Source organism: Cervus elaphus, chromosome 15 (assembly GCF_910594005.1).
Source record: "Cervus elaphus chromosome 15, mCerEla1.1, whole genome shotgun sequence".
Classification (NCBI taxonomy): Eukaryota; Metazoa; Chordata; class Mammalia; order Artiodactyla; family Cervidae; genus Cervus; species Cervus elaphus.
In genome coordinates this window covers 35,221,691-35,293,779 of record NC_057829.1, presented here as the reverse complement: position 1 = coordinate 35,293,779, position 72,089 = coordinate 35,221,691, and the positions used below count along the sequence as shown (strand labels likewise).

General features: G+C 43.8%; 1 protein-coding gene and 1 pseudogene across 2 annotated transcripts; both read right to left on the bottom strand.

Moving 5' to 3' along the window:
* Positions 1 to 12,217: 12,217 nt before the first annotated feature.
* On the bottom strand, positions 12,218 to 24,366 carry LOC122708944 (collectin-46). Of its 2 annotated transcripts, XM_043925800.1 has the most exons (9): positions 24,277 to 24,299; positions 23,414 to 23,485; positions 22,782 to 22,983; positions 17,153 to 17,269; positions 16,777 to 16,884; positions 16,348 to 16,455; positions 15,875 to 15,991; positions 15,173 to 15,256; positions 12,218 to 12,777 (listed from the first exon to the last, which is right to left on the bottom strand). In XM_043925800.1, exons 3-9 carry the CDS (start codon positions 22,978 to 22,980, stop codon positions 12,395 to 12,397), a joined length of 1,116 nt encoding a protein of 371 aa, XP_043781735.1. In that variant the 5' UTR covers positions 22,981 to 22,983; positions 23,414 to 23,485; positions 24,277 to 24,299; the 3' UTR covers positions 12,218 to 12,394. The 2 variants fall into 2 exon arrangements, with proteins under 2 accessions (XP_043781735.1, XP_043781736.1); XM_043925801.1 differs by lacking the exon at positions 23,414 to 23,485 and having other exon boundaries at positions 12,221 to 12,777; positions 24,277 to 24,366.
* Positions 24,367 to 47,870: 23,504 nt separating this feature from the next.
* On the bottom strand, positions 47,871 to 69,645 carry LOC122708516 (annotated as a pseudogene).
* Between the last annotated feature and the right edge of the window lie 2,444 nt (positions 69,646 to 72,089).

Below are 72,089 nucleotides of genomic sequence, written 5' to 3'. Positions count from 1 at the left end.
ATCCTTTATTGACTATATTTAAGACTTTGAAAAAATAAAGTGACACAAGTAGATGTAGAATTTCAAGTATTAGTAGAGTTGCCACCAGATACTTTTGCAACTGTCGTGATTCCTTTCCTAGCATGACTTTGATTCAGGGCTCCCAATAGAGCTGGACCATAAGAAGGCAGAGTGCCGAACAATTGAAGCCTTCAAACTCTGGTGCTGGAGAAGACTTCTGAGAGTTCCTTGGACAGCAAGGTGCCCAAACCAGTCAATCTTAAGGGAAATCAACCCTCAATACTCATTTGAAGGACTGATGCTGAAGCTGAAACTCCAGTATTCTGATGCAAACAGTTGACTTACTGGAAAATTCTCTGATGCTGGGGAAGATTGAGGGCAGAAGGGGAAGAGGGCATCAGAAGATGAGATGGATGGATGGTGTCACCAATACAATGGACATGAACTTGGGCAAACTTTGGGAGATGGTGAGGGACAGAGAGGAATGGCATGGTGCAGTCTGTGGGGTCACAAAGAGTCAGACACAACTGGAGAACTGAACAAGAACCTACAGTTTTGACATACAGAAATACTGTGCTCTCTATTATGTTCCATTACTCTGGATTCATTATTATAGATGGCCATATTATTTATAATTTCAAATACAAAAAGCCTTAAGTTGCTTGTATGCATTGCACGTGTCTCTGGAATCTCCTGGAACACACTCATTCCATCCACAAATCAGAGTGTTTATTGTAGGATGATGACAAGGCAAAAACATTTCGGTAGGTGGATTTTTATTGGGTGTCTATCCATGGGTGATACCAAATTGCATGTATTCTGGGTCTGCTGTTAACCTGTCATGCCAATAAAATCTATGGTACATCTTAGTTACCTGACAAACCCAGGAGGCAAGAAGAATATAATCCTTTTTTTTTTCTTTTGGAAAAGTAGAAATGGACATCTTTAGCTGGGTTCTCCTTTTTTGACTTATACTAGAAATAGGAGTTAAGAACACTTGTGCTAAGAAAAAGCTCAAGCTGATTTACAAGATGGTGGAAGGGGAAGAAAATTACCTGTGGAATGTATAATGTAAGTTGCACATCATTGAAATATTTTTTTTTCTCATACAAAGTGAAAACATAAGCCTGAAGTGTCACTTAGATTCTTTACCATCTGAGCTACTAGGGAAGCCCCTTGTATTTTTTAAAAGGTATTTAAAAATCTGCTTAGATTGTGGATGCCAGCAGTAAATGATTTCAATTGAGAATAGAATTCAGATAATTAGAAAAATAGCATGATGTGTACTTTTGCTCCAGAGAGCTGAGAAAGTCAGGTTATGTGTATAAGAGGAATACAGGAAACATAACTGGAATCAATGGGGGATGGAACTAATTACACCAGGTACTAAGTGTGGTCAATTAGCTTAAAATAATGCTAGGGGCGTGTCTGTGTGTGTGTAAGTACCAGAATTAGCCTGTGCTTTATTTAAAGGAAACATTCAGTTCAGTTCAGTTCAGTCTCTCAGTCCTGTCCAACTCTTTGTGACCCCATGGAAAGGAAGCATCATCAGTTTAAATAAAAACAATGTCCCTTGGAACCAGTAGGTCACGCTCCAAACTTAGTTTCCAGCTGGGGCTTGTTTAAATGATGCTTTACAGTGCAGCAAGTCCTGTGGGTGGGAGGCCTGTGAGCGGGTTGTAATAAGTGGAAATTTGAGGCCCCTGTATTAAGATAAGATAGATGTTTGTGTGTTGGAGTATGTTGAAGAGCCGCATGATGGAACATTTTGTCATTATTCACTTTCTGCCAGCATTTATTGGTTATTTGTAAGAAGTTTATTGAGCTTTGTTTGACAACTAAAATATGTGTGTGTTTATATATTTAATGTATTCAGCACAATAAGATTGGAGATAAGTATACAGCCACGAAACTATCACGACCAAGTACATAAATATCCATCACCTCCCAAAGTTTCCTCCCCTACACTTTTCTTTAGGGTAAGAACACTTCATAAAATCTACTTTTTAGTAAATTTGAAGTATACAATACAGTATTATTAGCTTAAACACTGTTGTATAATAGATCTCCAGAACTTATGTTCCTAAAACTTTATGCCTTTTAACCATCAGGTTACCTCCTCATTTCTCACTACCGCTACCCCTGGCAACTACCATTCAAGCCTGTTTCTTACAACTTTGACTCTTTTAGGTTCCACTTACACTAAGATCATGCAGCATTTGTCTCCCAGTGTTTGGCTTATTTTCACCTAACATCATGCCCTACAGATCCATCCAACTTGTTGCAAAAGGCAGGATTCTCTTGTTTTTGAAGACTTGATAATCTATTTTATGTATATGTCACTTTCTTTTATCCACTTATTGATGAGGATTTATGTAGTTTCTATCTTGGCTCTTGTGCATAATGCTGCAATGAACATATCTCTTCAGATCCTGACTTCTTTTAAATACCCAAAAGTGATATTGGTAGATCATATATATATATATATATTTTATTTTTTTCTGATTTGAGTGAACTCTTTCTTCCTAAAGTTCTTCAGTTCACTTCAGTTGCTCAGTCATGTCTGACTCTTTGCGACCCCAGGAACAACAGCATGCCAGGCCTTCCTGTCCATCACCAACTCCTGGAGTTCACCCAAACCATGTTAATAGAGTCAGTGATGCCATCCAACCATCTCATACTCCATCTTTCCCTTCTCCTCCTGCCCTCAACCCCTGCCATCAGGGTCTTTTCAAATGAGTCAGCTCCTCGCATTAGGTGGCCAAAGTATTGGAGTTTCAGCTTCAGCATCAGTCTTTCCAATGAACACCCAGGACTGATCTCCTTTAGGATGGACTGGTTGGATCTCCTTGCAGTCCAAGGGACTCTGAAGAGTCTTCTCCAACACCACAGTTCAAAAGCATCAATTCTTCATCACTCAGCTTTCTTCACAGTCCAACTCTCACATTGATACATGACCACTGGAAAAATCATAGCCTTGACTAGACCGACCTTTGTTAGCAAAGTAATGTCTCTGCTTTTCAATATGCTGTCTAGGTTGGTCATAACTTTCCTTCCAAGGAGTAAGCGTCTTTTAATTTCATGGCTGCATTCATCATCTGCAGTGTTTTTGGAGCCCAGAAAAATAAAGTCAGCCTCTGTTTCCATTGTTTCCCCATCTAATTGCCATGAAGTGATGGGACCGGATACCATGATCTTCATTTTCTGAATGTTGAGATTTAAGCCAACTTTTTCACTCTCCTCTTTCACTTTCATCAAGAGGCTCTTTAGTTCTTCTTCACTTTCTGCAGTAGGGGTTGTGAGAGGGTAACAGGCAGGAAGGCCAGGGGTCTCCAAATGGAGGAAATAGGCTGCAAGTGTCAGACATTTTTATCTCTCTTAAACGGCAGGAGGAAACAAACTAGCGATATTTTTTTCCTTCTCTATACAATTTAAAAGGAGGTTTCTCTTAAAATACTGTGTTGCCATAATGACACCTGGTTTCACTTGAAGTTAACTATTCTCAAACCTTCAGTTAACCAATGCATTTTTCTTATGGAATCGTTTGTCTTAAGCTATGTTAATGTACTATGCATTTACCCCAGACTCTGTCTTCGGGTCTGTTCGCCTAATGGCTCAGAACCTACTTGACAAACCAGTATGTTATACTCAGATACTGTTCCCTTAATCTATGTAAATGAAACTATTTGTATGGTAACCTGCCCTTCTACAAGATTGAAGTCAATCATTTAATGGCCTGGGATGAATCATCTGGTGCCAAGATTATCCCCAAATGCATCTTATGGATCAGGGGCCTGTTGCCATTCTGAGTTTTAAGACATTCCTTTCTTTCATTAACAGACGGCTAGTGACTACATAGGCTCAGATGGTAAAGCATCTGTCTGCGATGCAGGAGACCCAGGTTCGATCCCTGGGTTGGGAAGATCCCCTGGAAAAGGAAATGGCAACCCACTCCAGTTGGAATGGGTTCCGGTTCCATGCTTGCCTGGAAAATCCCATGGACAGAGGAGCCTGGTAGGCTACAGTCCATGGGGTCGCAAAGAGTCAGACATGACTGAGCAACTTTCACAAAGTGACTGTATAACATCCAGCTGAAGACTAGCAGGGGTGTACTCTTTCTTCCCCCTTATGATGCCTATGTCAGAAGCTTTCTCTATCTCCTTTATATATTACACAAAAGCTCTGAGTGATCAAGCCTCGTCTCTGGCCCCAGATTGAATTCTTCTCCTCCGGAGGCAAGAATCAGCAACAACCTTTCAGTTGTGTCATCCGCATATCTGAGGTTATTGAATTTTCTCCCGGCAATCTTGATTCCAGCCTGCGCTTTCTCCAGCCCAGTGTTTCTCATGATGTACTCTGCATATAAGTTAAATAAGCAAATAACAGGGTGACAATATAAAGTTCTTAGTAATTTACATTTCCACAAAGAGTATACAAAGTTTCCCTGTACCCCATCATCATTATCTTTTGTAGTTTTGGTAATAGCTATTTCAACACGTGTGAGTTGTTTTACTGTGTGTATATTCCTGTTCAGTAATGATGTTTGGTATCTTTTCATATATCTGTTATCCACTTGTATGTCTCTTTGAGAAATATCTATTCAGATCTTTTGCCCATTTTTAAACTTGGTTAAACATTTTATTTCTTTTTGCTGTTGACTTGTATGAGTTTGTTACATATTTTGAACATTAACCCCTTGTCAGATACATTGTTTGCTAATATATTCTCCAATTTCATAGATTGACTTTTCCTTTTTGATTATTTCTTTTGCTATACAGAATAGTTCTCATTTAATGTAGCCCCACTTTACTTTTTCTTTCTTTGCCTCAGGGTTAATAATAAATAAGAAAATATATATTCAGTTCAGTTCAGGTCAGTCACTCAGTTGTGTCTTACTCTTTGCGACCCCATGAATCGCAGCACGCCAGGCCTCCCTGTCCATCACCAACTCCCGGAGTTTACTCAAACCCTTGTCCATCGAGTTGGTAATGCCACCCAGCCATCTCATCCTCTGTCGCCCCCTTCTCCTCCTGCCCGCAATCCCTCCCAACATCAAGGTCTTTTCCAATGAGTCAACTCTTCGCATGAGGTGGCCAAAGTGCTCGAGTTTCAGCTTCAGCATCAGTCCTTCCAATGAACACCTAGGACTGATCTCCTTTAGGATGGACTGGTTGGATCTCCTTGCAGTCCAAGGGACTCTGAAGAGTCTTCTCCAACACCACAGTTCAAAAGCATCAATTTTCCGGTCATTAGTAGTAAAATAATTTGAAATATTAATATATATTAATCCATGTTGTGGATATCCCCAGCATGTCCACAAACTGAGATCTCTATGGCAATATGATTATTGAATATTACACCATTTGATACAAAAACTTGACCTCAGGATTTTCCTCAAGAAAGTTGCTATCAGATGTATACTGGTAATCTGAATACAATGGCAGTCCGAATACTACTTGGTATAATTATGGTCTTTCTAGTGTCTCTTTGATAACAAATTCTTTTTACTTCTATAGTGTCATTTCATTAAAAATATTTCAATATGGGCTTTTGATCATTTGTTCTCTGGTAGTAATGCCAGGTTAGGGGATCTGTTTAAATGGGGCATCCTTTTAATTCACCTTGAATAAATATTTGGCATATAAATTTATATTTTATTTCTTTGGATAGATACCTGGTTTCTTTGTTCTCCTATATAAAATACAGGTAATCCAACAAGGTCCAGCACACCGTAAAAACTTGAATTAAGGACATCCGGAAGGTTAGAGTGATTGAAAATGCTCTGAATGTAAGCAACTCAAATGCCAGTGTTGTATATCAGAGGAATTCAGAACAAAACTAGGGTCCTAGGTAAGGGAACATCAAAGGGTTTCCCATCAGCTGTTCTGTATAGCGTGTGGGCTGGTCTGGTGACAGGAAGGTTGAGAACCAGGAGGCAACTAGAGAATATCCTATAGAAGAGGGCCTTCCTTTGTTGCTGACAAAGGTCTGTATAGTCAAAGCTATGGTTTTTCCAGTAGTCATATATGGATATGAGAGTTGAACCTTAAGGAAGGCTGAGTACCAAAGAATTGATGTTTTCAACCTATGGTATTGGAGGAGACTCTTGCGAGTCCCTTGGATTCCAAGGAGATCAAACCAGTCAATTGTAAAGGATGTGAATCCTGCATATTCATTGGAAGGACTGATGCTGAAGCTGAAGCTCCAATATTTTGGTCACCTGCTGTGAAGAACTGACTCATTGGAAAAGTCCCTGATGCTGGGAAAGACTGAGGGCACGAGGAGAAGGGGACGACAGAGGATGGCATCACTGACTCAATGGACATGAGTTTGAGCAGGCTCCAGGAGATAGTGAAGGACAGGGAAGCCTGGTGTGCTGCAGTCCATGGGGTCACAAAGAGTCAGACATGGCTGGGCAACTGAAAAACAACAACATTTTCAGACATGGAAGGATCCCAGCTAGCTCCCATGATGTCTGCTGGCATTGTGAGTGTCATAATATCTCTTGACAAGAGGCCCACAGCTCTGGCTTCACTTGGCACCTAAGCTACTAAACTAGGGTCATGGCTATTATGGTTGGGGTGGGGCTGATGTGATTGGAGATCCATGTTGACATTTGCTCATGACTGATGGTGTAGGAGGGAGAGACCTCTGTGTTCAAGAATGGTTAAAAACCTGCATTTCCTGAAATACTTGCCTCTTTCTTCTGTTTCAATCGGACTGTGTCTTCAGAGCCCAAATGACTCTCCTTACTTATTCTCTGTGCTGGAGAGATGCAAACCAGACTCCTATGGCCCATGGTGCAGATTGATCTGAAGCTTCTTCCTAGGCTTTGGGGTCTCAGCATTTGCAGACTTCAGTAAAACAAGAGTATTTTCTCTTCCTATAGAGTCACACAGTTCCCTCTTGTCAAGAAATAGGCATGGCTTACATACTGGGATGAGTAGTGATCACCCATAGAGCATCTTCTCAGACCCAAATGACCTCCCATGCATCCCATGGCCATGTTGGACTATGAAGTTCCAGAGTGACTTGACCGGATGAGAGATGGGCTTCTGAGATAGGTAGATGCATTTCCACATAGTTTGGAATTGATGTCAAGCAAGAGAGCAAGAGTTTCTGATCTCTGTGATTTTGAGACCTGGACATAGAGGAAGTTGCTGTGCAAAGAAGGGAAAGCGGTGAGGATGGGCAGAGAGAGGCAGAAGCCAGAGAGGTAGCACAAGGTTGCCTGTGCCCGCCAGTCCTTCTAAAGTCAAGTCAGAGTTCTCTGTTCTCTGAAAAAAAAAAAATGTCTCCGTTGGGCTCAACTAGATCCAGTTGTTTTTCTTATATGCCATCAAAACAGGCCGCTCTAAACTCCCTTGAAAAGAATGACGAGGCATGGCCTTTATACTAAAGAGCTGTTTGCTCATTACTGTTTATATTTTGGATGCTATCAGAAATTGAGGATATCTTCTGTAACAGGAGAAAGATCTTAGCAGGAGCCTGAGCTGCATGCATGCTGTTGAGAGGTGTGACTTTGTTTTCAGATGTGCTGCCCTATATACACACGGTGGCTGCAAGTGTGTTGGGAAGAGGGGTGGGGCTTGGGGGTCCTATTCAGAAAGGGCCAGACAGGTCAGTCCTCCTGTTCCCTGTGATCAAAGGAAAGAGTGTCTGGTTTCCTGTCTGGAGGAGGGGTATTCATCACTGAATTTCTGAAGTACAGATGTCATTTAAAATTTTCTATGCAGTGTGTTCAGTCATGCACTTGGGTCTGACTCTTTGCAACCCCATGGCCTACAGCACACCAGACCTCCCTGTCACTCACCATCTCTCGAAATTTGTCCAAGTTCAAGTCCATTGCATTGGTGATGCCATTCAGCCACCTCATCCTCTGAGGACCTCATCTCCTTCTGCCTTCAATCTTTCCCAGCATCAGGGACTTTTCCAAAGTGTTGGCTGTTTGCATCAGATGACCAAACTACTGGAGCTTCATCATCAGTCCTTCCAATGAGTATTCAGAGTTGATTTCCCTTAGGATTGACTGGTTTGATCCCCTTGCTGTCCAAGGGACTTTGAGGAGTCTACTCTAGCACCACAGTTTGAAGGCATCAGTTCTTTGGAATTCTGCTTCTTTATGCTCCAGCTTTCACAACCATTCATGACCACTGGGATGACCATAGCCTTGACTATATGGACCTTGTTGGCAGAGAAATGTCTCTGCTTTTCAGCACACTGTCTAGGTTTGTCATAGCTTTCCTGTCAAGAAGAAATTGTCTTCTGATTTCATGGCTGCAGTCATCATGTGCAGTGGTCTTAGAACCTAAGAAGAGGAAATCTGTCACTACTTCCACCATTTCCCCTTCTATTTGGCATGAAGTAATGGCACACAATTGCACTCATCTCACACACTAGTAAAGTAATGCTCAAAATTCTCCAAGCCAGGCTTCAGCAATATATGAACCGTGAACTTCCAGATGTTCAAGCTGGTTTTAGAAAAGGCAGAAGAACCAGAGATCAAATTGCCAATATCTTCTGGGTCATCAAAAAAGTAAGAGAGTTCCAGAGAAACATCTATTTCTGCTTTATTCACTATGTAAAAACCTTTGGCTCTGTGGATCACAATTAACTGTGGAAAATTCTGAAAGAGATGGGAATACCAGACCACCTGACCTGCCTCTTGAGAAACCTATATGCAGGTCAGGAAGCAACAGTTAGAACTGGACATGGAACAACAGACTGGTTCCAACTAGGAAAAGGAGTACGTCAAGGCTGCATATTGTCACCCTGCTTATTTAACTTATATGCAGAGTACATCATGAGAAATGCTGGGCTGGAAGAAGCACAAGCTGGAATCAAGATTGCCAGGAGAAATATCAATAACCTCAGATATGCAGATGACACCACCCTTATGGCAGAGAGTGAAGAGGAACTAAATAGCCTCTTCATGAAAGTGAAAGAGGAGAGTGAAAAAGTTGGCTTAAATCTCAACATTCAGAGAGCTAAAATAATGTCATCTGGTCCCATCACTTCATGGGAAATAGATGGGGAAACAGTGGAAGCAGTGTCAGACTTTATTTTTGGGGGCTCCAAAATCACTGCAGATGGTGATTGCAGCCATGAAAATAAAAGACCCTTACTCCTTGGAAGAAAAGTTATGACCAACCTAGGTAGCATATTAAAAAGCAGAGACATTACTTTGCCAACAAAGATCCGTCTAGTCAATGTTATGGTTTTTCCAGTGGTCATGTATGGATGTGAGAGTTGGACTGTGAAGAAAGCTGCGCACTGAAAAATTGATGCTTTTGAACTGTGGAGTTGGAGAAGACTCTTGAGAGTCCCTTGGACTGCAAGGAGATCTAACCAGTCCATCCTAAAGGAGATCAGTCCTGGGTGTTCATTGGAAGGACTGATGCTGAAGCTGAAACTCCAATACTTTGGCCACCTCATGCGAAGAGTTGAATCATTGGAAAAGACCCTGATGCTGGCAGGGATTGGGGACAGGAGGGGAAGGGGACAACAGAGGATGGGATGGCTGGATGGCATCACCGACTTGATGGACATGAATTTGAGTAAACTCCGGGAGTTGGTGATGGACAGGGAGGCCTGGTGTGCTGTGATTCATGGGGTCGTGAAGAGTCAGACACGACTGAGCGACTGAATTGACTGTCTGAATTGGGCCAGATGCCATGATTTTAGTTTTTTTTTTTTTTTTTAATATTTAGGTTTAAGCTGGCTTTTCACTCTCTTCCTTCACTCTCATCAAGAGGTTCTTCAGTTCCTCTTTGCTTTCTGCCAATAGAGTGGTATCATCATGCATATCTGAGATTGCTGATGTTTTCCCACCTATCTTGATTCCAGCTAGTAACCTATCCAGCCTGGCATATCTCATGGTGTGCTCAGCATATAGATTAAACAAACAGGGAATAGCTGATTGCCCTGTTGTACTCCTTTCTCAATCTTGAACCAATCAGTTCTTCCACACAGGGTTCTAAATGCTGCTTCTTGACCGCATACAGGTTTCTCAGAAGACAGGTAAGAAGGTCTGGTATGTTCATCTCTTTAAGTGCTTTGCACAATTTGTTATGATCCACATAGTCAAAGGCTTTTGCATAGATGATAAAACAGAGGTAGACAACTTTCTGGAATTCCCTTGCTCTCTCTACAATCCAGTGAAAGTTGGCAATATGATCTCTGGTTCCTCTTCCTTTTCTAAACCCAGCTTGGACATCTGGAAGTTCTTGGTTCACACAATACTAAAGACTGGCATGCAAAATTTTAACCAATATCTTACTAGCATGGGAGATGAGTGCAACTGTCTAACGGTTAGTACATTCTTTACTGCTACTTTTCTTGGGAACTAGAGTGAGGATTGACTTTTTCCAGTTCTGTGGCTATTGCTGAGTCTTCCAGATTTGCTAACCTGTTGAATGCAGCACCTTGATGTTATCATCCTTTAGGGTTTTGAATAGCTCTACTGGAATTCTTTGCAGTAGTGTGTTAATAAAATCAACTAAACATACAGAGCCCAATGGTCAAAAATTTACAACCCAGAATTGTAGGTTCTGGGGTCAGATGGCCTTTTACATGAGTGGGTTTTAGCAACAGTGCTCCTGATCTCGGATGGAGAGCAGTGAGCGCTCCTGAAAGGATATTTTAGTTTTCTGCCCAGAGGTGGAACCTAGGTAGCCTGGATGAAACCCCAGGAATCCTAGTCAACACATCACCAGGGGCTCGAGGCTAGAAGCAAAGTGACTCTGGCTCTTTCCCTGATTAAAGCAAGAATGTTGCAAAGAGGCAAAAACTGTAAATAAGTACAAAGTTTATTATTAGATACACAGCACAATGTATGGCAGAGCACACAGAAAAACAGGTTGTTTATTGAAGACAGAAGCGAGGCAGAAACACGCCTCCAGAGAGAAAGGGTAGGGGCATCCTCTCTAATGAGGAGTGCAGTAAGTAAGAGCTAAGCAGAGACACACACCCATGGTGGAGTGCAGATGTCCTGAATGAGGGGGAACACAATAAAAAGCGACATAAATGATTTACATAGCACAGTGCTTCCAGATCATTGTTTACCTTTGGCCAATTATCTTGTTCATTTCTTCACACCTGACTGGTCCATGGACCCTCAAAAGGTGCATATGAAACTGTTTTCTAAGATAGATCCCATCGTAGAGGCCTATGGGTGCATGTCTACTTATTAAAGGGTGGGGTCACCTCCCTTTTCCATCCCCAAGAAGCCTTCCTGCGAATGTGTAGACAGGGAAGTTTTTGTCCAACTCAGTAGTGGGCACTTTATCTCTTTGCTTTAGCAGAGCTCAGCTTTTGCCACTAGCTTTGTCTTTGGAGTGTCAGGGTAAGACCAAAGACTGAAATTTACTCAAATGACAAACACCAGTGGTCCAGCCCAGAGGCACACTGTCTCCAACCTTACTACCTATGCAAGTTCCCTTCCTCTCTGTGTCTTGGATTCCATGTCTGTAAAATGAGAAGGGTTTGCCTAGATAATCTCTGAGGTATAGTGGAGATGAACATCCCTTGAACTTCAAGGCAGGAAGAGGTTGGGGGATGAATCTGAACATGGCTGGACACCCTCTCTGCCTGAAAGTTCAGAAAGGATTAGGACTGTGCAGATGGTACATTCTCTGATGAGCCATCCACAGTCACACAGTCATGGGAAGAAAGAGATCCTGGGCGGTCAAGGTTAAGGATGAGGGGATTCTACTGGGTGTAAGGCCACTCAATATGGCCAGAAAAGTTGGTGCTTCCCCGCCAGCAAGAGGCAGCCCCAGTGACCTGCAAGCCCCAGGGCTGCAGCTTGCCTTAATGAGAGGAATCTGCGCTTTGCGGAGCGGTTCAAACAGGGTTCTACCTGGGGGAGGCATCAATAGAAGGGATTTGAAACCATGGAACAGATTGAGGCCAAGCCTAGAGTGAGTGCAAGGAGAGAGTGTCCAGGAGAGGAGGAGAGACGAGTGAAAAAGACTGAAGGATAAGAAGATTGAAGGCAGGAGAGGAAAGAGAAGGAGGGGGCAGTCACCAGTGGGGTCAAATGTAGTCCATATTTGGCAGAAGTGGAGGGTTAGACACCTGTCTTGTTGAGGAGGAGACTCTGGATTTTGCACAAGGGCATCTTGGAGACCTCCTTTTAGCCCTTGCCCCTGAGTAAGCAGGCTGCCCATTCCCCACCCCACCCCACCCCTGTTTTTGTGACAAATCTTCCAGATGTGAAGCCAGTTGCAAACTTCATTCTGAGGGAGGAGTTACATAGGAAGCCCACCTTGTGGCCTCATCCCATGGCTCAGTGGGGAAGCTGTGAGCAACAGAGGGTCACCTTTTTATTGGGATGTTGGCAGCTCACAGCTCTGGGCACTGCCCCCTTCCTCCCTGGGGTGGGTGAGGGGGTTCAAAACTCGCAGATCACGAGGAGTTCCGTACTGCAGGGTACGTCATTCCACTTGCCCTCACTATAGATCTGCACACAGTTCTCTGGTTGGCCAGCATTATTGTTGTTGGGCTCCCCATTGGCCCAGTTGGAATAGACCAGTGACTCCCCAGTGGGGTAGGTGAACCTGCCCTCCGTGGAGATGTCATTCATGCTCAGGAAAGCATCATTATTCTGGGCTCTGACCAGCTGTGCCACGGCCTCATTCTCGGCTGTAGAGCGCGGCGAGGCCAGCTGTCCCTTAGCCTCTCTGCAGACCTGCTGAGCATCTGAATATGATTTTACAGCACCTGCCGTCTTGAAGATCTTCTCCCCGACAGCCAGGCCATCAGGGAAGAGCACCGCTAGGGGAAATGAGGAGAGTCAGGTTGGGGATGTGGCAGCACCTAGACCTTGTGATCCAACTGGAGTCTCCAGCTCCCACGAGGGTACCAGGGCACCAGGACAAAAGTGAGGCACTTAGTTCCCGATAATCCATCGTGCAAGAGGTGAGGACCCTGGAACTCAGGTGCTTATGCAAGAGGCCTAAAGTCGCCCAAATGTCAAATGTAGATGAGGATCAGACCTTGTTGGATGTGACACTAAAGCACCCACGTGCACTTTCTGTTCCTCCCTGTGATGTTCATCAGAATCTGGAACTTTAATTACTGTGTAAACAGGAAGGACTGTGGCAGGGAAATGACACTTAGAGGCTGGGGCAGCTCCTGAGAATGGGGAAAACTCCACACAGGCAGCTGACTCTCACCCACGCCTGATGACCGGGTGTGTGGAGCTGTCTGAGCACTTCTGTGCTGTGTGAAGGGGTGAGGAGAAAGGGAGGTTAGGGGTGAATCTGAGAGCAGCCAAGTGCTGATCTCTGCACCAGCGCAAGTCCAGTGTTGGCTTCCGTATGCTTGCAGGTGATGCTACAGCCAGTCAGCCTCCCTGGACCACTGGATAGTGGATGACGGCATCTGAGAGCTCTGTGTGGGGGTAGGAGGGCAGGGTGGGATCAGCTTTGGAGAGAGCCTTGTCTGGGCCTCAGAAAGTCATGTGTTCAGCCACACACTGGCAATGACAGCCCAGGTGACAAGGGAAAGTCACTTCTCTTTTCAGAATCTAACCCCGTGTTTCTAAGGAAAAGGTATACTGCACGACAGCATCCCCTATGTGACGTGTTAAGTATCTCTTTTGAATCCATCCCATCCATACACCTCTGACTTCCAAGGTCGTGCAGGGAAATGTTCAGGACTCCTAAGAGGGCTTACTGGACTGGTTCTGAACCCAGGCTGCACCTTGACCCCACTGCACTTTCCTTTGATTATATTCAACAAGCAGTCAAAGTCCAGATTTTCCACACAGTCAGGATGGCACCCTGACAGCCCTGGACAAGGTCAGTGCGAGCTCATGTGCCATGATTGGTTTACATCCCATATATCCGGGTGGTATGCGTGTGCATGCGTGAATTTATCTGTGTGTCGATCTGAAGGTACATGGGCTGACTCAACGTCCATCAGGATGGATGTGAAGAGTGTGCAAGTGTGCTCATGGATGTAGGTGGTGTGGACTGAGTGATGGTGTTCAGGTACACACATGTGGCCAGCACATATGCTCAAGTTCTCCTTTGTTTGTATCAGTCTGTATGAAGCATTAGTTTTTAAGTTATGCCCGACTCTTTTTGATCCCATGGACTGAAGCCCACCAGGGTCCTCTGTCCATGAGATTTTCCAGGCAAGGATATTGCAGTGGTTTGCCATTTCCATTCCCGGGGATCTTCCCGAATCAGAGATCAAACCCAGGTCTCCTGCAATGCAGGCAGATTCTTTACCAGCTGAGCTACCAGGGAATGAGAGAGTAAATAGATATGTAAATATGATTGTGCAAGAAGGAAGACATAAACTGCTGAAAATTCTCATCCCACTACTTCAGGACTTAGTTGGCTTGAGTTCTTAGAGGCCAACCCTCTGTCTCACCCAATCAGGTCCCTATGTGCACTACTCCTTCAGAAAACTCTTCTTTTTTTGGATCAGTGAGGTTTCATAAGTGATGTGCATTCAAAGCTGTCATCAGGGAGAGGAGAGAAGGAGGAGGGGCAGTTGGTGGAGCGTCCCGAAGGTACAGGGAACTCAAGTATGTGCTCCAGAGGCCTCTGCCTGATTAGGATCCAGGCTTAGGGAAGAATCTCTGCTTAAACACCACAAGAGTTGGCAGGGGAGTCCAGCACTGGCCAGAGACTGGAGGCAGCCTATTCCTTCCAGACCCAGGGACATCTTTAGGGTAAGTTACTTGGTGGCCACACACCAACAAAAGGTCCCCAGCAGCCTTAAAGCCCACAGGCAGCATCCCACCCCCACTCTCACGATCATGTGTGGATTCTCTGCTTCCCTGGGCTGTGTGGCTTCTTTTCTGGGCATTTGCACACCTGGCCCAAAGAGGGAAGAAGTGCATCCTGGGTTGGGTGTCCGTTTATCTGTCAAAGGAACCCTCCAGGGTAGGCCGGGGTAAGGTCTGCTGAACAGATGACTCAGACCGCATCCCCCTCCTTGTGCCGTGCGTCTACTTGAACCCCTGGAGCACATGGGGTTCAGCTCTGTCCCAGCCCTGTCCTTAGCCCCGCTCCTGCCCCAGGGCTAGGTCCAGTCCCAGTCATGGTCCCAGCAAGTCCAATTTAGACCCAGCCCAGTGAACTGCCAGCCAAGCCCAGACCCAGTCTGAGGCCCATGATCAGGGCCTGGCTCAGGGTCAGGTCCAGGAACTCACCTTTCTTATAGTGAGAGAAGGCATTTTGGAGGCGTCGCAGGTGTCCCTCTAAGACTGCCACCTGCTGCCTGACAGCCTTGACCTCTGCAAGAGAGAGAGACCAAGTAAAGACAGATCCAGAACAGCCTGGGGTCACTCAGAGCCCAGGCCTCAAGAGAAGGGGTCCAGGTGGAGACACAAGTTGGGAGTGGGGTAAGGAGGTGGAACAGAGGCCTAGGAAGCCTTCTTCTGTTGACCTAGCTGGCCTCTGCTTCCACGGGATTTCCTCCAGTTCTCTTGTGAACAGTATCCCCTGAACAGGTCCCTGCACCTCACTGACAGTGAACCAGATGTCATTTTAATTCCAAATTCTAGGAATCTGATAGCACTTCCTTTTGCATTGGCAGGGGGTGGAATGGTTGTAGGAGAGGAATAGACATAGCTTGAGTATTTCTTATCCATTGAGTTATTTGATATTCAAGGTTATCTGATGAACTGGAGAGGGAGATTGGCTTGTCATAGAAATTGGATAGAAAATCTGCTCAGGGTGTCCTCCAGCAAGTCATAGAGGCTAAGACCAGAGTCCACCTCTCCATACACTCTGTCAACTTTTCCTGCTTTGACCCCCACCTGTAACTAAATGGGTTATCTGAGAGGAGAGCTGAACTAAATAAGGCCTCCTCCCTGCCCCACACCCTCATGGGGCCCCCAGGTCTTCCTTACCTGTAAGCCCACTCTCACCCTTTTCTCCTCTTTCTCCAGGAGTACCTCTGTCTCCCTTCAGTCCTGGGGGGCCCCTGGCACCTGAAGGCCCCTGTGGACCTATGGCTCCAGCAGGCCCTGGGATCAGAGAAGTAGAGATGGGTGAGTGCTGAACATATATTTTAGCATTTTTGTGTCCCCCCAAGCTCCATACAGGGACTCATATCCCCCAGCCATACACCCTCCTACATGCAAATGTCCCTCTGTGTCTGGAATTCTTCTTACATCCCCTCTGTACACTGACTGTCCCATAATCCGACAACCAGCCTTCCCTGGATACAGACAGTCCCTGCCACTCTCACCACCCTCTCCCTGGAGACAGACAGTTCCCAGAGCCCAACACTGGTTCTCACCCTGGAATGCCAGCTCTGACCTGGTGGCTGGTGGGGGTGGGCACAGGGGAACATGAGCCCAGCCCCACGTCCATTGCTCACCTGCCGCCCCAGCACGTCCAGCGGCTCCGGGCTCACCAGGGGCACCTCTCTCTCCCTTGAGACCTGCGGGGCCTGGGGAGCCCTGCATGCCTGGGGCACCCACTCCTCCTGAGGAAGGAACACATTGGAGAAGCACGGCTGAGAGTGTGCTCAGCAGGTACCATTTCCTCAGCAGTGCAGCTTGTCACCCACAGCTCCAGGTGAGAGAGCGACCTGGGAGACTGCTCCTGACCGCTTGGTCTCTTCCAGGAACCATATCAGGAAATTCAGTCAGTGTGGGAAAGTTGAGGGTGAGGCCCAGGCAAGGCTGACCAGGCGCGGAGGTTCCAGGCTTTTCCAGGCACTGTGCACATAGGTTGGTCCCCACCAGGGCTGCCCATGTCACCCCTCCCTTCTCCCTCCCTCACCCACCACATACCAGCCTCCTACCTTTGGGCCCAGTCTCTCCTTTGGAGCCTGGTGTGCCCGGAGGTCCCATGCTCCCCTGCTTCCCTGAGGGGCCCTCTCTCCCAGCTGGACCAGGCATGCCTGGAGGCCCTGGGGAAAAGGACCAGTCAGGTTAGTGACACTGAATCTCCTTGGAGGTAGAAGTGCTTAAAAGATGGAGCTGTAATGGACGTCAGACAGGCAGCCTCCTCCTAAAGATATTGCCCCTAGGAAGCTCCAGCCTTCTCTGAAATAACCTCGTGCCACCTTGAGAATGACCTTCTTCTTCTTCCTGAGGTGGAATCTGTGCTCGCTTACTGCCGTGTCCTAATGCAGCACGCCACTTGCAGACACCTGCATTCCACGCCCAGCTACTCACCAGGTGGTCCAGGGTCTCCCTTTGGTCCGGGTTCTCCAGCAGAGCCATTGTCCCCTTTCAGCCCAATGGGGCCAGCTGGTCCTGGCCTCCCTGCTCGTCCTGCAGGTCCTGGTGAACCTGTGGCAGCAAAAGAGATGGACATAAAGCTGACCCCGGCTCAGGAGGAGCCAGCTGCCCGCAGAGTCAGGGCCCCGGTGTTCTTTCAGGGTTCTGTAGGGTGTAGACACTCCCCCTCCAGGTGACTGGTCCGTGGAGATCTAGGAAATCTGTGTCTACCTCTCCATTTTACAGGTGAAGAAACAGGCTTGCAGAGTTGGAGGCAGATCCAAACCTAGACCCACCTGACTTTGCATACAATGCATCTGCCCCTGCCCCAAGGCCACGGTATTTATGGCAGTTAAGTCTGTCAGCTTTTACCCTTGACCCTGGACTCCCTGCCCTCCCCCCTTCCCAGAACCAAAGTTTATGTCAGAAATGACACCTGACACTTAGCACCAGAGACATAGAAATCAAAAGCACAATGACCCTGGAGAAGGAAATGGCAACCCACTCCAGTATTCTTGCCTAAAAAATTCTATGGACAGAGGAGCCTGGAGGGCTACAGTCCTTTGGGTCAAAAAGAATTGGACACGGCTGAGTGACTAAACAGCAACAAAAAATGCCTTCATGATATAGTTACCAACTGTCTGACCATAGCTAATGCTCAGTGACGATTATTACAACAGGCTCTCAACCAGACAGGGGTCCTCTACTTGACCTGAACATGGATGATCACGGGGTGGCTAAACGGTTCCCCTGAAAGGGTGGACACATACAGGTAACTAACATTTTTCTTGTCCATGTGCAGGGAACCCAGCAGCTCAGAGGACCCTTGGAAGAGCCTAGAAGCTCTGAACCTGAGGCTAAAGGACAAGATCAGACAAGGGACAGCACCCACTAAGGAACTAGACCCGGATGGAGCCTTGGGGAGAAGTTCTCATCCAATACTTGCCTTCTAGGGAGCAATTTCCCTCCTCCTTCTGGGAAATGAAAAAGCAGCCAGATGCATGCTTTTAAAAATAAACTATGCAAAAGAAAGAAGCAGAATATCATGTGTTTTGCTCCCAAGCCAGTCTGAAATATCTGAGAACCACAGAATACTGTCAGGAATCAGCAGAGCTCTTAAGGTTTGTTTCAACATTTGGGGTAAAAAACAAAGGGATTCAAATCTGTACTTAAAAGCTGTCATGGGGCATTTGGGATTGCCATAACAATAAGCATGTTTCTCCATCAAAAGAGAAAGGCAGATCGGGCCCCATATAAAAAACAGCACCGCTAATTGGAGCCCACAGAGGAAGTACTTGAGATCACCAGGACGAAGCTGTTCTATCACTTACAATGATTAGGAAGAGAGGGTTTGCCCTGTGGCCAAGTGAAAAGAGATTTTTATAAACACTTAGAGCTTAGAAGTTTAAATCAAACACTGGTTTGAGATCTGGTTCCACCATTTCTGTGCGACCCTGGGCAAGTGACTTACCCCCACTGGGCTTCTGTTGGATTTTATGAAAATTAAATGAGCAAATATTTGTTAAAAAAAAAAAAAAAAGCACAATGAGCTGTCACCTCACTGTCAGAATGGCTATTATCAGACAGCAAATAAGAAGTGTTGGAGAAAGTGGAGAAAAGGGAAACTTTGTGAAGCGGGGATGTAAATCGGTACAGCCACTATGGAGAATAGTATGAAGGTTTCTCAGAAAGTTAAAAATAGAGCTATGATATAACCCATCAATTCCACTTCTGAGTATTTATGAAAAAACTAACCTGAAAAGATATATGTTCCCCCAAGTTAATTGCAGCGTTGTTTATGGTAGCCCAGACATGGATGCAGCCTAGAGCCCAAGTATCTGTGGATGGAAGAATGGATGTAGAAAATGCAGGGTGCATATACAATGGAACATTATTCAGGCATAAAAGGGAATGAAATCTTGCTATTTGCAGCAACATTGGTGAAACTTGAAGGCACTAGCTTAGTGGAATAAGTCACAGAGAAGGGCAGTACTATATGATCTCACTTATATGTGAAATCTAAATAAACAAATGAACAAAAACAACATACTCACAGATACAGAGAACAGATTTGTGGTGGCTAAAGGTGGGGTTGAGAAGTGAGCAGAATGGATAGAATTCCTCAAAAGGTACAAGTGTCCAGTTAAAAAAAAATTGAGTCCTAGGAAGATGATGTACAGCACAGTTACTATACTTAGTAATTCTGGGTTGCATGCTTGAACATTGCTGAGCAGGCAGATCTTAAAAGTTCTCATTACACACAAATTGTAACTATGTGTGTTGATGACTCATTGTGACAATCATTTCACAATATATGCAAATATGAATTCATTATGATATACATCTGAATATAATATATTATAGATCAGCTCTATTTTAATATAAAGAAGAGAAAAATCTATATAACATGCTTTTAAAATTATGGAAGATAGGTGAAATTATTGTGCATTATTAAGTGATTAAGTTATAAACACTCTAATTAATATGATTCGGTTTCTTCAATGTGTCCATGCATGTGTCAGGCATGTGCACATGTAATATATACTGAAAATACCCCAAGAACAGCATATACAAAGGTGTTAACAGTTGTTCTTTCTAAGGAGCACAATTCAGACAATTTTAATTTTCTTCTCTTTGTATTTTGACCACATACTAATTTGTTTTGGAAAAATGACCAAACATTTGAAAAAATTACATTACCTTAAGAAGGCTGCCTAAGTCTGAAATTATGAGAGGTTTGCCTTCAATGACTAAAGGGAGAAATGCCTATTGATTCAAGAATTATACACTCAATTCTGTGAGTTTGGTTATTCTTTTTTCATTGGGATGAAATTCACATAATATAAAAATAATCTTTTATTTTTTTTTTACTGTGATGTGTAGCTTTCAGGATCTCAGTTCCCCAATCAGGGATTGAACCTGAGGCCTGGCAGTGAAAACACCGAATCCTAACCACTGGACCTCCAGGAATTTCCTATAATTAATCATTTAAAGTATACAATTCAGCGGCATTTAGAACATTGACATAATTGTACAACTTCCACTTCTCTTTAGTTCAAGACTATTTCATTAATCCCAAAAAAACCTCATACCCATTTATCACTCCCTCCCTGCCTCCTCCCAGGCCCTGGCTATCTCTAGTCCACTGCCTGTCTCTGTTACCTATTCTGGATATTTTATATAAATACATACAATATATGACCCTTTGTGTCTGCCTTTTTAAACTAGCAGTGACATTCTTGAGGATCATCCAATTTGTAGCACATCTCAGTACTTCATTCCTTTCTATGGCTGAGAAATGTTTTATAGTATGAATATAACACATTTTCTTTATCCGTTCACTGTGGATAAATGCTGATAGACACTTGATTTGTTTCCATCTTTTGACTGTTGTGAGTAAAGCATTCATGTGCAAAAAGACAGCAAAAGGAATCTGTCAGTTACTACTAATTTGTGTGTTCACTTATTTGTTCATTTCCTCATTTCATTTCTCTGTTCACTGAGAAGCTCTCTGTAAAACCTAGCTTTCTGCCTGGCACTGAGCAGGATGTAAATGTCAGCACCAGGTCCTGGTCTGCAAAGCATCTGTCACTGAATTTTAAACTATGAGGCACAGGTAATGAGTGAAGAAAACAGCTTAGGAGATGTCCCTCATCCCATCCCAGCACCCCAAACCATGGACACACACGTGCTCATAGGAAACAGGACTTCAGGGCTGAAGAGGATTCAGAGACCTGGAGAGGAGAGGTGATATTTCAGATCTGGAAACCATTCCCCCAGGGTAAGAAGAGCAAGGCTCACCTGGGCCAAGAATGTGCAGGTGGTGGGAGACTGGTGTATCTGATGGGTGGTGAGAGCCTCTGTGCTGGACATTGTGTCCTGCTCTTAGTTTCAATCCTTACTAGGCAAGCAATGGGAGCCTGGGGGGTGGGCTCCACATCCCAGATGCCCTGGTGCACATTGCTCAGGCAGAGACACCTGGTCCCTGACTGAGCCTCTCCTGGGCTCCCACCAGGCTGGGGAGGGCAGCAGGTACCTTGGAAGCAAGTCACTCCTTAGAAGGGAGCATTAGAGGTTGCCCACCCTTTGCACAAACCATGGAGTCCATGAGAGCAGGAGGGTAGAGGAAAGGATACTTTTCAATTCATGGCCCCTAGGGGAGCTAGAGAGAGCTGGCACCTTGAATACCACCCCTCCTCTGAGATCACTTCTAGGTGACCTTCTCAAGCCACAACCCATTCATGTTGGAAGCTACTTTCTCTCTAAAAGACAGACAGTTATTTGTCTCTTACCCTACAAATCCTGGGGATGTTATGTATTCTTTTCAGCTTTAATGTTCATTTCTTTCCTCTCCAATCAAAGCACAAACTCCAGGAAGATAAAAGACCTCAGTTGATCCCTCCATAGCCCTGGCCCAGGGCCATGGTGGTCCCTTTGTCCTTGTCGCTGGTTCATCAAATTCTCACTTCTTGCAAGTAAAAACCAGATCTCCTGTGGGGCAGTGTTTCCAGAAAATTCCCTTAACAATATGTTTGGAAACCTCAGGAGAATTCAGCTGGTTGGGACAGCAGAAGAATAAAACTTGATCTTGAAGACCCAACAAAGAAATGAAGCCTTGGCTCAATTCTTTGTCACTGTGTGGTAGATATTATTCCCATCTAAAGATGATTAAACAGAAACTTACAACACTGTCATCAGTTCAAAAATATTTAACATTCTGCAGAGGCAACATTTAATAAGAATGATCAACAGTTAAGTTTTGGAGTGTGCGTGCTCAGTCGCATCTGACTCTTTGTGGATTGTAGCCAGACAGATTCCTCTGTCCATGATATTCTCCAGGCAATAATAGAGTTGCCATTTTCTATCCAGGCGATTGTCCCAACTGTGGGATCAAACCCACACCTCCTATGTCTCCTACGTGAGTGTACTAAGTCACTTCAGTCATGTCCAACCCAGAACCCGCCAGGCTCCTCTGTCCATGGGATTCTCCAAACAAGAATACAGGAGAGGGTGCTATGCCCTCCTCCAGGGGATCTTTCTGACCCAGGGATCGAAACTGCATCTCTTACATCTCCTTCATTGGCAGGCAGATTTTTTACCACTAACACCACTTGGTAAGCCCAATGAGTTCTGGAGCTGCTGCCGCTGCTGTTGCTGCTAAGTCACTTCAGTTGTGTCCGACTCTGTGCGACCCCATAGATGGCAGCCCACCAGGCTCCGCCGTCCCTGGGATTCTCCAGGCAAGAACACTGGAGTGGGTTGTCATTGCCTTCTCCGGAGTTCTGGAGTAGGGCACTCCAAATACCAGTCATTCACTCACTGTTTGTACATTCTTGGAGTGGTTAGGGTCAGAAGATCCTAGAGGAGGAATCAGGGCAGGTGGTTATGGAGCTGGGGGCTTGGGCAAGCCAGTGTTTGCCAACCAGTAAAGCCATGTTTTAGGTGGACTGAAGATCTGGCACAAACCTCCCCTGTTGGGAAAACCATCTTCAAGGTTTCCACAGAAGATTCAGAGTTTTGGGGTTGGTTACAATTCCAGTGCCCACCCCTTCCCATCAGGGCAAGCACATGGTCCCAGCTCTACCTGGATCCCCCTTCTCTCCCTGGGGACCTTCTCTCCCATCTTGTCCATCACGACCAGGCAAGCCACCCTCTGGGGGGCTACACACAACCAGGGTACAGGCGTTGGCCAGTGTTTTCCGGGAATAGATCTCCATTTCTGCCCCCAGGGATCTCCAGGGCTGTGTGAGCAGAAGCAGCACGGAGAGCGGGAGGAGAAGCATGTCCTAGGCAGAGGAACAGAAAGGGGGGGGGGGGAGGGTACTCTTGGTCCAAGGACAAGGACTAGGGCTGGCCCAGCTCCTGGAGGTCAGGAGAAGCCCTTCCCCCATCTCCTCTCCCATCCTCTGGGGCCAAGAGTAGTAGGGCTCCAAAAGCCGTGTAGGGAAAGTTAGGATAAGGTTTGGCTAGAGAGGACATGAGTGAACCAGCTGGACCTCTGAACTGGTCTGCCAGCAGCTTGGATCTACTCTCAGATGCTCTGTGTCATTCCTTTTTGGGCTTGTCATCCTTGCCAGGGGCACTGTGGTCAGGAGGTAGAATTCCTCACTGAGGCCATTGTCACACCAGGAGGGACTCTCTGAGGGCCCTCAGGTGGGACCCTTCCCTCTCTGGGCCTCTTTATCCCTTTTTATACCAGGAAGTTGGTAGCTTCACCTCTTACAAGGCTGGCTTGTTTCCTCTCACTTGCTGCTCTGCACAGAATAGTGCTGGAGTCTGCAGTACTATCTGAAAAAAAAGCCGGAGTCCTAATGCCTGGGAGGTCTGTCCTGAGCACAGAATGGCGCATGACTGCTTATTTGCCAGGATTGGTCATTCCTGGGCTCCACCAGGAAAGTTCCTGGCACACCTAGAGTCCTGCCCAGACCTCCTGAGAAGACCTGGACAGGGGCCTCATGGAAGAGGGGACGTTAGAGACAGGTGCCATCAGGGGGAACCTGGCTTCAGAGGAGGAAAGCCAATGTCCAGTAGAGCTTCTGGTTACCATCAGAAAGGGACTCAGGAGCTAAGTGAGATCACGGTGGGTGCAGGACTTGGGTCACTCCCAGGGTTGGGCTTCTTTCCTTTCTCAGAGAGAAACTGTAAAGTTTTGAGTATGGAGAAGAATCATGGGAGTTGCAGAGACCTGGAAGAAAGCCTGAGGGACCTGTGCAAAGGACCGAGGGTTGCCAAGCAGGCTGATGGGAGGGAAGGGGTTTCCTGACCAGAGAAGTGCCTCCTTCCAAGAGGAAGATGAATTGCATTTACCCTGGGGACTTCCAGACAATGGCATCAGATATCTGGTTGGATTTCCCATCTAACTCTCCCCCTCTCCCTGTCCTGGAAACACATCTCCCACCAAACCAAGAGAGTAGAGTGAAGAGCACCCCTTATTACCCACATTTTCTCCCACCACCAGCATTGAACCTCCTAGAGTGGAAGATCTACACACACCCTGCCTTCTTCAACCACCCACAGAGGCAGGGATATATTCACCAGACATTGGAAACAAATTAAGAGGCAAGGACAGAGACACTCACAGTTGCTTCCTGTAAGGGTCCAGAACGTTGAGGCAAGTTAAGAGTTCCTGGGTAAGTACTGGCTCTTTATACCTGCCCTGTAACTTGATCCTCAGCCCCAGTTTCCTGAGAATTCTCTTCAGGAAGTAGGGTAATTTATTTATTATTGACTCACTCAATCTCACCCCCGGCTGAACCCAGGTGTCCACCCGACCTCTGGACACCTGCCACTAATATTGATAGGACTAAACCCACCTTAGAGATCAAAGCGCACCCTCAGCCCAGGATCTCATATGTACCCCACTGCACCCCTGTGAGTAAAGTGGCAGCATCAGGGTCTGTATTTCATGACGTCCAGGGATCCAAGGTCCAGAGAAGAACAGCAAGTTGCACAATGATCTACAACTCTTGCAAAAGCAGTCTGACTCTGCAGAGTCCAAGAAACAGCACCTGCTGTGCCCACTTCTCTTCCACCTTCATCTCAACATTACTGCTCAGACACTAGGAAAGAGCTGGGAGCTGCTTGGCCAATCTGAGCAGAAGTGGGGCAGGTGAAGGGCTGCTGAGGCAACAGCCTGTGGGAGACCGTGTCTGTGGGAGCTGCCATCTGGCAGGGGTCACTCTTTTGCTTTCTGTTGTAGCTCTAGGGAAACTCTCCAGTTTCCTCAAGATGGCTTTCTATGCTCTCTGTTCATCCCCTGCCCAACCCTCCTTCACTCACATGACTATCCAATTCTCTTCATTACAGGGCTTACTGGTAACTGCCTACATACTTGCTGCCCCAGACACTGGTTTCCCTGGTAACTGATGAGCAAACTGACATCAGCTTCCTGTTAGACTGGTGGGATCCTCCCTCAAACAGTAAAAATTGTGTCCATGTCCTTCCTCTTCTCTGCTGAACATGGTTGCGCTAATACCCTTCTTTTTGGACATGTAAGATTCCTTATTTAATAAGCCATGGACATCTTTGTCCCTGTCTCCTAGCTCTTGCTTTGGTCTCAAGGCTGGGCTGCAATAAGCATGCATACCTGCAGGGTGAAGCCTAACAACTGGTGAGTCAGCCAGAAGGCTGCAGGTGATCCCTGAGTGCCGAGATGTTGGAGAATGAGGACAGGGAAGGGAGAGTTGTGGGGATCATCCCGGGGTGTCATTCCCCTAGCATGTGGGTTCCTGTGAGAGATAGCTTTCTCTTCCATTAAACTGATGACATCCTATTAACCTCAGTTTCTTTCCAGTTTAAAAGTAACAGCCTGGGCTTGTGCTTCACCTGACTGCCTGGGAGGTCTTGTGATACTGACAAAACATAAGAGCCTTTCTGGTTTTATTGTTTTCTACAAAATACAAACGTACCCCTGACCCACCACCCCTAAACAATTACAGGCTTTAGGGACACTAACTGGGACAGGCTTGTGAATTGGCCATGGTTGGTTACCCTGAAGGGTTTGGTTGGAACCTGTGGCAATGGTGAAATAAAAAGAGTACCCTCTAGGCTTCTGGTCCCAGATGTGGGAGGGGGCAGAGCAGGGATATAGTGTCAAGGAACAATGCTCTATGCAGCCTACATGCTTTACAACAGTAAAGCTGTTTACAAAGTGGAAGCTGTTACAGTGGGCCTACTCAAGTTGCTGAGCAATGCAAAGAAAAACCCCACTTTATTGGCCATGAAGTTCAGGAATGTGCTGATAAAAATGCCATACCCTGGCATTTCCATCTGTCTTACAGCCCTACTGCTGCCACGTAATAGAAGGATGAGAGGACTAAGTAAGCAACAACTGACAGAGGAAACCCACTATCTCAACCTGTGAACCAAGAGGCTAGCTTAAGTCATGGAACTTGTCATTAAATATTCCAGGAGCAGTCAGCACAGGGCATATCTACATCATGTTAACCCAGAGGCAAACTAGTCAATATCATTGGTGTTCAACTGTTGACCACCCAAGTATCATTGCCAGCTAAGGATCAGGAGAATAACTCACTTTTGTCCTTGCCACAGGATCTACCCCCAGGGGTTCATACTGTAAGTGGCCCTGGGACTAAAACTGGCAGGAAAGTCCCAGGTGTTTGGGGTTTGCTGCCCTGTGGGGATTAAGACTAGAAAGGAACTTACAGATTTCATCTGGACCCAGATAAGAAGACTAAGAAATTAATCAAGGTCCCCTACTAGAGAAAGGCACCATTATATTAACCTTGTGTTCTGTTACACCCCCTCCAGTGTCTGACACTGGCTGAAGAGGACAGAGGTTGGACAGCATAATGGTACTGCTGCTGCTGCTGCTGCTAAGTCGCTTCAGTCATGTCCAACTCTGTGCGACCCCATAGACGGCAGCCCACCAGGCTCCCCCATCCCTGGGATTCTCCAGGCAAGAACACTGGAGTGGGTTGCCATTTCCTTCTCCAATGTGTAAAAGTGAAAAGTGAAAATGAAGTTGCTCAGTCATGTCCCACTCTTAGAGATCTCATGGACTGCAGCCTACCAGGCTCCTCTGTCCATGGGATTTTCCAGGCAAGAGTATTGGAGTGGGGTGCCATTGCCTTCTCCATAATGGTACTGCAGCCCAGGACAAAAATCATAGTCAAGGGTGTTAATATGTCACAGTGCTGTTACTGCACGTATTTTGCTTAATGGTCATGATCTTCCCTGCATTGAGCCTGTTAGACACCTGATATTTCATGTCTAGTCTGAGTGGAGGGATCTGTCTGCAGATAGAGCAACAATGATGACCTCAGTCCAAAATGAACCTGATGGCTGGGTCTATAGCAATATGCTACTGTTGTCCTCAGGAATTCCATGAAAAATTGACTTGATAAATGCCTATCTCCAAAGGTTGCCTACCTTTTGGACTCAGTTCACTAGTTGTGGTTGTCTGTGTTGCATTTGTGGTATCTGTTTGTGGTACACCTCTATATACCTGAGGGCAGGAATATTGTGGAAGAGGGGTGGACCAAAATATTAAGGGGTATGCAGGTTGTGTAGGGATGGACTGTATGGTCAGCCCATTCAAGATGGCTGTTCTCTTGCTCTTTCTACACTTCCCTGCTTGACCAGTTCCTGCTCCACTCACAGGACTATCCAGTCCTCTTAAATATAGGGCTTAATTAGTAACCACCTGCATGCTGGCTGCTGCCCTAGCTGCAGGTTTCCCTGGTAACAGATATGCCAACTGACATCAATTCCCCCCATAAATCATATGAAGACATTTTGACACTTCTCCCCAGTGTCAAAAATTGCTGCCATTTCCTATCCGCTATTAACAGTGGCATGTCACTCTAGGAGTTTCTGTTTCGAACATGTAAGATGCCCTGTGCAATAACCATTGATGTCGTTGTTGCAGTCTTTCCCTCTTACTTAAGTCTCAAAGCAGGGCATCTGCAAAGCACAAAGGCCTGTGAGGTCCATCCCAACAGCAGTGGGCAGGTTGCTTTGGTTTTGGTCTCTGGGAACTGTTAGGGGAGGTCTGTTATTGAGGCTTTCTGCCAGAGCATTCACAGACCCACTTCTGCTGAGCTCTTTGGTTCTAAAACCATAACAAAGGAAGGAAAAAGGAGACATGGACATCAGAAGAAGTAAGATTCCACTGTTTCCCCCTTGACCTGTCAAGCAGAGGGCAATGTCTCTGAGGCCAATCTTGGGGGTCAATTTATACCTTTCATCTCATCCTTGCAAACTACATGCAAATTCAGAGCAACTGTTCACACCAGGCTAGGAGTGGCTTCTCCATTGGTTGGCTAGAATGGAGGGCTCCTCATATAGTATTGTTTATCTTGTCCTTTCGTTTCCTTAAAGCTGACATCTTAGTATTTCCCATTTTTTTGATTCTTAGGGGAAATAGTAATCTGCCTTCGTTTCACTACCCAGAGTACTCAAGTCCTCAGGTATACAGGCATTCCTTAAAACCTTTCCCCCTCTGCTAAGAGCTGGGACCCAAATGAAAAATCACCTTCTCTGGCTCAGATGCCTTTCCTGGTTTAGGCATGGATTGAAATTCATGCCTTCAGTGAATTCATGCCTTCCATGGGCACATGCCCACTTGATATGACTATAAGCTCATCTCTTATGTACAGATGTTCAGAAATAAGCAGTCATGATGTCCCGAAGAAATGCACCCAGTTAGAATCACCACTCTTTCTTCAGGCTGTATTGGGAGAGACACTTTTCTGTTGAGGCTGAATTTCCATTCCTTCTATGCAGAACAGAAGAACACAGGGTCTTGCAAGCCAGTTGAAGCAGAATCATAGGTTTTGGATACAAATGACTCTTTCAGAGACTCAGATATACCCCCAAACCACTGTCTTCCTACGTTTTGGAGAACAAGACTTCTCAACCAAAGATAATTTTGTCTCAACCCCAACCAAGGATGAGCCCAATGAACTGAGATGATTAGCTTATTCCAAGGGGTAGGGGAGGGTGGATTTGGGGCAGGGTTTGTATGGGCTCCTAGGGCTCTCAAACCCAAGATCCTCATAACCAATGTATCTCTGTTTCATAATCACTTACTTCAGAACTTACCAGGGAAGTGATCTGTTCTTGTACCTTGGAGATAAGAAATAAAGGAATAAACCACATGCCCAACCAGCCTGATTCCTCATTACTTTATGCATATTCCTTCTTGACCATCTGTTCAAATGAACCTGTACCACTCAGCCACTTAAGGCCACATGTATTCCCAAGGGATGAACATTAACAACTAGGATTTGAGTAAATGCTATCTCAAACACCCCAAAGGGAAGCAAGAGAATCATGTCTTCTTGAGAGTTCAAGAACAGGGGGGCAGGTTGGTACAAAAGTTAAAAGTGCAAAGAACCCCCAACAAGTGGTGGCCCAGTGGTTAGGATTCCTGGGTTTCACAGCTGTGGTCTGGGTTCAATTCCTAGCCAGGGAACTGAGATCCCATAAGCCACGTGGCACAGCCAAAAATAGAAAAGCAAGTGTTCTCCACAGTGTACCCTCTTTGAAGTCCCTGTAACCCATAGCTTATTGATTTGTTTCTTTTGTTTTTGGCCATGGAGCAAAGTATGGGGGATCTTAGTTCCTGACCAACAATTGAGCCCATATCTCCTGCATTGCAAGCAGGATGTCTTAACTACTGGACCACCAAGGAAGTTCCCCCAAAGTTTATTGGGTACTATAACATTTGTAAAAAACCTGATCTCTAATAGGTTGCTTTACTTTATTTTTTGATAGTCTGAATATGGCTTCTTCTAGATTAACTACTTTCTTTCTAGCTCTCTCTTTGATCACTAGATACATTTTTTCCCCTTTTTTATACGAACTATTCCATTCAAAATTATTCTACCAGTCCATAAGCTGTCCTGTGTCAAAGCTATCTGAAACAGTAGTGCAAAAAAGGAACCCTGGTCTGAAACTGGCAATATAGGTATTATTTTATCCAGAATCCACATAGTATATAGTGTTCATTATTCTCTAGTGGTGACTATAGTCATCAAGGACAACACCCCATGATCAAATTGACCCTGTTGCTTACATTCTCTACAATGTCCTCATGTGACTTCATTTTCTACTGTGAGATGAATAGGTAGTACAAGTCCCTTCCCCACCAGTGAATGCACCAAACCAAGCTTTCCTCCACTGATAGAAGATATAGACAAATTTATTTTTATTTAATCCTTCACATTGTATAATATAACTTATAAAAATTGTTTAGCAAAATACTTGATATAAAATATTGATTCAAAATTGCTAGCCCAGATTATCTCTTTACCTTGATACTAAGATATAATGAAAGAGAAATTCAAGCATACTTGGATTCTAGATTCTGGAAGGCAAAAATTTCTTTTTTTTCAAACTGAAATATGTTTGACATACAACACTGTGTATATTTCAGATGTATGGCATATTAATTTCATGTATTTATATATTGTAATATGATTGCCATTGTAGTGATAATAAACACCTCTATCATAAAACATTTATAATTTCTTTTTAGTGGATGGAATATTAGGTTCTCGCCTCTTAGTTTCATTATAATAGGATATTGTCTATATTCACTAGGTATTTGATCTCTAGGACATATTTACTACTTGTTACAAGTTTGTACACTAAAAAAATATTCTAACCCTTCTCCCTGTCATCCCCTATTAAGCATTTACTCTGTTTTTTGAATTTGTTCTTTTCTAGATTCCATGTATATGTGATATCTTAGAGTATTTTTCTTTCTAGGTCTGACTTATTTCAGTTAGCCTAATATTCTCTAGATCCATCCACGTTATCACAAATGACAGGAAATACTTCTCTCTCATGGCTGAATAATATTCCTTTGCACATATGTTTATCAGTTCAGTTCAGCTGATCAGTCATTTCTGACTCTTTGAACCCCATGGACTGCAGCACACCAGGCCTCCCTCTCCATCACTGACTCCCAGAGTTTGTCCAAATTCATGTCCATTGAGTCAGTGATGCCATCCAACCACCTTATCCTCTGCCGTCCCCTTCTCCTCTCACTTTCAATCTTTCCCAGCATCAGGGTCTTTTCAAATGAGCCAATTCTTCCCATCAGGAGGCCAAAGTATTGGAGTTTAACCTTCAACATCAGTCCTTCGAATGAATATTCAGAACTGATTTCCTTTAGGATGGATTGGTTGGATCTCCTTGCAGTCCAAAGGACTCTCAAGAGTCTTCTCCAATACCAAGTTCAAAAGCATCAATTCTTTGGTGCTCTGCTTTTTTATAGTCCAACTTTCACATCCATGCATGACTACTGGTAAAACAATAGCTTTGTCTATTGGAACTTTGTTGGCAAAGTAATGTCTTTGCTTTTAAGTATGCTGTCTAGGTTGGTAATAACTTTCTTGCAAGGAACAAGCATCTTTTAATTTCATGCCTGCAGTTATCATCTGTGGTGATTTTGGAGCCCCAAAAAATAAAATCTGACCCTGTTTCCACTGTTTCCCCATCTATTTGCCATGAAGTGATGAGACCTGATGCCATGATCTTAGTTTTCTGAATGTTAAGCTTTAAGCCAACTTTTTCACTCTCCTCTCTCAATTTCATCAAGAGGCTCTTTAGTTCTTCTTCACTTTCTGTCATAAGGCTAGTGTCACCTGCATATCTGAGGTTATTGATATTTCTCCCAGCAATCTTGATTCCAGCTTGTGCTTCTTCCAGCCCAGTGTTTCTCATGATGTACTCTGCATATCAGTTAAATAAGCAAGGTGACAATATACAGCCTTGAAGTACTCCTTTCCTATTTGGAAACAGTCTGTTGTTCCACCTAACTGTTGCTTCCTGACCTGCATACAGATTTCTCAAGAGGCAGGTCAGGTGGTCTGGTATTCCCATCTCTTTCAGAATTTTCCACAGTTTATTGTGATCCACACAGTCAAAAGCTTTGGTGTAGTTAATAAAGCAGAAGTAGATGTTTTTCTGGAACTCTCATGCTTTTTCAATGATCCAATGGATGTTGGCAATTTGATCTCTGTTTCCTCTGCTTTTTCTAAAACCAGTAACATCTGGAAGTTCAAGGTTCATGCACTGTCGAAGCCTGGTTTTGGAGAATTTTGAGCTTTACTTTACTAGCGTGTGAGATGAGTGCAGTTGTGTGGTAGTTTGAGCATTCTTTGGATTGCCTTTCTTAGGGACTGGAATGAAAACTGACCTTTTCCAGTCCTGTGGCCACTGCTGAGTTTTCCAAATTTGCTGGCATGCTGAGTGCAGCACTATCAGAACATTATCTTTTAGGGTTTGAAATAGCTCAACTGGAATTCCATCACATCCACTAGCATTGGTCATAGTGATGCTTCCTAAGGCCCACTTGACTTTGCATTCCAGGATGTCTGGCTCTAGATGAGTGATCACAAGATCATGATTATTTAGGTCGTTTAGATATTTTTTGTACAGTTCTTCTGTGTATTCTTGCCACCTCTTCTTAATATCTTCTGCTTCTGTTAGGTCCATACCACTTCTGTCCTTTATCGAACCCATCTTTGTATGAAATGTTCCCTTGGTATCTCTAATTTTCTTGAAGAGATCTCTAGTCTTTCCCATTCTGTTGTTTTCCTCTATTTCTTTGCATTGGTCACTGAGGAAGGCTTTCTTATCTCTCCTTGCTATTCTTTGGAACTCTGCATTCAAGTGGGTATATCTTTCCTTTTCTCCTTTGCCTTTAGCTTTTCTTCTTTACTCAGCTATTTGTATGGCCTCCTCAGACAAGCCATTTTGCTTTTTTGCATTTGTTTTTCTTGGGGATGGTCTTAATTCCTATCTCCCGTACAATGTCATGAACCTCTGTCCATAATTCATCAGGCACTCTATCTATCAGATCTAGTCCCTTGAAACTATTTGTCACTTCCACTGTATAATCATAAGGGATTTGATTTAGGTCATACCTGAATGGTCTAGTGGTTTTCCCTACTTTCTTCAATTTAAGTTTAGCAATAAGGAGTTCATGATCTGAGCCACAGTCAGCTCCCAGTCTTGTTTTTGCTGACTGTATAGAGGTTCTCCATCTTTGGCTGCAAAGAATATAATCTATCTGATTTTTGTGTTGACCATCTGGTGATGGCCATGCGTAGAGTCTTCTCTTGTGTCATTGGAAGAGGGTGTTAGCTATATCAGTGCATTCTCTTGGCAGAACTCTATTACTTTTTGCCCTGCTTCATTCTGTACTCCATATTTGCCTGTTACTCCAGGTGTTTCTTGACTTCCTACTTTTGCATTCCAGTCCCCTATAATGAAAAGGGCATCTTTTGGGGGAGTTAGTTCTAGAAGGTATCAGTTCAGTTCAGTCACTCAATTGTGTCCGACTCTTTGCGACCCCATGAATTGCCGCAAACTCATGTCCATCAAGTCGGTGATGCCATCCAGCCATCTCATCTTCTGTTGTCCCCTTCTCCTTCTGCTCCCAATCCCTCAAAGCATCAGGGTCTTTTCAATGAGTCAGCTCTTCGCATGAGGTGGCCAAAGTATTGGAGTTTCAGCTTCAGCATCAGTCCTTCCAATGAACACCCAGGACAGATCTCTTTTAGGATGGACTGCTTGGATCTCCTTGCAGTCCAAGGGACTCTCAAGAGTCTTCTCCAACACCACAGTTCAAAAGCATCAACGCTTTGGCACTCAGCTTTCTTCACAGTCCAACTCTCACATCCATACATGACCACTGGAAAACCATAGCCTTGACTAGACAGACCTTTATTGGCCACGTAATGTCTCTGTTTTTTAATATGCTATCTAGGTTGGTCATAACTTTCCTTCCAAGGAGTAAGCGTTGTTTAATTTCATGGCTGCAATCACCATCTGCAGTGATTTTAGAGCCCAAAAAATAAAGTCTGGCACTGTTTCCACTGTTTCCCCATCTATTTGCTATGAAGTGATGGGACCGGATGCATGATCTTAGTTTTCTGAATGTTGAGCTTTAAGCTAACTTTTTCACTCTCCTCTTTCACTTTTGTCAAGAGGCTTTTTAGTTCTTCTTTACTCTCTGCCATAAGGGCGGTGTCATCTGCATATCTGAGGTTATTGATATTTCTCCTGGCAATCTTGATTCCAGCTTGTGCTTCATCCAGCTCAGTATTTCTCATAATGTACTCTGCATATAAGTTAAATAAGCAGGGTGACAATATACAGTCTTGACATACTTCTTTTCCTATTTGGAACCAGTCTGTTATTCCATGTCCAGTAGTAACTGTTGCTTCCTGACCTGCATATAGCTTTCTCAAGAGTCAGGCCAGGTGGTCTGGTATTCCCATCTCTTTCAGAATTTTCCACAGTTTATTGTGATCCACACAGTCGAAGGCTTTGGCATAGTCAATAAAGCAGAAATAGATGTTTCTCTGGGACTCTCTTGCTTTTTTGATGATCCAATGGATGTTGGCAATTTAATCTCTGGTTCCTCTGCCTTTTCTAAAACCAGTTGGAACATCTGGAAGTTCTCGGTTCACATATTCCTGAAGCCTGGCTTGGAGAATTTTGAGCATTACTTTATTAGCATGTGAGATGAGTGCAATTGTGCGGTAGTTTGAGCATTCTTTGGGATTGCCTTTCTTAGGAATTGGAATGAAAACTGACCTTTTCCAGTCCTGTGGCCACTGCTGAGTTTTTCAAATGTGCTGGCATACTGAGTGCAGCACTTTCACAGCATCATCTTTTAGGATTTGAAATAGCTCAACTGGAATTCCATCACATCACTAGCTTTGTTCGTAGTGATGCTTTCTAAGGCCCACTTGACTTCCCATTCCAGGATGTCTGGCTCTAGGTCAGTGATCACACCACTGTGATTATCTGGGTCATGAAGATCTTTTTTGTACAGTTCTTCTGTATGTTCTTGCCACCTCTTCTTAATATCTTCTGCTTCTGTTAGGTCCATACTATTTCTGTCCTTTATCGAACCCATCTTTGTGTGAAATATTCCCTTGGTAACTCTAATTTTCTTGAAGAGATCGCTAGTCTTTCCCATTCTGTTGTTTCCCTCTATTTCTTTGCATTGATCACTGAGGAAGGCTTTCTTATCTCTCCTTGCTATTCTTTGGAACTCTGCATTCAAATGGGAATATCTTTCCTTTTCTCCTTTGCTTTTTGCGTCTCTTCTTTTCACAGCTATTTGTAAGGTCTCCTCAGACAACCATTTGCCTTTTTGCATTTCTTTTCCATGGGGATGGTCTTGATCCCTATCTCCTGTACAATGTCATGAACCTCTGTCCATAGTTCATCAGGCTCTCTGTCTCTCAGATCTAGTCCCTTAAATCTATTTCTCACTTCCACTGTATAGTCATAAGGGATTTTATCTAGGTCATACCTGAATGGTTTAGTGGTTTTCCCTACTTTCTTCAGTTTAAGTCTGATTTTGGCAATAAGGTGTTCATGATCTGAGCCACAGTCTGCTCATGGTCTTATTTTTGCTAACTGTATAGAGGTTCTCCATCTTTGGCTGCAAAGTATATAATGAATCTGATTTTGGTGTTGACCATCTGATGATGTCCATGTGTAGAGTCTTCACTTGTGTTGTTGGAAGAGGGTGTTTGCTATGACCAGTGCCTTCTCTTGGCAAAACTCTATTAGGCTTTGCCCTGCTTCATTCTGCACTCCAAGGCCAAATTTGCCTATTACTCCAGCTGTTTCTTGACTTCCTACTTTTGCATTCCAGTCCCCTATAATGAAAAGGACATCTTTTTTGGGTGTTAGTTCTAAAGGTGTGAGGTAATAGCTTATTTTGGTTTTGATGTGTATTTTTCTGGTTAAGTACCTGAACACCTCTTCATATACCTGTTAACCATTTGCATGTTTCCTTGGCAAAATGTCTTTCTTCCCTTTATCTATTTTAAAATCAGATTGGTATTGAGTTGTATGAGGTCTTCATATTTTTTGTATATTAACTGCTATACTTGGTTTGCAAAACTTTTCTCCCATTCTATGAATTGCTTTTCATTTAATTGCTTTCTTTGCTGTGCAGAGACTTTTAAATTTGTTATAGTCACATCAGTTTAGGTTTTTTTTTTTTTTTTGCCTTTGTTGTTTGTGCTTTTGGTGTCATATTTAAAATATCATTACCAAGACTAATGTTGAGGAACTTCTACCCTGTATTTTCTTCTAGGACTTATGGTATCAGGTCTAGTATCTGTGATTGATGTCAAGTTAACATTTTTTGTGTGTGTTATAAGATAGTGGTCCACTTTCAGTGTCCTTCATGTGTTGATCTGGTTTTCTCAACACCATTGATTAAAGAGACCATCCTTTTTTCACTGGGTGTTCTTGGCTTCCTTTTCAAATATTTTGACCATATTTGGATGATATCCTTCTTGGTTCTGAGAGGGTAACATGCAGAAAGGCCAGGGGTCTCCAAAGGGAGGAAATAGATAGCAAGTGTCAGACATTTTTTCTCTCTCTCTTAGGTAGCAGGAGGAAACAGTGTTAAATTTTTTTGTTCTCTATACTAAATTTGTATAAAAATTTAAAAAACTAAAAAGAGGTTTCTCTTAAAATTCTGTGTTGCCATGACCACACCTGGTTTCCCCTGAACTTAACTTTTCTCAAACCTTGAGCTAACCAATGCGGTTTTTCTATGGAAATGTTTGTCTTAAGCTATGTTAATGAGCTATGTATTTACCCTAGACTCTGTCTTTCTTCAAACTGGTTCCTCTTAAGACTCAGAACTGATAAGGGCTCAACAAACCTGTATGTTTTACACATATATTGTTCTCCTAATCTATGTTAATGAAACTTTATATTTACTTGGAAACATGCCTTTCTTCAAGATTCATGTCAATCATTTTATGACCAGGGATGACTCACCTGGTGCCAGTGTTATCTCAAAATGTATGTTGTGGGTGAGGGGCCTGGTGCCACTCTGAGTTTTGAGACATTTCCTTTCTCTAATTAACAGCTCACTGATAGGTACATAACATACTTCGAAAGGCTAGCAAGGAGGCACTCTTTCTGCCCCCTTCTGATGTCGATGTCAGAAGCTTTCTATATCTCTTTTATACTTTAATAAAACTTTATTACATAAAAGCTCTTTATTACATAAAAGCTTGTCACTGACCCCGGCTTGAATTCCTCTCCTCCAGAGGCCAAGAATCTTGGAGTCTTTCATGGCTCAATGACAACCTTTCAGTTCCCCGTTCTGCTCTACTTGTCTGTCTGTTTATTTTTATTCTAGAACCATACTGTTATTATTACAAAATTTCATGTAGAGTATTTTGTAATGAGGTATGTGATACCTCCAACTTTGTTCTTCTTTTTCAGGGTTGCTCTTGATATGGTAAGCACAGTGACTGAAACCACCCGCCCTGGCCAGACTCTCTAGCAACCATTTGTATGAGTTGTTTTATGACAGGAGTTCTTGGTAAAGAATACAGAACTAATAAGCCACCACCAAGCAGGAGAGTTTGGGAAAGGTCAGAAGGAGTCGCCCCGTGTCTGTCCACCTCCCAGAATCCCTCTCGCTAGCATCCATCTTGGCTGAGTGATGCATGCACCACCAGGAAGGACTCTGAGTCAGAATGATTGGCCACAGACAACGCAGAAACTAATCCCATCACCAGAAAACCTCAGACTGTGAGCCATGTGGCAGAGCAGGTCTCCTGGGTTGCCTACCCTGCTGCTCTCTGCCCAAGTGCCCTCTTCCAATAAAGTCTCTAGCTTTGTCCCCACATGTCTCCTCGGAAAATTCTTTTCTGAGTGTTAGACAAGAGCCCACTCTTGGGGCCCTGGAGAGGGACTCCCCCTTCCTACAACACTTTGACTATTCAGAGTCCTTTGTGGTTCCATACAAATTTTTGGATTTTTTTTTTCTATTTCTGTGAAGCATGCCATTCGAATTTTGATAGGGATAGAACTGAATCTATAGATGGTGATCTATATCTATAAATTTATTGTCTATCTCTAAATCTATGACCATTTTAGCAATATTAGTTCTTTCAATTCATGAACATCAAATATCTTTCCTGTTGTTTTTGCCTTGGATTTCTTTCAACAAAGTTGTGTACTTTCATTGTACAGATATTTTACTTAAGTGTTTAAAATTTTTTTCTAGGCATTTTATTGTTTTAAGCTATTAAAATGGGCTAGCTTCCTTTATTTCTTTTCAGATATTTCTTTATTATAGGAATGATTTCTGAATATTGATTTCTTAAATCTTTTAGCTGTACTGACTTTGTTATTTCCAACAGTTTTGGTTGTCTTTGTTACCAGTTGTCTTTGGTAATTTCTGTATGTAATATTATATCATCTGCGAATGGTGGCAACTTACTTCTTTTTTATTTGGATGCTTTTCATTTCTTTGTCTTGCCTAATGACTCTAGCTAAGACTTCCAGTGCTATATTGAATAAGAATGATAAGAGTGGGTATCCTGGTCTTGACAATGATCTTAGAGAAAAATCTTGTACTTTTTTACCATTGAGTGGAATATGAGCTGTAGGTTTGTTATATGTGGCCTCTATTATTTTGAGATGTGTTTTTTCCTATACACAATAAGTTGAGGATTTTTATTATGAAAGGGTGTTGTATTCTGGCAAATACTTTACCTGCATCTTTTGAGGAGATCAGGCTTTACCTGGTGGTTTAAACAGTTAGGAATCTGCCTGCAGTGCAGAAGACCCAGGTTCAATCCCTGGGTTGGGAAGATCCACTGGAGAAGGAAAATGCAACCCTCTCCAGTATTCTTGTCTGGACAGTTCCATGGACAGAGGAACCTGGTGTGCTACAGTTCATGGGATCACAAAGAACAGGACCCGACTGAACTGCTAACTTGCCCATTGAGGTGATCATGTAACTTTTATCTTTCATTATATTAATGTAAAGTATCACATCCATGGATTTGCATATGTTGAACCATCCTAACATCCCAGGGATAAATCCATTGGTCATTATGTATAACCCTTTTAATGTGTTCTTAAGCTTGGCTCCCTATTATTCTTTGCATCTATATTCATCGGGGATATTGGTCTATAGTTTTCTTTCCTTGCACTGTCTTTGTACTCTGGCTTTAGTATCTGGGTAAGGCTGGCCTTGTAGAATGAGCTTTGATGTATTCAGTGTTTGAAAATGTTTAAAAAGAATTGGCATTAATTCTTTCAATATTTGGTAGAATTCACCAGTGATATCATTCAGTTCTGGGGTTTTCTGTGTTGGGCTTTTAAAAATTGCTATGTAAATTTTTTTTTACTTGTTCCTGGTCTGTTTAAGTTTTCTGTTTCTTACTGATTCAGTGTTGGTTGTGTTTCTAGGGACTTACTCATTTCTTCTAGGTTATCTAACTTGTTGGTATATAATTGTTCATATCCTCTTATGATCGTAAGTATTTCTAGAGTGTAAAGTTGTGATGTCTTCTTTTTCATTTATCATTTCATTTATTTGTGTTTTTATCTTAGCTAAAAGTTTGTCAATTATTTAAAATACTTTGAAACACCAGTTCTTTGTTCCACTGACCTTTTGTATTATTGTCCTGGCCTTTATTTCATTTACGTCTTCTTTGATCTTTACTATTTCCTTCCTTCTGCTAACTTTGAGCTTCATTTGTTCTTTTTCTAGTTCCTTGAATTGTAAAGTTAGGTTGTTTATTTGAGATCTTCTAATTTCTTAATTTTTTCAGTTTTCTTTAAAACTTTCCTTTTAGAACTGATTTTGCAACACTCCCTAGGATTCAATATGTCTGTTTCCCTTTTCATTTATTTGAAGTTAATTTTTTATTTCCTTTTTTATTTCTTCTCTGTTTAGTTTCTACAGATTTGTAGGTTTCCAGGTTTCCTCTTATTGTTGATTTCTAATTCAAACCACTGTGGTCAGAAAAGATAGTAGGGATCATTTCAACCTTCTTAAGTTTGCTAAGATTTGATTTGTGTCCTATCATATCCTCTACCCGGGAGAATGTTCTGTGTAAAATACAAAGAATTAATTTTGGTACTGTTGGATGGAATGTTCTGTATATGTCATGTGCACTTAGGCTAAAGTGAGGTTCCATTCCAATGCTTTCTTGGTGATTTTCTGTCTGTGTGATCTATCCCTTCCTGACTGTGGAGGACAGAAGCACCCTACTATTGTGTTTTCTTGTTTTGTTTTGGCCATGCCACACAGTTTGTGGTTCCTTTTTACCCCACCAGGGACTAAACCCATGCTCCCTGCAACAGAAGCACAAATCCTTACCAGTAGACTGCCAAGGAATTCCCCCTCCTACTTTTGCTATATTGTTGTCTAGTTCTTCCTTCTTTTTCATTCAGCCAGCTAATTAATCGCCTTTTGGTTGATAGATTGAATTCATTGATATTTAGTGATTTTTGACACATAAAGACGATTTCCATCTTATTATTTATCTTCTGATTCATTAATATCTCTTGTTTCTTTTCCCTTCTGTTTCTGCCTACACTTACACACTGTTGGTTTCCCATGGAAATATTCTCTGCTCCCTATGTTTTGTGTTTTATGCATCTACTCTAAATTTTTGCTTTTAGTTTACATGAGTGTTATTTAAAACATCTAGATAAAATAGTACATCTTATGCTGATGGCAATTTATCTTTACTCACCTATAAAGGCTCCATCCTTTTACTCCTCTCCATTATATATTTGATGTCATAATTTGCCTCTGTTTATGCTGTTTGCCTGTTAACAAATCATAGAAACTGTAGTTGCTAATTCTTTTTTTACCCTTTATACCATATAGTTCAGATACCATTCTAATATAGAATGACAATTTTCTGATTCTGTCTATATTTTACCTTTACCAGAGTGCTATGTACTTTCATATGTTTTCATGTCATTAATTAGTATCTTTTTATTTAAGCTCAAAGAATTTTCGGTATTTCTTGCATGTAGACTTAAGGTGAATTCCTTTAGCTTTTGTTTAGGAAAGTTTTTATTTTTCAATACTTCAAGGATAACATTGCCAGATAAAGTATTGAAAGGTTGTTGCCGAGTCATGAAAGACACTGGAATTCTTGATCTCCAGAGGAGAGGGATTCAACCCGGGCAGTGACAAGGCTTGATCTCAGAGCTTTTGTGTGATAAAGTTTAATTAAAGTATAAAAGAGATAGAGAAAGTTTTTGACATAGACATCAGAAGGGGGCAGAAAGAGTGCCCCTTCTGCTAGTCGTTAGCAGGAAGTTATATAGCTACTAGCTGGCTGCTAATTAGACAAAGAAATGTCTCAAAACTCAGAGTGACACCAAGGCCCCTCACCCACAACATGCATTTTGAGATAACATTGGCACAAGGTGAGTCATCTCAGGCCATAAAATGATAGATTTGAATCTTGAAGAAAGGCAGATTTCCAAGCAAATATATAGTTTCATTAACATAGATTAGTAGAACAGCTGTATGAGTAAAACATACTGGTTTGTTGAGCCGTTATCTGCTCTGAGAGGCTTCCATAGTGGCTCGATGGTAAAGAATCTGCCTGCCTACAATGCAGGAGACCCTGGTTCAACCCCTGAGTCAGGAAAATCCCCTGGAAAAGAGAAAGGCAAACCAGTCCAGTATTCTTGCCTGGAAAATCCATGGACAGAAGAGCCTGGTGGGCTAGAGTTCATGCGCTCGCAAAGAGTCAGACACGACTGAATGACTAACACACACACACACACACACACACACACACACACACACACACACACACATCTGTTCTGAGTCTTAGGTGCAACCAAATTGAAGATAGACAGAGTTTAAGGTAAATACATAGTTCATTAACATAGTTTAAGAAAAACATTTCCATAAGAAACATGCATTGATTAGCTCAAGGCTTGAAAGAAGTTAAGTTCAGGTGGAACCAGATGTTGTCATGGCAATACAGAATTTTAGAAGAAACGTCCTTTTAGTTTTGTATAGAGAAGGGGAAAAAAATCTGACACTTAAGTTTGTTGCCTTCTGCCACTTAAGAGAGAGGTAAAAAATGTCTGACACTTTCAGCCTATTTCCTCAGTTTGGAGACCCCCTAGCCTTCCTGCCTCTTACCCAATCAGTATTCTTGTCTTAAATGTTAATTTTCAGCACTCTGAATATGTCATTACACTCTCCCTTCAGTTCAGTTCGGTTCAGTTCAGTCACTCAGTTATGTCCAACTCTGCGTGACCCCATGGACTACAGCATGCCAGGCTTCCCTGTCCATCACAACCTTCTAGAGCTTACTCAAATTCATGCCCATCGGGTCAGTAATGCCATCCAACCATCTCATCCTCTGTCATCCCCGTTTCCTCCTGCCTTCAATCTTTCCCAGCATCAGGGTCTTTTCAGATGAGAGAAGAAATATCTTGCCCAAGGTCATGCATTTAGCAAGTGACAGAGCTGAGATTTAACCCAGAAAGCCTGACTTAGAAACTGCTCTTCTAACACTGTGCTATGACAACTCAAGGAAAAGAGAATGGAATAAAATCAGAGAAAAAAAAAATTTTTTTAAATAGAAACATGTGTGTGAGAAAAGGAAGCATGTAAAAGACTAAGAAAAGGTGTGCAATATAGTAAAATAAATAAATAAAACAACGCTGGAAAAAATGAAAGAAAACAGAACAATGATAACTGATGAAAAAAGACAACATATATAGAAAAGACTGAGAAAACTGTGACAATGAGCATCAAAGGAGAAAAAATAAAACTTTCTGAAGCCTGCCTTCATTATTCCCTGTAGGAGCTGAAGCAGAAGTGAGTCACGTGAAAGGGATTCCTCTTCCCCAGAGCAGGTGGGAAGTGAATAAGAGGCTACAGCTGTGAGGGGTGCTTCCCAGGTGGCTCAGGGGTAAAAGATTCTCTTGCTAATGCAGGAGACCTGAGGTTCAATCCCTGGGTCAGGAAGATCCTCTGGAGAAGGAAATGGCAACCCACTCGAGGATTCTTTCCTGGAAAACCCCGTAGACAGAGGAGAGGTGTAGCAGGCTACAGCCCATGAGATTGCAAAGAGTCAGACCCAACTTAGGGACTAAACAGCGGCAGCAGCTGGTGAGGAAGCGTCAGCCCTGTACTTGTAAGGAATGGGTGGTGTAAGGAACAGGTGGTGTTTCCCATGTGATAATCATAATACCTGCACTGGTCATTAGGCACTCTAGGGTGAATCTCTGAGATGGTGTTAAGACAATGGACAAATTATATTTGCTGCAGCAAATTATTCTACTACTGATTTATTGTGACAGCTGCCAAGGGAAATAACCCTCTAGGAAATAGCCCTCTAGGCAATAACAGACTTTTCCAGAAATAAACATGGCATTCACAGAAAACCAGGGATGAGAAACAGGAACAGAAATCAAGTTCTTCTGAGGAAACAATAAGTTAACTAGTAAGTTTCAGTATATCAACCTGATAGAATACAATGCAATATTTTAAATTATGATTTAAGAATACAATATAAATATGAAAATGACATATTAGTGTTAAAAACAAAACATAAAATAGGTTCTAAAGTCTTGCTTAAATATTGATTGTGATTATTTCAGAATACACATCCATGTTATTAATATTTATGATTGTAGATGATCCATAATTTGTTCAATTAAAACCTTCTTTAGGGGCCATGGGGAAGGGATAGAGTTGTAGTTTGGGGTTAGCAGATGCAAACAATTATATACAGACTAGATAAATAAGAAGGTCCTACTTTATCACATAGGGAGATATATTCAATATCCTGTGATAAACCATGATGGAAAGTAGGGAAAATGAATATAGCTGAATCCCTTTGCTATATAGCAGAAGTGACTACAACACTGTAAATTCAATACACTTTAATTTTTAAAAAGCCTTTAAGTGAGATTGTCTCTTAAATAAAAATAAATAAATAAATAAAATATAAAATAAATATAAATAAAATATAAATATAAATAAAAATATAAATAAATATACAATATAAAATTTATATTTTATAAATATATAAAATAAATAAAAAATAAATAAAATAAATAAAATTTAAAAATTTTAAAAACATAGAAAGGAAAAACAAACAGTATATTTGCCAAATACTTCTATAATGAAAAATATCATTTTCCTCTGATATCATTAATGGCCCTGTCTAAATTACATGAGTAGAAATGCCATATTACAAACCATGAAATAAAATAGGAAATAAAACATCTTTAAAAAGTAAATAATTAAAATATCTTTAACCATGAAAGTACTAAGTTGACTGGTATTACATTTCCTTTCAAAACTAAAGCAATAACCATTGGTAAATAATTTATCACCTCTAATAGAAGGAAGCATATTGATTCACTTAAAAGCTCAACATTTTACTGATATTCTGTTCTGAAAAGAATTATATGAAAATTTGCACAAAGGACATGAAAAACATTCTGAATATGCCTACTTTAAAGACTTTTGGTGAATAGTTTTGAATGATAACACACTACCCTATTTCTAAGCCTCATTTTTGCCAGTGATAGCAGGTAAGTTACCATCCAAATGCCAGGATTTGTTCATCTTTGTTTATGAAGTAGGATATTTGCTCACCATATACATCTATCTAGTGGTGTCCTGGCAAAGTAGCTCATCGAAGTAAAAAGTGCTTCTTCATAGTGTTTTCTAATTTTTATGCATTTAATCTACAAATGGTTTAATGACCAGCTTTCAAAATTTTTCAATGTGTCCTTAAGAGCTACTATTTGCCAACTCCTCAGAACACTACTGCTTAAAAAAAAAATAGATATCATGAATTTTCTGGGTTTTCTTTTCCTTTCTGAGTCCACAGAAAAGTATGGTTATACCAACTACTTTAAATTTAAAAAAATCCAAGGATGACATGATTATTGGATATTTGAGCATATTTTAAAAGAATCTTCAGCTGATCAAAAAGCATTCTCAAGGTCTTAATCAATGCGAGCAGAGTTTCTTTTCAAGTGAGGTTTATGCTATGTACATGCATGATAACTCCAAATAAATGAACTGACTTTTACTAACTTGAGAAACATAACGTATTATGTGCTGGCTACTTCCATTCACTAGTCACTGCATGCGGTGTGACCTCACCAAATCTATTAAGCCAAGTACTCCTGCCAAAAAATAAACTACCTTCACAGGTTATTGATCCAACTGTCCACAGTGGGTCAAGACCTCATGCTCCTTTTAGGAAATATTGTGACCCCAAAATTGAATTGTGTCTAATTTAGCCCTATTCACATAATATGCATCTAAGTTTTGCCTTTCAGACAGAAAAGAATAGAAAATACATTCAATCAATGATCTGATCTATCCCATGACATTCTCTCAATTTGTTTAATCTATTACTTTGTGTTCTGATGCTTCAGCCTCTACCTCCCCCAGCCTATAACCTACTGTTGTGTCAATGGGTGTCTCTCTTCACTTGACCTGGTATCTCCTCATAGGCAAGAGCAAACAAAACCCAAAATAGGTTTCAAAATGTGATAAGATTTCATTGAAACAAGAGGACACAATTACCAATACTTTCTCCTGGGCAAATAATTATTCTAGTTTCCTCTTGTTGCATTTGGAGTCAAAACTAAACAAAGTGACCCCTGTGAACCAGTTATTTATCTTTTGCTTTTGCTTTAATTGTGCATTTTTATACAATTTTACAGGTTACTTTACACTCACAGGTATTACACAATATTGGCTGTATTCCCCACATTGTACAACACAACCGTGAGCCTATCTTACATCCAGTAGTTTCTACCTCCAATTCCCACACCTCTATATTGCCCTCACCCCTCTCCCATCTGATAGCCAAGAGGTGAGGATGGGCAGAGAGAGGCAGAAGCCAGGGAGGTGGCACAGTTTGCCTCTGCACCCTCCACCCCCACCAACCAGTCCTTCTCAAGTCAATTCAGAATTCTCTGCAGAAAAAAAAAATGCCCCCCTTGGGCTTAACTAGATCCAGTTGTTTTTCTTATTTGCAATAAAAACAGGCTGCCCTAAATTTCCTTGATAAGAATGACCAGGCATGGTCTTTGTACTGGAGAGCTGTTTGCTCACTGTTGTGTAACTGTTTATATTTCAGAAACTGCCAGGAATTGGGGATATTTTCAGTAACAGGAGAAAGATCTTAGCAGGAGCCTGAGCTGCACGCACGCTGTTGAGAGGTGTGGCTTTGTTTTCAGACATGCTGTCCCATATACTCAGTGTGGCTGCAAGTGTGTTGGGAAGAGGGGTGGGACTCAGGGTCTATTCAGAAAGGGCCAGAGAGGTCAGTCCTCCTGGTTCCTGGGAACAAAGGAAAGAGTGGCCGGTTTCCTGTCTGGGGGAGGGGTATTCATCACCCCTTTCCCTGAGCCTGTGGTTATTCAGGCCTCATTCCAATTTCTGAAGTACAGATTTCATTTAAAATTTTCTTTGCAGTAGTGAGTCAATAAAATCAACTAAGTATTCAGAGGCCTTTGGTGTAAAGATTTACAAGCTGAAAATGCAAGTTCTGGGGTCAGATGGCCTTTTACATGAGTGAGTTTCAGCCGGAGGGAGAGCAATGAGTGCTCCTGAAGAGATATCTTAGTTCCCTGCCCAGGGATGGAACCTGGGTACCCTGGATGAAACCCCAGGAATCCTAGCCAACACACCCCCAGGGACTAGAGGCTAGAAGCAAAGTGACTCTGGCTCTTTCCCCCATTTGAAAGCAAGAATGTTTCAAGGAGGCAAAAACTGTAAATAGATTAAAAGTTTATTGTTAGAGATACAGCACATTGTATGGCAGAGCACACAGAGAAACAGGTTGTTTATTTAAGACAGAAGCAAAGCAAAAATATGTCCCCAGAGAGAAAGGGTATGGGCATCCTCTCTAATGAGGAGGAGTACAGTAAGTCAGAGCTAAGCAGAGACACACACCCCGTGGTGGAGTGTGGTCGTCCTGAATGCAGGGGAGTGCAGTAAAGAAGTGACATAAATAACTTATGTAAGATAGTCCATTAGGATCTTTGTTACCTTTGGCCAAATATCTGGTTAATACCTTCATACATGACTGGTCCATGGACCCTCAAAATGTGCATGTGAAAATGTTTTCTAAGATCCCACCACAGAGGCCTATGGGTGCATGTCCACACTTATGGGGTGAAGCCCGTTCCCTTTTCCCACCCCAAAGAAGTCTTCCTGTGCATGTGTAGACAGGGAAGTCTTTGTTGAACTCAGGAGTGGGCACCTTATCTCTTTGCTTTAGCAGAGCTCTGCTTTTGCCACTAGCTTTGTCCTTGGAGAGTCTGGGTGTGAACAAAGCTTGAATTTTACTCGACTTGACAAACACCAGGTGTCCAGCCCAGAGGCACACTATCTCCTACCTCATGAAGTGCAGGTTCCCTTCCTCTCTGTGTCTTGGTTTCCATGTCTGTAAAATGAGAAGGGTTTGACCAGATTATCCCTGAGGTAGAGTGAAGATGAACATCCCTTGTACTTCAAGGCAGGAAGAGGTTGGGGGATGAATCTGAACATGGCTGGACACCCTCTCTGCCTGAAACTTTAGAAGGGATTAAAATTGTGCAGATGGTACATTCTCTGATGAGCCATCCACAGTCACACTGTCACGGGAAGAGAGCTCCTGGGTGGTCAAGGTCAAGGGTGAGGAAATTCTACTGGGTGTAAGGCCACTCAATATGGCCAGAGAGGCTAGTACCTCCCTTCCAGCAAAGGGAAGCCATGACCTTCAAGCCCCAAGGCTACAGATTGCATTGGTGAGAGGATTCTGGGGTTTGGAGAGAGGTCCAAACAGGGCTCTACCTGGGGGAGGCCTCAATAGAAGGAATTTGAAACTATGGGAGAGAATGAGCGCAAGACTAGAGTGAGTGCATGGAGAGAAGGGAGCCGAACCTGAGGCTCCTGCTCCCCTCTGTGGAGTGTCAGGAGAGGAGGAGAGGTGAGAGAAAAAGACTGAAGGAGAAGAAGATTGAAGGCAGGAGATGAAAGGCAAGGAGGAGGCAGTGACCAGTGGGGTCAAATGCAGCCCATGTTTGGCAGAGGTGGAGGGCTAGACACCCGTCTTGTTGAGGAGACACTGGATTTTGCAACAGGGGCATCTTGGAGATCTCCTTTTAGCCCTTGCCCCTAAGTCAGCAGGCTGCCCCCTGCCCATTTTTGTTGTGACAAGCCTTCCAGGTGTGAAGTCGGTTTCGAACTTTATTCTGATGGAGGAGTTCCAGAGAAGGCCTGCCTTCTGGCCTTACCTCATGGCTCAGTGGAGAAGTCATGAAGTCAAGGGTCACCTTTTTATTGGAATTCTGGCAGCACACAGCCCTGGCATTGCCCCGTTCCTCCCCGGGGGGCTCAGGACTCACATATCATGAGGCGCATCTCAGCACAGGCTCTGTTGCTCCAGTTGCCATCCCAATAGATCTCTATGCAGCTCTCCGGGCCTTTGTCAGTGACCCTGTTGTTGGGCTCATGGGGGCCCAGCTAGAACAGACCAGGGGCTCCCCTGTGGGGTAGATGAAAGTACGCTCCTTCCTGGTGTCGGTCATGCTCAGGAAAGCAGCCTTGTTCTGGGCTGTGGCCAGCTGAGTCAGGGCCTCGTTCTCATCTGTAGAATGTGGGGAGGGCAACTGTCCCCTGGCCTGTGTGCAGATCTGCTGGGCATCCTGAAACGTTTTTTCAGAGCCTGCTGTCTTGAAGATCTTCTCCCTGACACTCCGGCCCTCAGGGAAGAGCACTGCTAGGGGAAGAGGAGAGTCAGGTTGGGGATGTGGCAGCACCTAGACCTTGTGCTTCAACTGGAGTCTGCAGCCTCCAATCCAGGTACTAGATAGGAAGAAAGTGAGGCACTTGGTTCAGAGCAGTCCTGGCTCCACGATGTGCCCTGTGAGTGGTGCTGTGGTCTCCAGGTACAGGTGAGGCCCCAGAACTCAGGTGCTTACTTCAGAGGCCCAAAGTTGCCCAATTGTCAAATGTAGATGAGGATCAGACCTTGCTGGACGTGACACCAAAGCTCCCATGTGCACTTTCTCTTTTTCCCACTGTTGTATGCCAGAACCGGGTTTTTAATTAATGTGTAAATACTTAGGGCTTTGGCAGGGAAATGACACCATATAGTCCAAGGCAGCTCCTGAGAGTGTGGAAAACACCAAGCAGGCAGCTCACTCTCACCCGTGCATGATGACCGGGCGTGTGGAGTTGTCTTAGCGCTTCTGTGCTGTGTGAAGGGGTGAGGAGAAAGGGAGGACAGAGAGAGCAGCCAAGTGCTGATCTCGGCACTGGGGCAGTCCAGTGTTGGCTTCCGTATGCTTGCAGGTGATGCTACAGCCAGTCAGCCTCCCTGGACCACTGAGCAGGGGATGACGGCATCGGAGAGCTCTATGTGGGGGTGGGAGGGCAGGGTGGGATCAGCTTTGGAGAGCCCTGTCTGGGCCTCAGAAAGTCATGTGTTCAGCTCCACCTTGGCAATGACAGTCCAGGTGACAAGGGAAAATCACTTCCCTTTTCAGAGTCCCCATCCCTATTTCTAAGGTAGAGATACACTACATAACAGTATCCCCTATGTGACATGTTATGTATCTCTTTTTATTCCATCCCATCCATACCCCTCTGACTTCCAGAGTTGTGCATGGAAATCTTCAGCTATCCTAAGAGGGCTCTCACGGGACTGGTTTGGAACCCAGGTTGCAGCCTGACCCACTGACCTTTCCCTCTGAGTAGCTTCAACAAGCAGTCAGAGACCAGATTTTCCATGGAGTCAGGATGGCACCCAGACAGCCCTGGACAAGGTCAGTGCAAGCTCAAGTGCCATAATTGGTTATATCTCATGCATCTGGGTAGGTGTGCATGTGCATGCGTGAATATATCTGTGTGTCCATCTGAAGGTACATGGTCAACTCAAGGTCCATCATGATGTGTGTGCATATGTGTGCATGTGTATTCACGTATGTAGATGCTGTCAACTGAGTTACGGTGTTTAGGTACACATGTGTGGCCCACACATATGCCTAAGATCTCCTTTGTTTGTTTCAGTCTGCATATGAAGGAGTAAATAGGTGTCCAGATATGCTTGTGCAAGGAGGAAGACAAACTGCTGGAAATTCTCATCCTGCTACTTCAGTACTTAGTTGACTTGAGTCCTTAGGGGCCAACCCTTTGTCTCACCCAATCAGGCCCCTTTATGCTCTGCTCCTTCAGAAAACTCTTCCTTTTTTGGATCAACAAGGTTTGATAAGTGATGCGCATTCAAAACTGTCATCAGGGAGAGCAGAGAAGGGGGAGGGAGAGTTGGTATACAGTCCCAGGGCACAGGGCACTCAGGTGTGTGCTCCAGGAGGCCTCTGCCAGCTTAGAATCCAGGCTTAGGGAAGAATCTCTGCTTTAAATACCCAAGGAGATGCAGGAACAGTCCAGCCCTGGCCAAATATTGGAGGCAGTCTGCTCCTGCCAGACTTAAGGTCATCTTTAAGGTGAGATACTTGGTGGCCACGCACCAAGGTCAGGACCCCGGCAGCCTTGAACCCCACATGAAGCATCCCACCCCCACTCTTAGGACAAGATCTGGATTCTCTGCTGTCCTGGGCTGTGTGGCTGCTTCTCTGGGCATTTGCATACCTGGCCCCACAGAGGGAAGAAATGCATCCTGGGTTGGGTGTCCCCTTTTCGGTCATAGAAACCTGCCTAGAGTAGGCTGGGGTGAAGGTCTGCTGAACTAGTGGCATGGACTGCATCCTCTTCCTTGTCTCGTGCATCTGCTTGAGCTCCCAGAGCATGTGAGGCACGGTTCTGTCCCAGCCCCGTCCTTAGCCCCGCTCCTGCCCCAGGGCCAGGTCCAGTCCCAGTCATGGTCCCAGCAAGTCCAATTTAGACCCAGCCCCGCAAACTCCAAGCCAACCCCAGACCCAGTCTGAGGCCCACGATCAGGGCCTGGCTCAGGGTCAGGTCTAGAACTCACCTTTCTCACACTGAAAGGAGACATTCTGGAGGCGTTGTAGCTGTCCCTCTAAGATCACAAACTGATGCCTGAGAGCACTGATGTTTGCAGAAGAGAGAGGCTGAGTGAAGATGGGTCCAGTATAGCCTGGGGTCACTCAGAGCTCAGGCCTCAGGGGAGGGTGTCCAGGTGCAACGCATATTGGGGGTGGGGAAGGAATTGGGAGAGAACCATAGGAGGCCCACCTCTGCTGACATAGCCGGCCTCTGCTGCCCACGGGATTTCCTGTGGTTCTCTTGTGAATAGTGTTCCCTCGTCAGATCCCTGTACCTCACTGACACTGTACCGGATGACATTTTAATTCCAAACTCTAGGAATCTGATATGACTTCCTTTTGAGTGTGTGTGTGTGTCTGGGGGGTGGGCGGCATGATTATTTGAAGTTCAAGGTTATCTGATGAATTGGGAAGGGAGCTTTGCTTGTCCCAAAGATCAGAAGGAAAAACTGCTGAGGTTATTCTGCAGTGAGTCATAGAGGCTAAGACCAGGGTCCGCTTCACTTTCATCTGTTATTCTTTCCTGCTTCCACTCCCACCTGTAACTAAGGGGGATGCCTGAGAAGAGGGACTGAGCTGAAGAAGGTCTACTCCCTACCGCACACCCTAGTGGGGGTCTCCAGGGCTTCCTTACCTAGGACTGCAGTCTCTCCCTTTGCTCCTTTTTCTCCAAGATCACCTCTGTCCCCCTTTAGTCCTGGTGGGCCCATAGCACTTGAAGGTCTCTGTGGACTGATGGCTCCAGCAGGCCCTGGGACCAGAAAAGAATCATTGCACGTGTTCTGGGCACATTTTCCAGCATTTTTACCTCCCCCAATACATGGACTGTCATATCCCTCAGCAGTACACCCTCCTACATACAAATATCCCTCTGTGCCTGGAAGCTCTCCTTGCATCCTCTTCATACACTGTCGAATAACCCAACAACCAGCCTTCCCTGGATACAGACAGTCTATGCTACATGCACCATCCTCTCCCGAGAGATAGACAGTTCCCAGAGCCCAACACTGGCTCTTGTCCTGGAATGCCAGCTCTGACCTGGTGGCTGGTGGTGGTGGGCACAAGGAATGTGAGCCCAGCCCATGACCAGTGCTCACCTTCTGTGCCAGCACTTCTAGGGGTTCCCAGCTCACCAGGGGCACCTCTCTCTCCTTTGAGACCTGCGGGGCCTGGGGAGCCCTGAATGCCTGGGGCACCCACTCCTCCTGAGGAAGGAACATATTGGAGAAACACGGCTGAGAGTGCGCTCAGCAGGTACCATTTCCTCAGCAGTGTAGCTTGTCACCCACAGCTCCAGGTGAGAGAGCAACCTGGGAGACTGCTTCTGACCACCTGACCTCTTCCAGGAACAGTATTAGGGAAATTCAGCCAGTGTGGGAGAGTTGAGGGTGAGGCCCAGGCCAGGGCTACCAGGCACAGAGGATCCAGGCTTTTCCAGGCACTGTACACGTACCTTGGTCCCCACCAGGGCTGCCCATGTCACCCCACAGGTCTCCCTCACTCACCCACCACATACCACCCTCCTACCTTTGGGCCCAGTCTTTACTTTGGGGCCTGGTGTGCCTGGAGGTCCCATGCTCCCCTGCCTCCCTGAAGGACCCTCTATCCCAGCTGGACCAGGCATGCCTGGAGGCCCTGGGGAAAAGGACCAGCCTGGTTAGTGACACTGAAACTCCTTGGAAGTGGGAGTGCATAAAAAATGGGGCTGTAATAGAACTCAGACCGGCAGCCTCTTCCTAAAGATGTTGCCCCCACTCCACCCTCCCCAGGAGCTCCAGCCTTCCCTGAAATAACCCCATGCCACCTTGAGAATGACCTTCTTCCTCTTCCTGGGGTGGAATCTGTGCACACCTACTGCCGTGTCCTAGCAGCAGCTCGCCACCTGCAGATACCTGCATTTCAAGCCCAGCTGCTCACCAGATGGTTCAGTGTCTCCCTTTGGTCCAGGTTCTCCAGCAGAGCCATTGTCCCCTTTTGGCCCAATGGGGCCAGCTGGTCCAGGCATTCCTGCTCATCCTGCAGGTCCTGGTGAACCTGTGACGTAGAAGAGATGGACATAAAGCTGACCCCGGCCCTGGAGGAGCCAGCTGCCCACAGATTCAGGGCCCTGGCATTCTTTCAGGGTTCTGTAGGGTGTAGACACTCCCCTCCACCTGACTGGTCCATTGGTGATTGAGGAAATGCGTGTGCACATCCCCATTTTACAGGTGAAGAAACAGGCTTACAGAGTTGGAGGCAGATCCAAAACAAGACCCACCTGACTGCATACAATGCATCTGCCCCCGCCCCAAGGCCACAGTATTTATGGCAGTTAAGTCTGTCATCTTTTAGCCTTGACCATGGACTCCCTGGCCTCCACCTTCTGAGAACCAAGGTTTATGTCAGAAATGACACCTGACACTAATCACCAGAGGAATATAAATCAAAAGCACAATGAGCTGTCATTGCATAACTTTAGAATGGCTATGATGAGAAAGATAGCAAATAAGAGTGTTGGAGAATGTGGAGAAAAGGGAATCTTTGTGCACTGTTAGTGGGAATGTAGACTTCCCTGTTGGCTCAGAAGGTAAAGAATTTGCCTGTAATACATGAGACCCAAGTTTAGTCCCTGGGTTTGGAAGATCCCCTGGAGAAGGGGATGGCTACCCACTCCAGCATTCTTGCTTGGAGAATCCCATGAACAGAGGAGCCCTGATGGGCTATAGTCCATGTTGTAGCAAGAAGTAGATATGACTGAGTGACTGAGCCCAGTGGGAATGTAAATTGATACAACCACTATGGAGAACAGTATGAAGTTGCTCAAAAATTAAAAATAGGTCTACTATACTATCCAGTAATTCCACCTCTGAGTATTTAAGCAAAGAACATTAAAACACTAATTCAAAAAGATATTGTAATCCCAAGTTCATTGCAGCATCGTTTACAGGAGCCAAGACATGGAGGCAGCCTAGAGTCTAAGAATCTGTGGATCGATGAATGGATGGAGAAAATGCAGTTTGTATATACAGTGGAACATTATTCAGCCATAAAAGTAATGAAATCTTGCAATCTGCAGCAACATGGACAAAACCCTGAGGGCTTATAAATGGTTATAAGTGGAATAAGTCAGACAGAAAAATAACAGGTATCATAGGATCTTATATTTGGAATCTAAAAAACAAATGAACAAAAGCAACACACACATAGATGCAGAGAACAGATTGATGGTTGCTAGAGGGGGGGTTGGGAAGTGAGCAGAATGAATAAATGTAATCAAAAGGCACCAACTTCCTGGTGTAAAATAAATGAGTCCGAGGAATGCAATGTACAGCAAGGTTACTATAGTTAATAATATTGGGTTGCATGCTTAAAAGTTGCTTAGGGAGTAGATTTTAAAAGTCCTCATCTCACACACACACAAATTGTAACTATGTGTGTTGATGCTTTTTGACATGTCTTATTGTGCAATCACTTCACAATATATACAAATATAAAATCATTATGTTGTATACTAATATATTTTAGGTCATTTATATTTTAATAAAAGGAAGAGGAACAGCTATGTAACATGATCTTGAAAGTACAGAAAATAGAAATAATAATGTACCATTAAGTGATAAAAGTATGCTATAAACACCTATTCAATATGATTCTCTTTGTAAATATATCCACTCCTGTGGATGTATTATGCATGTGCACATGTAATATGTATTGGAAAAACTATAAAAACAGCATATACAAAAGTACTCACTGTTGTTCTTTCTACGTGGCACAATTCAGGTCATCTTGATTTTCTTACTTTTATCTTTGGTGACCATATATTATTTTTATGTTGGAAAAGTGACCAAACATTTTTAAAAAGACATGTTACTTCACAAAAGGCTGCCTAAGTCTGAAATTATATGAGATTTACCCCTCTTTAAGAATTTTACACTCTATTCTGGGAATTTGGTTATTCTTGATCCATTGAGATGAAATTCACAAAATAGAAAATTAAGTTTTAAATTTTTTTGGCTGTGTCAGAAGGCATGCAGAATCTTCTTTCCCTGACCAGAGATTGAACCCTGGGCCTCTCGGTGAGAATGCTCAGTCCCATCCAATGGGCCACCATGGAATTCCCTAAAATCAGCTTTTTCAAAGTATACAAATCAGTGTCATTTTGCTCATTCAGAACATTGTGCTACTACCACCTCTATTTAACTCAAAAATATGTCGTCAACCCCAGAGGAAACCTCACACCTGTTCATCACTCTGTCCCTGCCTTCTCCCAGGCCCTGGCTTCCACTGTTCTGCTTCCTGTCTCAATGATCTACTCTGAATATTTTATATAAATACATACAAAAAATGAAATTTGGTGTCTGGCTTTTTAAACACGGAGTGACCTTCTTGGGACTCATCCCAGTACTTCATTCCTTTGTATGGTTGAGCAATGTTCTATAGTGTGAACACAAAACATTTTGTTTATCATTCACCATGGATAAATGTTGAAAGACACTTGGGTTGTTTCCATTTTTTGGCTGTTGTGAGTAAAGCATTCACGTGCAAAAAGACAACAGAAGAAATCTGTCAGGTGCTGCTAACTTGTGCGTTCACTTATTTGTTCATTTCCTCATTATTTCATTTCTCTGTTCACTGAGAAACTATCTGTGGAACATAGCTTTCTGCCTAGCACTGAGCAGGATGTAAATGTTAGCACCAGGTCCTAGTCTGCAAGGAATCTGTCACCAAGTTTTAAACTGCGATGCACAGGTAATGAGTGAGGAAACAGTTCATGAGATGTCCCTCATCCCATCAGAGCATCCTCAATCTGAGAACACACATTTGGGGCAAACAGGACTTTATTTCTTTTTCCCCCATTTATTTTTATTAGTTGGAGGCTAATTACTTTACATTATTGAAGTTGTTTTTGCCATACATTGACATGAATCAGCCATGGATTTACATGTGTTCCCCATCCTGAACGCCCCTCCCACCTCCCTCCCCATCACATCCCTCTGGGTCATCCCAGTGCACCAGCCCTGAGCACCTTTCTCATGCATCCAACCTGGACTGGTGACCTGTTTCACACTTGATAATATATATGTTTCGATGTTATTCTCTCAGATCATCCCACCCTCGCCTTCTCCCATAGAACCAAAAGTCTGTTCTATACATCTGTGTCTCTTTTTCTGTCTTGCATATAGTGTTATCATTACCATCTTTCTAAATTCCACATATATGCGTTAGTATTCTGTATTGGTGTTTATCTTTCTGGCTTACTTCACTCTGTATAATGGGCTTTATTATTTTTTTCCATTTATTTTTATTAGTTGGAGGCTAATTACTTTACAATATTGTAGTGGTTTTTGCCATACATTGACATGAATCAGCCATGGATTTACATGTGTTCCCCATCCTGAACACCCCTCCCACCTCCCTCCCCATCCCATCCCTCTGGGTCATCCCAGTGCACTAGCCCTGAACACATGTCTCATGCATCCAACGTGGACTGGCGATCTGTTTCACACTTGATAATATACATGTTTCTATGCTGTTCTCTCAGATTATCCCACCCTCGCCTTCTCCAATAGAGTCCAAAAGTCTTCTGTACATCTGTGTCTCTTTTTCTGTCTTGCATATAAGGTTATCGTTACCATCTTTCTAAATTCCATATATATGCATTAGTATACTGTATTGGTGTTCATCTTTCTGGCTTACTTGACTCTGTATAATGGGCTCCAGTTTTATCCATCTCATTAGAACTGATTCAAATGTATTATTTTTAATGGCCGAGTGATATTCCATTGTGTATATGTACCACAGCTTCCTTATCTATTCATCTGCTGATGGGCATCTAGGTTGCTTCCATGTCCTGGCTATTATAAACAGTGCTGCGATGAACATTGGGGTGCACGTGTCTCTTTCAGATCTGGTTTCCTTGGTGTGTATGTCCAGGAGTGGGATTGCTGGGTCATATGGCAGTTCTATTTCCAGTTTTTTAGGGAATCTCCATACTGTTCTCCATAGCGGCTGTACTAGTTTGCATTCCCACCAACAGTGTGAGGGTTCCCTATTCTCCACACCATCTCCAGCAATTATTGCTTGTAGACTTTTGGATAGCAGCCAATCTGACTGGCGTGTAATGGTACTTCATTGAGGTTTTGATTTGCATTTCTCTGATAATGAGTGATGTTGAGCATCTTTTCATGTGTTTGTATATACCATGTTCATGGATTGGAAGAATCAATATTGTGAAAATGAGTATACTACCCAAAGCAATCTATAGATTCAATGCAAGCCCTATAAAGCTGCCAACTGTATTCTTCACAGAACTACAACAAATAATTTCACAATTTGTATGGAAATACAAAAAACCTCAGATAGCCAAAGCAATCTTGAGAAAGAAGAATGGAACTGGAGGAATCAACCTGCCTAACTTCAGACTGTACTACAAAGCCACAGTCATCAAGACAGTATGGTACTGGCGCAAAGACAGAAATATAGATCAATGGAACAAAATAGAAAGTCCACAGACAAATCCACGTACTTATGGACACCTTATCTTTGACAAAGGAGGCAAGAATATACAATGGAAAAAAGACAACCTCTTTAACAAGTGGTGCTGGGAAAACTGGTCAACCACTTGTAAAAGAATGAAACTAGAACACTCTCTAACACCATACACAAAAATAAACCAAAAATGGATTAAAGATCTAAATGTAAGACCAGAAACTATAAAACTCCTAGAGGAGAACTTAGGCAAAATACTCTCCAACATAAATCACAGCGGGATCCTCTATGACCCACCTCCCAGAATATTGGAAATAAAAGCAAAAATAAACAAATGGGACCTAATGAAACTTAAAAGCTTTTGCATAACAAAGGAAACTATAAGCAAGGTGAAAAGACAGCCTTCAGAATGGGAGAAAATAATAGCAAATGAAGAAACAGAGAAAGGATTAAGCTCAAAAATATACAAGCAACTCCTGCAGCTCAATTCCAGAAAAATAAATGACCCAATCAAAAAATGAGCCAATGATATAATGGGCTTTAAAGCGGAAGAGGATTTAGAGAGACTTAGAGAGGAGAGGTGACAATTCAGATTTGGAAACCATTTTCCCAGAGTAAGAGGGTCTGGCCTGCTTAGGCCAAGAATGTATACGTGGTGGGAGACTGGTGCATTTGATGTGTGGCTGAGGGCCTCTGTGCTGCGCGTTGTGTCCTGCTCTTAGTTACAATCTTCACAAGGTAAGGTACGGAAGCCCAGAGGTTGAGCCCTGCGTCCCAGACACCATAGTGCACTGTGCTCAGGCAGAGATCCCTGGGCTCCCCCGTGGCTGCATGGCAGCAAGTACCTGGGAAGCAAGTCACTCCTTGGAAGGGAGCATCAGAGGTTGCCCTTCCTTGTGCACAAGCCGTGGAGGCCATGGGTGGAAGTGGAGGAAGGAACGTCCTTCTAAGCAGCAATCACCATGCCTCCCAAGCCCTCATTTTTGCCTTCTCACATCCCCTGAAGTCCTAGCCCTGTACCTTACGGGCACCTGAAGTGAAGCTTTATGGACCAGCAATTTGGCCGGGCTTAACTGTACTAAAATGCCTCATCTCCTGGCCGTTTACATTCTTTTATTCCAACAAGTATTCACTGAGCTTCTACTAGGTACAAGGTGCTGTCCTAAATGCTGGGATTATACTACTGAAAAAAACAGACAAAAACCACATCGTTTCCTCACAGAGCTTAAACTCGGCTACGTAGAAATAGATAAGAAAAATTAAAATATACAACAGATGGTAATTCATCAGATCAGAATAAGTGCTACAGAGGTAAGTTGAAGCCTAGAGAACTGGCAGGGGTGCTTTCTAAATAGGATGGCCAGAGAGGGAGTCTATGAGTGAAGCTCTGAAAGGGGTGAGGAGTGAGCCGTGGGCATGTGTATGGACAGAGCAAGGACAGGACAATGGGGAGGCAGGAGGATTGAGCATGTTTAGGGACCAACAAGGAGCCAGTGTGGTCAGTTCCCAGGAAGTGTGGGAGGAGGAGAAGGAAATGAGCTCAGAGAGATCAGCAGGGGTCGAGGTAGGGAGATGCTGTGGGACGTGAGTTTCACTCCCATGGGAGATGTGCACCCCAGGAGGGACTCTGTCACTGAATCCTTCTGGGCAGCAATCTCAGAGGCACTGGGTAAGGAAGGAATTATCCCTGGAAATACAGCTCCCCAAGCAGGGTCCAGATGTTATTGGCCCTCCATGACATGTCTGGGGCATCCCCAAGTGACCCAGCCACACCCTCTACCTCTGCTCAAGGGTCTCTCCTCTCAGGTCCATCTTGTCCTTCACATCAGGTTCTTGGGAACATGTGTGTCAGAATCTGTGGGGGAGGTTGTCCCCAGTGAAGACTCTGGCCCCACCCAGCCCTACTGGTCAGCATCCGAGGATGCTTGGATCTCCAGGAAATTCCCAGACCCGTCGAAGTTGGAAGACAGCAGTGCCTGGATCTGGGGAGCCAGTGTGGAGCCTGGTCCTTGGTCCAACTGTGCACTGTTTTCTCTCCAAGCACCAACCCAGGGCCAGGCTTGGAATAAGAAAGGGAGGTCTGGGGTGCATCTATGCAGCTGAGGGGCCACTGTAGGAAACGTCTCCACCCCACCCCCTGCCCCAGGATTCGATTCAGGACCCTTTGGGAGCTAGAGGGAACTGGTACCTTGAATAGCACCCCACTGTTGAATTAAGTTCTAGGCATCCTCATCAAGGCTCTGTTCATTAATGCTGGGAATGATTTCTGTCTGCAAAGGAGAGATACTTGTCACTTATCCTACAAAGCCTGGGGATACTGTGTATTCTTTGCAGCTTAAATGTTATTTGCTTCTTTCCTCTACAGCTAAAATGCAAACCAAAAAAGATAAAGACCTCAGTTGATCCCTCCACACCCTGGTTCAGTGCCATGGTGTTCCCCTCGTACTCGTTGGTTTATTGAATTCTCACTTCTCGCCAGTAACATCTAGATCTTCTCCTATGGGTCAGTGTTTCTCAGACACTTCCCTTCATAAGCTGTATTTTAGGAACGCTCAGGAAAATACACCTAATTGGTACAGCAAGAGGACGTAACTTTACCCTGAAGCCTCTCCAAAAAAAAAAAAAAAAAAAAAGGTGAAGGCTTGGCTCAATTACTTATCACTCTGTGGTCCATCCATAGATGAGCAAACAGACTAAGAGACACTGAATAGTTTGCCCTAGGTGCCTCTGCTGTGGAGAAAGAGCTATCAGACATGCTCAGATGTGTCTGAAAAAGAAACCTGTGTCCTTTGCACCTTCTAGGTTGGGTTTCACATAGCATCATTGTATCACAATTTTCTTCCTGATCAAATGAGATTAATGCATCACTTGTTAGACTTTCAGTGGGATTATACAAACTACTCAAGTGAACTCCCAAGCACAGGACTGGACTATGAAATATAAGGTCCCTTTCTTTCTCTCTGTAATGCATTGAGGGAAAATCCTTTTATTCAGGGTTGAGTATGGGGCCACAGTGCCTCATCTTTTCTTACTCATTGTGGAGTTCAGTTCAGTTCAGTTCAGTCGCTCAGTCATGTCCAACTCTTTGCAACTCCATGAACTGCAACACGCCAGTATTCCCTATACATCACTAACTCCCGGAGCTTACTCAAACTCATGGCCATCGAGTCAGTGATGCCATCCAGCCATCTCATCCTTTGTCATCCCCTTCTCCTCCGGCCTTCAATCTTTCCCACATTAGTGTCTTTTCAAATGAACCAGTTCTTCACATCAGGTGGCCAAAGTATTGGAGTTTCAGCTTCAGCATTGCCCTTCCAATGAATATTCAGGACTGATTTCCTTTAGGATGGACTAGTTGGATCTCCTTGCTGTCTAAGGGACTCTCAAGAGTCTTCTCCAACACCACAGTTCAAAAGCATCGATTCTTTGGTGCTCAGCTTCCTTCACAGTCCAACTCTCACATCCATACATGACCACTGGAAAAACCATAGCCTTGGCTAGACAGACCTTTGTTGGCAAAGTAATGTCTCTGCTTTTTAATATGCTGTCTAGATTTGTAAGAGCTTTTCTTCCAAGGGGCAAGAGTCTTTTAATTTCATGGCTGTGGTCACCATCTGCAGTGATTTTGGAACCCAGAAAAATAAATTCTCTCACTGTTTCCATTGTTTCCCCATCTATTTGCCATGAAGTGATGGGACCAGATGCCATGGTCTTAGTTTTCTGAATATTGAGCTTTAAGCCAACTTTTTCACTCTCCTCTTTCACTTTCATCAAGGGGCTCTTTAGTTCCTCTACACTTTCTGCCATTAGGGGGGTATATCTGAGGTTGTGGCATATCTGAGGTTGTTGATATTTCTCCCAGCAATCTTGTTTCCTGCTTGTGCTTCATCCAGCCTGCCATTTCACATGACATACTCTGCATATAAGTTAAATAAGCAGGGTGTCAATATACAGCCTTGATGTACACTTTTCCTGATTTGAAACCAGACTGTCGTTCTATGTCTGGTTCTAACTGTTGCTTCTTGACCTGCATATAGATTTCTCAGGAGGCAAGTGAGGTGGTCTGGTATCCCATCTTTTTAAGAATTTTTCACAGTTTGTTGTGATCCACACGGTCAAACGCTTTGTCATAGTCAGTAAAGCTCAAGTAGATGCTTTTCTGGAACTTGTGCTTTTTCGATAATCCAATAGATGTTGGCAATTTGATCTCTGGTTCCTCTGCCTTTTCTAAATCCAGCTTAGACATCTGGAAGTTTACAGTTCACGTACTGTTGAAGCCTGGCTTAGAGAATTTTTAGCATTACATTGCTAGCATTTGAGATGAGTGCAATTATGTGATAGTTTAAACATTCTTTGGCATTGCCTTTCTTTGGGATTAGAATGAAAACTGTCCTTTTCCAGTCCTGTGGCCACTGCTGAGTTTTCCAAGTTTGCTGGCACATTGAGTGCAGCACTCTCACAGCATCATCTTTTAGGATTTGAAATAGCTCAACTGGAATTCCATCACATCCATTAGCTTTGTTCATAGTGATGCTTCCTAAGGCCCACTTGACTTTGCATTCCAGGATGTCTGGCTCTAGGTGAGTGATCCCACCAAGGTGATTATCTGGGTCATGCAGATCTTCTTGTATAGTTCTTCTGTGTATTCTTTCCACCTCTTCTTAATACCTTTTGCTTCTGTTAGGTTCATACCATTTCTGTTGTTTATCATGCCCATCTTTGTGTGAAATATTCCCTTGGTATCTCTAATTTTCTTGACGAAATCTCTACTCTTTCCCATACTGTTTTCCTCTATTTCTTTGCACTGATCACTGAGGATGGCTTTCTTATCTCTCCCTGCTATTCTTTGGAACTCTGCATTCAAATGGGTATATCTTTCCTTTTCTCCTTTGCCTTTCACCTCTCTACTTTTCTCAGCTCTTTGTAAGGCCTCCTCAGACAAGCATTTTGCCTTTCTTTTCCTTGGAGATGGTCTTGATCACTGCCTCCTATACAAGGTCACGAACATCCATTCATAGTTCTTCAGGCACTCTGTCTATCAGATCTAATCCCTTGACTCTATTTGTCACTTCCACTGTATAATTGTAAGGGATTTGATTTAGGTCATACCTGAATGGTCTAGTGGTTTTCCCTACTTTCTTCAATTTCAGTCTGAGAGCTTAATTAAATATTAAAAATCTTTAACAACCTGCAGAAGCAGCAGTTAATCCAAATGGACAGCAGTTAAGTTCTGGAGTACAGGAGTCCAACTTCCAGCCTTTTACTCACTATTTGAGCATTTGTTGGATGGTTGGAATCAGAAGATTCTAGGAGCGAAATCAGGACAGCTGGTGATGGAGCTGGAGGCTCAGGGCAGCCAGTCTTTGCCAACCAATAAAGCCGTGTTTTAGGTGGGCTCAAAACCTGGGTGAAACCCACCCATTTAGGAAGAAGAGCATCTATAAGGCTTCCACAGCAAAAGATTCAGAGTTTCTGGGTTTGTTACAATTCCAGTGCCCACCCCTTCTGACCAGGACAAGCCCATGGTCCCAGCTCTACCTGGATCTCCCTTCTCCCCCTGGGGGCCTCTTTTCCCATCTTGTCCATCACAACAACGAAGGCTACCACTGGCAGGAGACACATAGCCTTGGTGCAGGGATCAGTCAGTACTCAGAATCGATATCCATTTCTTTGCCCTGGGAACTCTGGGACTGTGTGAACAGGAGCAGCATGGAGAGAAGGAGGAGAAGAATATCCTAGACAGATGAACAGAAAGAGGGGGTGCGCTCAATCTGAGAATGTGGATTAGGGCTGGCCAGCTCCTTGAGGTCAGGAGAAGCCCTTCTCCCATCTCTTCTCCCATCCTCTGGGGAAAAGAGCAGCAGGGCTCCAAAAGCAGTTAAGGGAAAATGGGATTAAGCCTGGCCAGGAAGGACATGAGCGGACCAGTTGGACCTCTGACCTGGTCTGCCAGCAGCATGAATCTACTCTCAGATGCTCTGTGTCATCCCCTTTTGGGCTTGTCATTCCTGCCAGGTGTAATGTGACCAAGATGTAGAATTCCTCTCTGAGGCCATCTGCCACATCTGGAGGGACTCCCTGAGTGCCCTTGGGAGGGATCCTTCCCTCCGTGGTCCTCCTCCCTTTTCTGTACCAGTAAGGTGGATGGCTTAGGTCTGACAATGCAGACTGGCTTCCTCTCACTTGCTGTTCTGGACAGACTAGTGCTGGGGTCTGCAGTGCTGTCTGAAAGAAGCCCTGGTCCTGAATGCTTGGTGATGGCTGTCCTGAGCACAGGATGGGTGTATGACTCTGTTTACCAGGATTTGTCATTCCTGGGCTCTATGGGGAAAGTCCCTGGCATACCTAGAGTCCTGTCCAGACATCCTGTGTGGAGATGGGACAGGGGCCTAATGGAGGAAGGGACATGATAGACAGGTGAAGTTAGCAGAAGGCTGGTTTCAGGGAAGGAAAGAGCTGTCCAGTAGAGCTTCCGGTTACCATCAGACAGGGACTCAAGAGCTAAGTGAAATCAGCGGTGGGTATAGGACATAGGTCACTCCTATCTGGGTTTTTTTGTTTTTTTTCTTCTCTCGGGTAGAAACGTAAAGTTTTGACCATGGAAAGGGCTCATAGGCTTTGTAGAGGCTCTAAGAAAGCCTGATGGATCTGTGCAGGGAATTAGAGGGTCACCAGGCAGGCTGAGGTAGTGGGGTAGAAGAGGTCTCTAGGCCAGAGAAGTGCTTCCTTCCAAAAGGATGATGAATTACATTTTCCACAGGGACTTCCAGACAATAGGATCAGAGATCTGGTGGATGTCACATCCAACTCACCTCCCCCGCCTCCCCCCATCCCCCAGTTCAGGAAACACATCTTCCACCAAATAAAGGGAACAGAGTGAAGAGCATCCTTTATTACCCCATTTTCTCCCACTGCTAGCATTAACCCTCCTAGACTGGAACATCTACACAGACCCTGTCTTCCTCAACACCAGTAGGATAAAACAGCCACATAGGCAGGGAGATATTCACTGGACACTGGAAAATAAATTGAGAGGCAATGATAGAGACACTCACAGTTGCTCTCTCTAGGGATCAGAAGGTCCAGGCAAATTCGAGTTCCTGGGCCACCATTGGCTCTTTACACCTGCCCTGTAACCTGAAGTTCTAGTTCCAGTATCTAGAGAAAAGAGAGGTGATTTTTTGCCCTGTTGACTCAGTCGATTTTACCCCCACCTGGGTTCTGGGCACCTGCCACTGATGTTCATGGCATGAAACACACATTACAGCACCCTCAGCCCAAGCTCTCATCAGGACCTCACTGCAGCCCTGTGAGTAAAGTGGCAGCGTCAATGTGTGTGTTTCACGGATGTCCAGGAATCCAAGGTCTAGAGAAGACCAGCAAGATGCACAATGACCGACAACTCTTGCAAAAGCAGAATGCCTCTTCCGAGTCCAAGAGCCAGCACCTGCTGTGCCCACTTCTCTTTCTCCTCATCTCAGCATTACTGCTAAGACACTAGGAAAGAGCTGGGAGCTGCTTGGCAGATCTACAGTGCTTTACAACAGGTGGAAGCTGATACAACAGCAGGCCTATCTAAATTGTTCAACAATGCAAAAAACCCCTCTTGAGCAGCTATGAAGTTTAGGAATGGGCCAATAAAAGTGCCACAGACTGGTGTTCCACCTACCCTACAGCCCTGCTGCTGCTGGGCTAATAGAAGGATGAGTGCACTACTTAACAACTGAAACAGGAAACCCACTCTCTCAACCTGTGGACCAGGAGGCTAACTTGAGTCACATGAATTTGTAACTAAATATTCCAGGAGCAATCATCCCTGGCTTTTGCCGAGTTAACCAAGAGGCAAACCAGTTGACATTATTGCAGCTCAACTGTTGACCACTCAAGATCATTGCCAACTACTGGTCAGGAGAATAATTCACCTTTGCCCTTGTCACAGGATCTACCCCCAGGGGAACATATTGTAAATGGCTTTAGGACTGGCAGGGAAGTCCCTAGTGCTTTGGATTTGCAGCCCTACAGGGATTAGGACTAGAAAGGGACTCGCAAGTTTCATCTGGGCCCACCTAGAATGACAAAGAAATTAGTCTAGGCCTCCTACTAGAGAAAGGCACCATTATATTAACCCTGTGGTCTGTTACACGCCCTCTCCAGTGTTTGACCTGGCTTTGTGGACTGAGGTTGGACAGACTTAATGGTAATGCGGCCCAGAACAACAATCATAGTCAGGGGTGTTATTATGTCAGAATGATGTTACTACTTGTATTTTACTTAATGGTCATGATATTCCCTGCATTGAGCCTCTTAGACATCTTACATTTCATGTCTAGTCTAAGCAGAGGGAGCCTGTTTGCAGACAGGGCAACTACGGGCACTGTTTGCAGACAGGGCAACATGGGTCTGATGCCTGTGTCTAGAGTGATATGCTGTTGTTGTCCTCAGGAATTCCATGAAAAATTGACCTGATAAATGCCTGTCTCCAAAGAAAGCTGAGTGCCAAAATATTGATGCTTTTGAACTATGGTGTTGGAGAAGACTCTTGAGAGTCCCTTGGACTGCAAGGAGATACAACCAGGCCATCCTAAAGGAGATCAGTCCTGGATGTTCATTGGAAGGACTGATGCTGTAGCTGAAACTCCAATACTTCGGCCACCTCATGCGAAGAGTTGACTCATTGGAAAAGACCCTGATACTGGGAGGGATTGGGGGCAGGAGGAGAAGGGGATGACAGAGGATGAGATGGCTGGATGGGATCACCGATTCGATGGACATGAGTTTGAGTAAACTCTGGGAGTTGGTGATGGACAGGGAGGCCTGGTGTGCTGCGATTCATGGGGTCACAAACAGTCGGATACGACTGAGTGACTGAACTGTACTGAACTGAAAGGTTGCCTACCTTTTAGAATATCAGTATTCACTAGCTGTGGTTGTCTGTGTTGCATTTGTGGTATCTGATTGTGGTGTACCCTTATATACTGGAGGCCAGAAATACTGTGGAAGAGGGGTGGACCAAGATACTAAAGGGTATGCAGGTTGTGTAAGGATGGACTGTATGGTCAGCCCATTCACAATGGTTGTTCTCTAGCTCTTTCTACAACTCCCTGCTTGACCAGTCCTTGCTCCACTCACAGGACTATCCAGTCCTCTTAAATATAGGGCTTAATTAGTAATTAAGCACCTACATGCCTGCTACTGCCCTAGCTGCAAGTTGCCATGGTAACAGATAAGCCAACTGACATCAGATCCCCTGAAAATGGTAGACTGACACTTTGACACTTCTCCCCCAATGTCAAAAATTGCTGCCATTTCCTACCTGCTGTAAACGGTGGCAAATCGCTCTAGGACATTCTGTTTCCAACATATGAGATGCCCTGTCCAGTAACCGTTGATGTCTTTGTTGCTGTCTTTCACTTTTTCTTCAGACTTAAGGCAGGGCATCTACAAGGCATGAAGGCCTGTGAGGTCCAGCCCAACAGCAGTAGGCAGGTTCCTTTGGTTTTGGTCTCTGGGAACTGTCAGGGAAGGTCTGGCATTAGGGCCTTCAGCCAGAGCATTCAGAGACCCACTTCTGCTCTGTTCTGGGTGCTGAGCTCTTTGATTCCAAAACCATGACACAGGTAGGAAAAAGGAGAATGAACATCAAAAGAAGTAAGATTCCAGCTCTGCTTCCCCCCTGGCCTGTCAGGCACAGGGCAATGTCTTTGAGGCCAAATCTTGGGGGTTCAATTTATACCTTCCTTCTGGTCCTTGAAAACTAGGTGCAAATTCAGAACAACTCTCCACACCAGGCTAGGCGTGGCTTCTCCATTGGTCAGCAAGAATGGGAGGGCACCTTGTATCCTTTTACTTTTCATGCCCATTAGTTTCCTTAAAACTGACATCCTATTATCTCCCATTTTTCTGAGTCTTAGGGAAAATAGTGATCTGCCTCCCCTTCACTACCCAAAGTACTCAAGTCCTCAGGAATATAGGTATTCCTTGAAACTTTCCCCCTGTCTGCTAAGAGCTGAGATCCAAATGAAAAGTCACCTCCTCTGGCTCAGATGTCTTTCCTGGTTTAGTCATTAATACCTTCAGTGCATGTGCCACTTGGTTTAACTAAAAGCTCATCTCTTATGGACAGATATTCAGACATAAGCAGCCCCCAAGTCCAGATGAAAAGCACCTGAGTCTAGAATCAGAACTTTTCTTTCAGGCTGTATCAGGAAAGGTGGCCTTCTGATGAGGATGAATTTCCTTTCCCTTCATGCAGAAGAACATAGGGTCTTGCAAGCCAGTTGAAGCAGGATCATAGTTTTTTGGATACAAATGACTCTTCCAGAGACTCCTATATACCCCAAACCACTATCTTCCTACCTTTTCGAAAACATCAGTTCTCTACCAGGTATAATTTTGGCTCAACCCCAACGAAGGAGAAGGTCAAAGACCAGAGATGATTAGGTTATCCCAAGGGGTAAGAGAGGGTGGATTTGGGGCAGGGTCTGTATGGACTCCTAGGCTTCTCAAGCCAAAGATCCTGGCGGCCAATATTACCTCATTACCTGCGTTTCATAATCAGAGTTCTGTTTCAGAACTCACCAAAGAGGTGGTCTTCAGCACAGGTATACCTTGGAGATATGAAATAAAAGAATAAACCACATGCCCAACCAGCCTAATCTCTCATTATTTTATGCACTTTCCTCCTTGACCATCCATTCAAATGAGCCTGTACCACTCTGCCCCCTATGGCCACATGAGTTCCCAAGGGATGAACATTAACTACAAGGATTTGAGTCAATGCTGTGTCTGACACCCTGAAGGGAAGCAAAAGAAAAACCTCTTTGGGGGAGTTCACTGGTATCCCAGTGGTTAGGATTTCTGGGTTTCACAGCCATGGCCTGGGTTCAATTCCTGGTCAGGGAACTGAGATCCCATAAGGCATGTGGTGCGCCAAAAAGAAGAAAAAGTCTTCTCCCCAGTGTATCCTCAGTTTGAAGTCCCTGTAGCCTATAGGTTATTGGTTTGCTTCTTTTGTTTTTGGTCGTGGAACAAGGTATGGCAGGATCCTAGCTCCTCACCAAGAATGGAACCAGTATCTGTTGCATTGCAAGTGTGGAGTCTTAACCACTGGACCACCAGGGAAGCTTCCCCATAGCTTATTGGGAACTATAACATTTGTAAAACCTGATCTTTAATAAGTTGCTTTATTTGTTGGTAGTTTAATCTTTTTCTTTAGAGCTGGCTCTTTGATCATAGATGCATTAAATATTTTTCCATTTTTTATACTGAATATCCCATTCAAAAACTATTCTAGCAGTCCATAAGCTGTCCTGTATCAAAGCGATCTGAAACAGTAGTACAAAAAAGGAATTCTGGCCTCAAAACTAGGAGCATGGGTATTATATTATCCAGATTCCCCATAGCATATATTGCTTGTTATTCTCTAGTGTTGACAGCAATCATCAAGGAAAACATCCCACTATCAAATTGACCCTGTTGCTTACATTCTCTACAATGTCCTCATGTGACTTCATTCTCTACTGTGAGATGAATATCCAGTACAGGTCCCTTCCCTATCATGAATGCACAAAACCAAGCTCTGCCCCATTGATAGAAGATACATACAAATTTATTTTTATTTAATCCTTCACATTGTATGATATAACATGCAAAAAATGTTTAGCAGAATAACTGATATATTGGGTCAGAATTGCTAGCCCAGATTGTCTCTTTACCTTGATCCTGAGAGATAATGAAAGAAATTCAAGCATACTTGGACTCTAGTTCCTGGAATGCAAACATTTCTTTTTTTTTTTTTTTTTTAATAGAAATATACTTGACATACAGGATTGTAGATATTTAAGATGTACAGCATATTGTGCTGTACTTAGTTGCTCAGTCATGAGTGACTCTTTGCAACTCCATGGACTATAACCCGCCAGGCCCTCTGTCCATGTGGATTCTCCAGGCTAGAATACTGGTGTAGGTTGCCATGCCCTCCTCCAGGGGGTTTTCCCAACCCAGGGATCGAACCCCATCTGAGTCACCAGGGAAGCCCAAGATGTGCAACATATTAACTTGATGTGCTTACATATTGTAATATGACTTCTTGGAGAAAGAAATGGCAACCCACTCCAGTATTCTTGCCTGGAGAATCCCATGGGTAGAGGAGCCTGGCAGGCTACTGACCACGGCGTCGCAAAGAGTCAGACACAACTGAAGCGACTTAGCACGCACGCAGTATGACTTCTATTGTAGTGGTAATTAACACCCCTATCATGAAACTTACTTATAATTTCTTTTCAACTGGAGAACATTTATACCAAGCAAGTTCTCACACTGTTGCCAAAGTTCTAGGCCCTACAACAGACTTCCTATCTTGGGGATCTGGCAGAGGGACTGAGTATCCCCAGGGAATCTGACTCTGATGATCAGTAGAATTTGATGAGGGAACTTCTACAGGACTGCGAAACAGGTTCTTGGAGGGCACAAACAAAAGCTTGTGCACACCAAGAATCAGGAGAAGGGAGCAATGACCCCATAAGAGACTGAGCCAGACTTGCCTGTGAGTGTTTGGGAATTTCTGGCGGAGGCATGGGTCGACAGTGGCCTTCCACAAAGTCAGGGGCACTTGTCTCCAACAGTGCTGGGAGGGGCAGTGTGCTGGCATAAGTTCTTTTGGAGGAAGTCACCATTACCCCTACCATAGAATGGCCTCAGGCCAAACTACAGGGAGGGAACATAGCCACCCACAGCATCAAATTGGATTAAAGACTTATTAATCATGGCCTTGCCCACCAGAACAAGACTGTTTTCCCCACAGTGAGTCCCTCCCATCAAGAAGCTTGCACAAGCTTCTTATACTTATTCATCAGAGGGCAGACAGAATGAAATCCATAGTCACAGAAAACTAACCAAACTGATCATATGGACCACAACCTCATCTAACTCAATGAAACTATAAGCCACGCCAAGTACACCAACCAAGCTGGACAGGTCATGGAGGAGAGTTTTGACTAAATGTGGTCCACTGGAGAAGGAAATGGCAAACCATATTAGTATTTTTGCCTTGGTAACCCCATGAAGACCATCAAAAAGCAAAAACATATTACATTGAAAGATGAACCTCCCAGGTTGGTAGATGTCCAATATGCTACTGAGAAGAACAGACAAATAGCTTCAGAAGGAATGAAAAGGCTGAGCCAAAGCACAAACAGTGCCCAGTTGCAAATGTGTCTGGCATTGAAAGTAAAATCTGATGCTGTAAAGAACAATATTGTATAGGAACCTGGAATGTTAGGTCCATGAATCAACATAAATTGGAAATGGTCAAATAGGAGATGCTAAGAGTAAACATCAACAATTTAGGAAGCAGTGAACTAAAGTGGAAGGGAGTGGTCAAATTTAATTCAGATGACCATTATATCTACTACTGTGGACAAGAATCCCTTAGAGGAAATGGAGTAGCCCTCAGAGTCAACAAGATTCCAAAATGCAGCACTTGGGTGCAGTCTCAAAAATGACAGAATGATCATGCTTTCATTCTAAGGCAAACCTTTCAACATCACAGTAATCTATGTCTATGCCCCAAGCACTAATGCCCAAAAACCTGAAGTTAAACAGTTCTATGAAGATCTACAAGACCTTGTAGAACTAACACCAAAAAAAAAAAAAAAAAAAGAAAAGAAAAGATGTCCTTCTCATCATAGGGACCTGGTATGCAAAAGTAGGAAGTCAAGAGATACCTGGAGTAAGAGACAAATTTGGCCTTGGAATGCAAAATGAATGAATGAATGAATGAAAAATGAATGAAGAGGAACTAAAGAAACTCTTAGTGAAGGTGAGAGGGGAGAGTGATAAAGCTGTTTAAAACTGAACAGTCAAGACTAAGATCAAGGCATCCGGTCCCATCACCTCATGGCAAATAGATGGGGAAACAATGGAAACAGTGACAGACTTTATTTTCTTGGGCTCCAAAATCACTGTGGATGATTACTACAGCTATGAAATTAAAAGACAATTGCTCCTTGGAAGAAAAGCTATGACACCCTGGACAGTGAATTAAAAGCAGAGACATTAATTTGCCAACAAAGGTCCATGTAGTCAAAGCTGTGGTTTTCCCCTGTATGGAGGTGAGAGTTGGACCATTAAAAAGACTGAGCACCAAAGAACTGATGTCTTTGAACTGTGGTGTTGGAGAAGACTCTTGAGAGTTCCTTGGAAAGCAAGGAGAACAAACCAGTCAATCTTAAAGGAAATCAACCTTGAATTTTCTTTGGAAGGACTGATGCTGAAGTTGAAGCTCCAATACTTTGGCCACCTGATGCAAAGAGCTGACTCTTCGGAAAAGACCCTGATGCTGGTAAAGAGTGAAGGCTGGAGGAGAAGGGGAAGACAGAGAATGAGATGATTGCATGGTATAACTGCCTCAATGGAAATGAATTTGAGCATACTTCAGATAATAGTGGAGGACAGGGAAGCCTGGCATGCTTGCAGTGCACGGACTCAAAAAGAGTCAGACAAGACAGAGAGACTAAATAAAAACAACAACAGCAACCCATTTCCCCATCATCCCCTAGTAGCCATTTACTCTGTTTTTATGAATTTGGCTTTTTCTAGATTCCACGGATAAGTGATGTCTTAGAGTATTTATTTTTCTCAGTCTGACATCTCAATTAGCATAGTATCCTCAAGATCCATTCACATTGTTGCAAATGGCAGGATATACTTCTTTATCATGGTTGAATAATATTCCTTTGCATATATGTGTATATCTCATCTTTTTATCCATTCATTGATGGGCTCCTAGTTTGTTTCTATATCTGAGCTATTAAGAAAAATGCTGTAAAAAGACATGAGAGTGCATATATCTCTTTAAAAATCTGCTTTTGTTTCCTTTTGGTGTATACCCAGAGATGGGATTGCTAGATCATTGGGTACATCTCTTGATTTTTTTGTGGAACTCCATCTGGATTTCCATAGTAGTTGAATCGACTTGCATTCCCACAAATAGGTTACACAACAAGTTCACTTTTCTTTTCATATCTTTGCCAAAACTTATCATACCTTGTCATCTTGGTGCTAGCCTTCTTAAAGGTGTGAGGTGATAGCTTATTGTAGTTTTGATCTATATTTCTCT

Bases quoted from the DNA above. Each gene is read 5' to 3' on its own strand.
- LOC122708944 (XM_043925801.1), bottom strand. From the start codon at position 22,980: ATGCTTCTCCTCCCGCTCTCCGTGCTGCTTCTGCTCACACAGCCCTGG. The intron at 15,257-15,874 runs GTAAGGAAGACC...TCTCTCTTGCAG, and splicing joins GGGTGAGAGTGGGCTTACAG to AGGTCAAGGCTGTCAGGCAG. The intron at 12,778-15,172 runs GTGAGTTCCTGG...CATTTCCCCTAG, and splicing joins CTTCTCTCACTATAAGAAAG to CGGTGCTCTTCCCTGATGGC.